This window comes from Dendrobates tinctorius, unplaced genomic scaffold (assembly GCF_039654945.1).
Source record: "Dendrobates tinctorius isolate UK_male_01 unplaced genomic scaffold, ASM3965494v1 ptg000237l, whole genome shotgun sequence".
Lineage (NCBI taxonomy): Eukaryota > Metazoa > Chordata > Amphibia > Anura > Dendrobatidae > Dendrobates > Dendrobates tinctorius.
Window position 1 is genome coordinate 2,719,249 of NW_027361904.1, and position 72,089 is coordinate 2,791,337.

Here is a 72,089-nt window from a genome sequence, read left to right on the forward strand (position 1 = left end):
CTCATCACCTCACTGTCCAATAACCCGAAACGTCTCTGACACTTTTCATTCCCTGCTCAACCCAAGAGTGCAGGCCCCAACCACGGAGCTTTGAGCTGACGATCTGACCAATTACTTCAAAGAAAAAATTGATCATATCCGACAGGAAATTATCTCCCAATCATCTCATACCATGCACTGTCCTCCCTCCCCCACTGCATCTAGCTCACTCTCTGATTTTGAACCAGTCACAGAAGTAAGCAGGCTCCTTGCATCTTCTTGCCCAACCACTTGCATCAGTGACCCATTTCCGTCACATCTGCTCCAGTCCCTTTCCCCTGCTATCACCCCTCACCTAACTAAAATATTTAACCTCACTCTCTCTTCTGGTATCTTTCCCTCCTCATTTAAGCATGCCATCATACATCCACTACTTAAGAAAACCATCCCTCGACCAAAACTGTGCCGCTAACTATAGACCTGTCTCTAATCTTCCCTTCATCTCTAAACTCCTGGAACGCCTAGTCCACTCCCGTCTGATCCGCTATCTCTCTGATAACTCTCTTCTCGACCTTCTCCAATCTGGTTTCCGCTCTCTACTGAAACTGCCCTCACTAAAGTCTCTAATGATCTACTAACAGCTAAATCTAACGGTCACTACGCCATGCTAATTCTCTTGGATCTCTCTGCAGCATTCGACACTGTGGATCATCAGCTCCTCCTCACTATGCTCCGTTCCATTGGCCTCAAGGACACCGTTCTCTCCTGGTTCTCCTCCTATCTCTCCGACCGCTTCTTCATTGTATCTTTTGCTGGCTCCTCCTCCTCTCATCTTCCCCTTACTGTTGGGGTTCCTCAAGGATCAGTCCTAGGCCCCCTCCTCTTCTCCTTGTACACTGCCCCTATTGGTCAAACAATCAGTAGATTTGGTTTCCAGTACCATCTCTATGCTGATGACACCCAATTATACGCTTCTTCTCCTGACATCACGCCAGCCTTTCTAGAAAACACCGGCGATTGTCTAAACGCTGTGTCTAACATCATGTCCTCACTATATCTGAAACTGAACCTGTCAAAGACTGAACTCCTTGTGTTTCCTCCCGCTACTAATGTACCTATACCCGACATTGCCATTTCTGTGTGTGGCTCCACTATTACTCCCCAGCAACATGCCCGCTGTCTTGGGGTCATACTTGACTCCGAGCTTTCATTCACCCCCCACATCCAATCACTGGCTCGCTCTTGTTATCTGCATCTCATAAACATTTCTAGAATTCGACCTTTTCTTACCTTTTGACTCTGCAAAAACTCTTACTGTTTCTCTTATTCATTCTCGTCTGGACTATTTTAAGTCTCTTCTAATCGGTCTCCCTCTTACCAAACTTTCCCCCCTCCAATCTGTCTTGAATGCTGCAGCCAGGATCATATTCCTCACCAATCGTTACACCGATGCCTCTACCTTGTGCCAGTCCTTACACTGGCTACCTATCCACTCCAGAATCCAGTACAAACCTATTACCCTCACCCACAAAGCCCTCCATGGCTCAGCACCACCCTACATCTCCTCCCTTGTTTCAGTATACCACCCTACCCGCGCCCTCCGTTTTGCTGATGACCTGAGGTTAGCATCCTCGATAATCAGAACCTCCCACTCCCGTCTCCAAGACTATACACGTGCTGCGCCTGTTCTTTGGAATGCACTTCCCAGGTCAATATGAGTAGTCCCCAATCCCTACAATTTTAAGCGTGCCCTGAAAACTCATGGCCTACAGCCTCAACACATTAACCTAACTATCCCTGTGTGGCACAGCCAAAAGTTTTACCATAACCAGGTTCCCCGCATCATGTTCCCTCATGCTTTATGCATCCATTAGCCCTCTGTGTCTGTACTGTTACACACTTAACATTACGGCTGGTCCATACAATCAGGGCAACTGTTACCACCCACCTTTCGTGTCTCCCCTTTTTTCCTCATAGACTGTAAGCTTGCGAGCAGGGCCCTCATTCCTCTTGGTACCTGTTATGTGATTATTGTTATGCTGTAATGTCTATTGTCTGTACAAATCCCCTCTGAAATGTAAAGTGCTGCGGAATATGTCGGCGCTATAGAAATAAAAAATTATTATTATCTATCAATATGGGAGCGTGATAAACAGTGGTGGCCATAAATATTGGGGCAGTTCATAGATAAGGAGTGTGAGATTTTAGGGTCTGTGCACACGCTGCAGATTTCCTGCGGATCCACAAGTGATTTACAGTACAATGTTATTCTATGGAGAAAAAAAAAAAAAAAAAAAAAACGCTGTGCACATGCTGTGGAAAAATCTGCGCGGAACCGCAGCGGGTTTTTTTCCGCAGCATGTCAATTCTTTGTGCGGATTCCGCAGCGTTTTTACATCCATTCCATTATAGGAATCCGCAAGTGAAAAAACGCAGGCCAAATCCACACTAAATCGGCATAAAAACGTGAGGATTTTGACCTGAGGATTCTGCCAAAAGATGCAGATTCCGCGCGGAAAATTCCGCCCAGCAATCCGCATCGTGTGCACATACCCTTATTGTCCTGTGATGTTAGGTCTGATCCAGGGCTGTGAAGTCTCCAGGAGGTCTGAGGAGCACATTCCTTCATTGATGTAGCAAGACATAAATCCATGCGACACATTCATTCCAGCTCTGTCACAGGTCGTCAGAATTTTGTAAACCATTAGTATCCAAAAAATAAAATGTGAATATTGCCTAACATGACAAAGATATTTTTCCTCTGGAAAATCTGCCATCGCCTGTCCCATCAGTGGTGACAGCAGCAGTCAGACCCTCAGCGAGAAGCAGCTTATGTATTTTTAAGATAAAACAATTATGGACTTAAAAAAAAAAAAAAACCACACAACATACAGCTGGTCCGGCTGTACGGGCTCCATGGAAGTGCGGGTCTGGTCTACTGGTGAGGACTGCCCTGCAGATAGTTCCCCCAATAAACCGCAATGTGTGGACACAGCCCGATACAGATCCAAATGCAGTTACCGTATTTTTCGGAGAAAAATAAGAAAAACATTTTTTAATAAAACGGTGGTGCTTTTTATAATCCATGCATCTTATTGCTTACCCGGGGGTCGTGGCTGAGGTGAAGCGGTGTCCCAGGGTCACTGCTGGAGGAGGCTAGAGTGGGTTGATTCTGCAGGTCGCAGGCAGGGATGAGGGGGTGCTCTGATGTGCAGCGCGCTGGTGTGGGGGTCTCTGGTGGTTGCTGGCCGCTGCTGCTGGTCTCTCCAGTGCCCAGCGGTGCTGCGTGGGTGTCCGGCACTGCCCGGGGCTCTGCCGACATTTTGCGACATGCCAAAGCCCCGATACTTCCACGTTTCCCTGTGCGTGTGCAGTGGACTACGATAATTTGTCCACCCACGCAGCACCGCTAGGCACTGGAGACACCCCCAGCAGCGGCCAGCAACCGCCGGGCACCCGGACACCCCCCCATCCCAGCATTCAGCCTAGACCCACAGTATCAGTAAGGCATGTACGCTTTATAAGACGCACCCGAATTTTCACAACTTTGGAGGAAAAAAGTGCGTCTTACAAAGCGAAAAATACGGAAATCCACTAATGTCACACTGAGCTTTATCATTCTAGAAACGAAAATTCAACTCATATCTGTCAAACTATTTTATTATAAGTCAAATAGAACTAAAATATATAAATATATGTATACATACAAATGAATGATAATGAGTTTTAGAAATCAAAACAATGAATTAAGGCACATTAAAGATTAATGAAAAAAAAAACCATTTTGTTCCAAAGTCCCCGGCGCTTCAGCTGCAAAAATAGGGATTTTTTTGTACTCACCGAAAAATCCTTTTCTCCGAGCCAATCATTGGGGGACACAGACAGTGGGTGTTATGCTGCTGGCCACTAGGAGGACACTAAGTAAACCAGAAAAAAAGTGAACTCCTCCCCTGCAGTATACACCCTCTCGCTGGATGAGATTTCTCCAGTTCAGTGAAAAAAGCAGTAGGAGCATAAACAGTGAACAATAACCATACAGTGGGGCAAAAAAGTATTTAGTCAGTCAGCAATAGTGCAAGTTCCACCACTTAAAAAGATGAGAGGCGTCTGTAATTTACATCATAGGTAGACCTCAACTATGGGAGACAAACTGAGAAAAAAAAAATCCAGAAAGTCACATTGTCTGTTTTTTTTTTTTTTCATTTTATTTGCATATTATGGTGGAAAATAAGTATTTGGTCAGAAACAAGCAAACAAGATTTCTGGCTCTCACAGACCTGTAACTTCTTCTTTAAGAGTCTCCTCTTTCCTCCACTCATTACCTGTAGTAATGGCACCTGTTTAAACTTGTTATCAGTATAAAAAGACACCTGTGCACACCCTCAAACAGTCTGACTCCAAACTCCACTATGGTGAAGACCAAAGAGCTGTCAAAGGACACCAGAAACAAAATTGTAGCCCTGCCCCAGGCTGGGAAGACTGAATCTGCAATAGCCAACCAGCTTGGAGTGAAGAAATCAACTGTGGGAGCAATAATTAGAAAATGGAAGACATACAAGACCACTGATAATCTCCCTCGATCTGGTGCTCCACGCAAAATCCCACCCCGTGGGGTCAGAATGATCACAAGAACGGTGAGCAAAAATCCCAGAACCACGCGGGGGGACCTAGTGAATGAACTGCAGAGAGCTGGGACCAATGTAACAAGGCCTACCATAAGTAACACACTACGCCACCATGGACTCAGATCCTGCAGTGCCAGACGTGTCCCACTGCTTAAGCCTGTACATGTCCGGGCCCGTCTGAAGTTTGCTAGAGAGCATTTGGATGATCCAGAGGAGTTTTGGGAGAATGTCCTATGGTCTGATGAAACCAAACTGGAACTGTTTGGTAGAAACACAACTTGTCGTGTTTGGAGGAAAAAGAATACTGAGCTGCATCCATCAAACACCATACCTACTGTAAAGCATGGTGGTGGAAACATCATGCTTTGGGGCTGTTTCTCTGCAAAGGGGCCAGGACGACTGATCCGGGTACATGAAAGAATGAATGGGGCCATGTATCGTGAGATTTTGAGTGCAAACGTCCTTCCATCAGCAAGGGCATTGAAGATGAAACGTGGCTGGGTCTTTCAACATGACAATGATCCAAAGCACACCGCCAGGGCAACGAAGGAGTGGCTTCGTAAGAAGCATTTCAAGGTCCTGGAGTGGCCTAGCCAGTCTCCAGATCTCAACCCTATAGAAAACCTTTGGAGGGAGTTGAAAGTCCGTGTTGCCAAGCGAAAAGCCAAAAACATCACTGCTCTAGAGGAGATCTGCATGGAGGAATGGGCCAACATACCAACAACAGTGTGTGGCAACCTTGTGAAGACTTACAGAAAACGTTTGACCTCTGTCATTGCCAACAAAGGATATATCACAAAGTATTGAGATGAAATTTTGTTTCTGACCAAATACTTATTTTCCACCATATTATGCAAATAAAATGAAAAAAAAACAGACAATGTGATTTTCTGGATTTTTTTTTCTCAGTTTGTCTCCCATAGTTGAGGTCTACCTATGATGTAAATTACAGACGCCTCTCATCTTTTTAAGTGGTGGAACTTGCACTATTGCTGACTGACGAAATACTTTTTTGCCCCACTGTAACTATGTCAAAACCAAAGAATGCTACAGTGAGCCAATAGGCTAAACAGGGTGGGTGCTGTGTCCCAAATGATTGGCTCAGAGAAATGGATTTTACGGTGAGTACACAAAAATCCCTATTTCTCCTACGCCTCATTGGGGACACAGACAGTGGGACGTCCTAAAGCAGTCCCTGGGCGGGGAGCATACATCTGCTAATACCCCATGTACCACTGAGTCAACACTGTGGTACTGCCGATTGCAGGATGCGTCTGCCGAGAGCTGCATCTGCAGAGGCCTGAGAATGAATTTGGTAATGTTTTGTAAAAGTATGCAGACTGGACCAAATCGCAGCCTTGCAGACCTGTTCTGCCGAGGCCTGGTGCCGAATGGCCCAAGACGTGCCCACTGAGCGGGTAGAGTGTACCTTAATCCCTGCTGGGACAGGCGCGTTCCTGACGGTAGGATTCCTGAATTGCCAAGCGAATCCACCTGGCTAGCATTGCTTTTGAAGCGGCTATACCCTTCCTATACCCCTCTGGAAGTATGAACAGGGCATCTGACTTGCGGAATGGAGCTGTCCGCGAGATGTACCGTCTCAGAGCCCTAACCACATCCAGGGTGTGGAGGGCCTTCTCAATGCGATGGACTGGTGCCGGACAAAAGGAAGGCAAAACAATTTCCTCATTGCGATGGAAAGAGGAGACGACTTTGGGCAGGAAGGACGGGGACGTCCTGAGAGCTGCCTTGTCCTGATGAAAATTCAGGAACGGAGGACGGCAGGACAGGGCCGTCAATGCCGAAACTCGTCTAATTGACGTAATTTTCACTAGAAAAACCACCTTCCAAGAGAGAATGGTAAGTGGCAGGTCCTGCAGCGGTTCGAAAGGAGCCTCCTGTAAGAATCAGGTTAAGGTCCCATGATTACAATGGCCATCTATAAGGAGGCCCCACATGGGAAACTCCCTGAATGAACGTCTTGACCTGAAGTTTGGTGGCAATTTTGCGTTGGAATAGCACCGACAAGGCCGAAATTTGGCCTTTGAGTGAGCTAAGCGCAAGGCCTGACTTTAATACGGATTGAAGGAATTCCAATATGGCCGGAATGGAAAACACCAGAGGAAAGAAGGTTTTCCAGGTGCAGTGATAGATGCGCATGGACACAGGCTTCCTAGCACTAATCATGGTGGAAATCACGTCATGAGAGAACCCAAAAGTTTCACCATAACCAGGTTCCCCGCATCATGTTCCCACATGCTTTATGCATCCATTAGTCCTCTGTGTCTGTACTGTTACACACTTAACATTATGGCTGGTCCATACAATCAGGGCAACTGTTACCACCCAACTTTCATGTCTACCTCTTTCCTCATAGACTGTAAGCTTGCGAGCAGGGCCCTCATTCCTCTTGGTATTTGTTATAATCTATGTGATTATTGTTATGCTGTAATGTCTATTGTCTGTACAAATCCCCTCTGAAATGTAAAGTGCTGCGGAATATGTCGGCGCTATAGAAATAAAATTTATTTTTATTATAACCCAGGATTAAACGGCCACGCCATCAAAGACAGGGCCCCGTAGTCCTGGTGGTAAATCGGGCCCTGTGAGAGTAGATCCATGCGATCTGGAAGTCGCCAGGGGATGTCGGCGACTAGTTGTATTAGTTCTGCGTACAATGCTCGGCGCGGCCAATCTGGCGCGACTAGGATCACTGGTACTCCCTCCATTCTGATCTTCTTGATGACCCTCGGAAGCAAGGGAAGAGGGGGAAAGATGAACGGGAATTGGTGCCACGGCAGAACTAGGGCATCCGCTCCGATGGCGCATGGATCGGGCAATGAATCGAGGAACCTTGTTGTTTAGTCTTGAGGCCATGAGATCCACATCCGGAGTCCCCCAACGATGACAAATCTGGTGAAAGGCTTCCGGATGAAGAGACCACTCTCCCGAGGCAAGGCCTTGGTGACTGAGAAAATCTGCCGCCCAATTCTTTATGCCCGGGATGTGGATTGCCGAGATGGGCGAATGGTTGATCTTGTCCCAATGGAGGATGTGACTCACTTCGTGCATGGCCATCCTGCTCAGAGTACCTCCCTGGCGGTTGATATACGCAACAGTCTTGGCGTTGTCGGATTGGATCCTGATGGCGTGACCTGCAAGGAGATGGTGGAAACTCCATAGAGCTAACCTGATCGCTCGTATCTCCAAAATGTTGATGGGGAGACGTGACTCTTGAGTTGACCAACGACCCTGTGCCATGTGGTGACTAAAGACCGCACCCCAGCCTAGAAGACTTACTACCAACCATCTTACTGGGAGAAAAGACCTCCCTTGATTCAGGGAGGACTTCAGTGTCCACCACTTGAGGGCTTATGTGACCCGCATGGACAGAAAGAAGGAACCGACGGTCCAGGGAGAACGGGTTCTTGTCCCAAGCTAACAGCAACGCATGTTGTAAGGGATGGAGCTGGAACTGTGCGAATGGGACTGCTTCAATTGCTGCCACCATCTTTCCGAGAACTCTCATGCTGAAACGAATGGTGTGAGAAGTCGGTCGGGAAAAAGTCCGCGCTGCCTGTTGTAAGGCTTGGGTCTTTTCTGGAGGGAGAATGACCAACCCGTGGGAAGTTTTCAAGATCATTCCTAAAAAGGAAATCTGTTGAGCCGGTTTTGGGAAAGACTTTAAGTTTATCTGCCATCCCAGGCGAGAAAGTATTTACTGTTATATCCACGGATTCCTTGCAGGCTGGAAGGGACGGACCCTTGATGAGCACGTCGTCCAGGTACGGTAACACCACCAATCCCAGAGTGTGGAGAATGGCCATGACAGCTGCCATGACCTTGGTAATGACCCTGGAGGTGGTGGCGAGTCCGAAGGGCAAGGCAACGAACTGGAAGTGTTCCTCGTGAATTGCAAAATGCAGGAAATGCTGGTCGGAAGGGCAGATCGGAATGTGAAGGTAAGCGTCCTTGATGTCGATGGATGCTAGGAACTCTCCTTTTTCCATGGAAGCGACAACTGATCGGAGAGATTCCATTCGGAATCTCCGTACCTTGACAAACTGACTTAACAGTTTGAGATCCAGAATGGGCCGCATCGTCCCGTCCTTCTTTGGAACCACAAAGGTTTGAATAAAAACCCCTGAACCTTTCGTGCTGAGGGACCGGAATGATGATTCCGTTCCTTTACAGAGCCTGAACAGCCCGAAGGGAATGCTCTTGTCTTTTTCTTGGGGGGGGGGGGAATGGGAAAAACCATGTTGGAGGAGGGAAGAAAATTCTATCTTGTATCCAGAGGCCACCAGCTCCCTAACCCACTTGTTGTTGACGACCGCGAGCCAGGTGTGACTGAAGGAAAGTAGACGACGGCCTACTTTGTCGGTGTCCGCCGGATACTGCAACAAGTCATTGCATAGGAGATCTACGAGATCTGGCTCCTCAAGATCCAGATGCCCTAGGCCTGGGCTTCCAAGAGCGGTTAGGTCTGGGATCCTCTGTCTCGTCGCGGGGACCAACCTGAACCGGAATAGACGGTAGAAGGGGACCAACTGGAGTTGTTGCGAAGAGATCGAAAACGCATCGGCTGTTGGTTCCGAAACGGCCGAACAGCCTTTTGTTGAGGAAGGAATTTACTTTTTCCCCCGGTAGTATCAGAAATAAGCTGGTCCAGTTTCTCTCCAAAAAGACGACCAGTTTGATAGGGCAGAGAAGTAAACGATCTTTTAGATGTGGCATCTGCCCGCCAGTCGCTGAGCCATAGGGCTCTTTTAATGGAGATCGCATTAGTGGCAGTTTGAGCAGCGCAATTGGCGGCATCTAAAGAAGCGTCCACTACAAAGTCCGCTGTGGGAATTATCTGCCTGGCGACACTGGTTGCCTCCGGAGGAAGATTGGTGCCCTGGAAGGCTGTAATTAAGACTTATGCCCAAGCGGCCATTGCCTTAGTGACCCAAGTCGCCGCGAAAGATGGACAAAGCGCCACTCCTGAAGGTTCAAAAACTGAGCGGGCAATGTAGTCAATTTGACGATCGGAGGGGTTTCTGACTGAGGAGCCCTCAGAAACGGATAGGAGCATTTTAGAAGCAAGACGCGATACAGGAGGGTCCACCAAAGGGGACTGTAACCAATCCTTCATTAGGTCTAGAACAAAAGGGTATTTTGCCTCAGTAGACTTTTGCCCTGTGAATTGCTTATGTGGCCGATCCCTATGTTTCTGGACAATGTCCTTAAACTCCGGATGGCTGGTAAATAACCTGCATACACGTTTGGTTCTCTTAAATGAGATAGCGTGTGCTGGAGCGGGAATATTTTTCTCATCCAACTCCAGAATCCTGATGACTGATTCTATAAGAGAATCAAGCGACTCTTGGTCATTTGGGGGATTCTGAGGAGCTGACGTGTCAGATTCGAATTCAGAGTCGTGCTCGCTGCGAACATTAGGAGAGGGAGAGCGAGAGACAGAACTCGCCGAAGCTGAAGCGTGAGCGTGACTAGGGGACGCGTCATGGGTCCGCTTTCTAGAGACCTGACCATCCCCTGAACGAGTACGGCCCCTGCTGGTGGACAGTTCCCGGCCGTCGCCAGAGCCCTCCTCGGGAGGTAAAGATGCTTTATGACTTAAAGAGGTCTCCCTGAGTGAGTCTATAGCCTGGGTCAGTGACTCCACCGACCGTGACAAGGACGCAGCCCACTCAGGGGGATTAAACGCAGGAAGTCCGTCAGCAGCGGCGAGGGACGTTTGAGCGCAAGCCGGGTCACAGCCCGTGCATAAGGGATTAGTCTGGGCACTGGGCAAGGCAGTCTTGCAAGTGGTACACAAGAAGCACACCGCGTTTTTTACCTTAGCAGCCCATTTAGCCTCCTTAGATTGAGACATAGCGCTCCTGAAAGGGTTAAAAGCAGAGTATGGTCTGCAGCTGCAGGGAATGTGTCGAGGAGGGGTTAAGCTTTGTTCTGAGGGCAGATGCAGCTTACTCCGGTCCTATGCTGTGTCCCCGGGAGGAATAGCGGTGGCCCTGTGGTGTCACCCGATATCCAGCAGATATCCGGCTCACAGTCCGAGTCCAGAGAAGGCTGAAGTAAATGACATGGCCCCCGAGACTAGGATTGCACGTCTCGTAAGGGACGAGAGGCGCCAAGGAGGGGGGACGGCGGCGCTAGCGTGGGCGGCGTTATTCAAATTGCGGTCTAGTAGGCCGGAAAAGCCGGGTACTACATTTTTGGCCTACCCGCGGTAAGCGCCGAGTTGGGGGGGCGCCTGTGCACCTCCGCTGAGACAAAGACACCACCTCTCCCAGGAAACAGGACCCGACCCCATACCTCAACTCCAGTGCTCAGGCCGGCCGCGCTGTCCGGGGCCATCCATGCAGGTCTTCTCATCCTCCTGGGCTGATGTAGCGGAGCTGGAGGCGTTCTTAAAGGGGTATGCTCAATCGATCCTCCCTATGGGCAGGGCGATGGAGAGCTATGGGGTTGATTCAAGGCATTCGGAAGCGCTGTTCCAGTCTTTTCCATTGCACTCCATGCTTCGTTTGTTGTGCTCCAGAGCCCTCCTCGTGCCCTCGTATCTGTGGATTACTGGGACCGTAAAGAAAGCATCGCCAGAGGAATCAGCCCCGTTTGTCGCAGGAAAGTGCTCGGGGAGGTATACTCCGCGTGCTTGCCTGTTGTTGGTTCGGGGGAGAGCGGGCCGCAGAAAGGAACAGTCACCCCCTTCACTCCGTTAATTAAAAAATAAAAAATTACAGAAAAATCAAAAAGGAAAATAAAAACGGTGGGGTCTGAAGCCAGATCCAAGTGCCTCGTACAGACACTAAGCAAGAACTGGAGAAATCTCATCCAGCGAGAGGGTGTATACTGCAGGAGTTAACTTTTTTTTCTGGTTTACTTAGTGTCTTCCTAGTGGCAAGCAGCATAACACCCACTGTCTGTGTCCCCCAATGAGGCGTAGGAGAAATTGTATTGCGTTAACACAAAATTCATTTCTCATTGAATACACTATAGGACACGAGCGTGGGTAAAGGGAAGGGGATCTAGGTGGGCCCTGTGCCATAGATAACACGTCCTAGGATGACCCAAAAAAAAAAACATAAAACAAAGCCCCAAAAAAAAGACATAGAGAAGCATCAAAGTACAGACAGTATGTAAGGCAAATATGGTAAAGGTGAGAACTAAATATTGGACAAAGGAAATCAAAAGGTGGTAGACCCCCACAGGACCAACCCTAGCAAGCCGTCGGAAGAGGGGAGGGTAATTTCAGAGATCTTAAACTCATCTATTTTACATCGGAGGGGCGCTGGGTCACACCTATTTTGGCAGAACATGGATGGTGGAGGCACCAGCACTCCACTTGGTGGAGAGATGACAAATGATGAATTGGCATCCAAAGAGGTCACTACTGTGGAGGGCACGGTGAAAGAAGATGGAGGAAACCCCCAACACCTAGAGGAAAACAAAGACATTTATGTAAGAAAAATCCTGACACGGCCGCCCCTCCCAATATTCACACCGTGATCTAATGCCCGTCAGCAACAATGTACAACCTGAACATGAGGTTATTACTTTACATTCTGATCAGACTGTATGAAGCCCACTACCACGTCACAGCGACCAAAACAGGGGGGCCTAGCCTTAAAGGTGCAGCGCCGGGGGAAAACCTTGGTTACAGCGGCAGCGCACTCAGCTGGGCGAGCGGCAGGGTACTTCCTTCCCTAGGAAGACCCCGAGCACGAAGTCCCATGCAACCTACACCCACTTCCCCAGGCAGACTCCCAGCCCCATGCAAGCAACATCACCCCCTTGTGCCCAGGCAGACCCCCCTCCAGCATGCACATGCAGCCCCATGCAATCAACATCACCCCCTTCTCCCCAGGCAAACCCCCCCTCCAGCATGCACACGCAGCCCCATGCAAGCAACATCACCCCCTTCTCCCCAGGCAGACGCCTCCAGCATGCAGCCCCATGCAAGCAACATCACCTGCTTCTCCCCAGGCAGACCCCCCTCCAGCATGCACATGCAGACCCATGCAAGAAACAAAAACCCCCTTCTCCCCAGGCAGACCACCCAGCATGCAGAACCATGCAAGCAACATCCCCCCTTCTGCCCAGGCAGACCCTTTCCAGCATGCACATGCAGCCCCATGCAAGCAACATCACCCCCTTCTCCCCAGGCAAACCCCCCCTCCAGCATGCACATGCAGCCCCATGCAAGCAACATCAACATCATCCCTTTCTCCCCAAGCAGACCCCCCCAGCATGCAGCCCCATGCAAGCAACATCACCCACTTGTGCCCAGGCAGACTCCCAGCTCTTGCATGAACATCCACCTACCTGATCTGTGACCCCAAAACACTCCAAATCACGCCATGACATCCGCAGCTTCCTCTGCTCCCTCTGCTCTATGGAGGAAGAGGCACCGCCCCTTCTGGTCACATGGGCATGACGTCAGCAGAGGTCCTTTAGCCGACTTGGATTTAGCCACTACCGTGTCTCAGTGTCTGCAGGACTCTGCTGTGCTGGATGATGTCTAGTATTAGCCTGAGTTCACACGTGGCGTTTTTTTCGCATTTCCGCTGCGGTTTTAACCGCGAAAAATAAGCATCCCATGCATTCCTATGGGATTCCGCAATGCTGTGCTAATGCTGCGGTTTTTACCGCGGCGGAATCGCTTCGCGGTAAAAACCGCAGCATGCTCATTAATTTCGCGGAATCGTGGCGATCCCGCACCCATAGGAATGCATTGTTCCGCTTACTTCCTGCATGTGGCTGTACACACCATGCGGAAAGTAAGCAGAACTTTTGCGGATGGTACCCACAGTCCGGAGGAGAGGAGACTGTCCTCCGGGCTTTGGGTACCATATCCCTGTAAAAAATAGAATTTAAAATAAAAAATATTGTTATTCTCACCTTCCGGCGTCTCGCGCAGCCTTCCCGCCTCTCCACGCTCTCGTTCCCAGTAATCCTTTGCGAAAATGCCTGCGATGGCGTCCGTTCTCGCGGGATCGCGAAGTCTCGCGGTCATTCGCGCGACGTCATCGTGAATTACCGCGAGACATCGCGATCCCGCGAGAACGGACGTCATCGCGGGCATTTTCGCAAAGGATTACTGGGAACGGATGCGCGGGACGTTGGAAGGTGAGAATAACACCATTTTTTATTTTTTTTTTACATTCTATCTTTTACTACTGATGCCGCATAGGCGGCCTCAGTAGTAAAAAGTTGGTCACACTCGTCAAACACTGTTTGACGAGTATGACCAACCTGTCAATCAGTTCTCCAAGCGATGCTACAGATCACTTGGAAGACGCTAGCATTTTGCAAGCTAATTACGCTTGCAAAATGCTAGTTTTTCCACGGGAAAATCGTGGGAATTTAAAATGCGATTTTCCCGCGGAATGGAATTCCGGAATTCTCGCGGTAATTTCCGTGAGAGTTCCGGTACGTGTGCACATAGCCTTATAGAGGAGGATGGAGCGGAGCGGCGTGTGTAATGTGTGCGGAGCGGAGCCGCGTGTGTAATGTGCGCGGAGCGGAGCCGCGTGTGTAATGTGCGCGGAGCGGAGCCGCGTGTGTAATGTGCGCGGAGCCGCTTGTGTAATGTGCGCGGAGCGGAGCCGTGTGTGTAATGTGTGCGGAGCGGAGCCGTGTGTGTAATGTGTGCGGAGCGGAGCCGCGTGTGTAATGTGCGCGGAGCGGAGCCGTGTGTGTAATGTGTGCAGAGCGGAGCCGCATGTGTAATGTGCGAGGAGCGGAGCCGTGTGTGTAATGTGTGCGGAGCGGAGCCGCGTGTGTAATGTGTGCGGAGCGGAGCCGCGTGTGTAATGTGCGGAGCGGAGCCGCGTGTGTAATGTGCGAGGAGCGGAGCCGCGGGTGTAATGTGCGGAGCGGAGCCGTGTGTGTAATGTGCGTGGAGCGGAGCCGCGTGTGTAATGTGCGTGGAGCGGAGCCGCGTGTGTAATGTGTGCGTGGAGCGGAGCCGTGTGTGTAATGTGTGCGGAGCGGAGCCGCGTGTGTAATGTGCGCGGAGCGGAGCCGTGTGTGTAATGTGTGCGGAGCGGAGCCGCGTGTGTAATGTGCGTGGAGCGGAGCTGCGTGTGTAATGTGTGCGGAGCGGAACCGCATGTGCGTGGAGCGGAGCCGCGTATGTAATGTGTGCCGGGCGGAGCCGCGTGTGCGGAGCGGAGCCGCATGTGTAGTGTGTGCAGAGCGGAGCCATGTGTGTAATATGCGCGGAGTGGTGTGTGTACTGTGCTCAAGGTGCCAAGCGTCTGCTGAGAAAATCACTATCAGCAGAAGATTTGATCCAATATTAGGGCAGTCTCACATATCCAGATAATTCCGGTAACGGAGTTATCCGTGTCCGTGTGGATACGTGGTACATCCGTGTGGCACACGTGTGCCGCATCAGGACGACACAGACGGCCGCCGGGGAAAACGCGCTACAGTAAGCGCTGTTCCCCGGCGGCTAGTGCTGAACGCGGCTGTCATTCTCCCCGTTCTGCCAACAACAGCGAGCAGGAGAGAATGAAGGAATGAAAACCCGACATGGGGTTCCCCCTCTGTGAACCAACCCGACAAAACTCACAGCTGGCGGCTGCAGCCCTCAGCTGTCAGCGTCAGCAAGGTTGGTTCTCAAGAACAGAGGGGTCCCCCCATTTTTAAACCTGACTAAAGCTGACAGCTGAGGGCTGATATTCTCAGGCTGGTAAGCGGCCATTGATCTTGGCCCCCCCAGCCTAAAAACAGCAGCCCGCAGGTGCCCTGAAAATGCGCATCTATTAGATGCGCCTATTCTGGAGCTTTGCCCGGTTCTTCCCACTGCCCTGTAGTGGTGGCAGGTGGGGTTAATAAGGGGTTAATGTCACCTTGCTATTGTAAGGTGACATTAAGTCCAGCTTAGTAATGAAGAGGTGTCAATAAGACACCTATCCATTACTAATCCTAGAGTTATTCAAGGGTTAAACACACACAATAAGAACAAAGTATTTTAATGAAAGAAAACAATACACAGTTTTTAAATCTTTATTATACTCCTAATCCCATATCGAAGCCATTGTTCTCCTGTAAAAAATAACAAACCAACAATATCCCATACCTGTCCCATGGCGTAATCCATCTCAGGGGATAATCAGTTTACAGCTTTAGCGCTGCTAATGTGACCGCTCCAACTGTAAACTACTGGGGAACGAATGGAACCAGAGCGCAGACACAGTGATGAGCGGTGTGACGAACAGCCCACCGCTGTTCGCCCAATACGGAGACTAACGGGGGTCCCGCTGCCACCAAAACACGACGGACAGCGGACCCTGTGTCACCACTATGTCACAATCCCACCACTGACACGGGTGTATCAGCGGACGGAGGGACGTGACACACTGCCGGCACACGGCTATCACAGGTGCAGTGGGGGCTTATCTTAGTTATCCCACCACTGGCACCATGTGACAAAAATATCCAGCAAGCTAATCTCGCTCTACAATTTGCTGTAGGGGGGTATTTTGGATGCCCCACCACTGCTATCCATCTTCTAAGAACTGCGGGGAGTTATGTACATCCCACTTTCTCAGTTCCACTTTGGAACTCGCAGCTCTCCGGCGCCCCCTTACCCTCAGGTCAGTCAGGGAACTGCACCTAGGAATGCCTTATAGACTCTGCTATGTGACATCACGGAGAGATGCATTCTGTGGTAGTCCCACCTCTCTCTTTCCAAGGTAGAAATCTTACCAAACTTTATAATCGTCATAACTTAGCGAGGGAAGCCCGCACAGACACATATATGGCATCATTGGTTGTAATTTGTCGATTACAATCATTCAAGCCCAAATATGCAGTATTTCTGATACACCGTTTAGCAGGAACCCATATCGCAGGTTCTGATGATCCGAGAGTTTTGCAACAGGCACCACAGCGAAGCTGGGTCCACTCAGATCAAAGAAATATGATCGTTGTTTCTCTGTCATGTATGGTTTGCGAGCCAGGCTTCTTTTTAATATCTCCTATATTGATCCCAGCACACTTTCAGAGAACAAAGGGATCTTTTCCCCCTAGCTAATTAACATTCCTGCTCTTCCAGAGGGAGTGGCAGGGTTGATAACACTTGGGGGGGAAGGGATTCCTACTACCTGCAGTTTACAGTGTCATAGAATGGAGGATCTCTAGCACATTCCAACAGAAAACATATTTTGCAGACATTGTATATCACACCTCCCCCCTTAAGAGGGCGCTAAGGAGGCATTACCTCTCGGTAATCGGCCATGCGCACCTCAGCGGGTTCGCCCCGGCGGGACAACCCATCGGCATTGCCGTTTTCCCTGCCCTTCCGATGTTTTACAGTAAAGTCGTACTGGCAAGGCTCCAGCGGAGCAACCTTCCATTTGTTCCGGACACTGTGTGCAACCAGCTCAGAGGGTTGTGGTCAGTTACCACCGTGAAGGCGCGCCCGTACAGGTAGGGCTGCAAACGTTGCAGTTCCCACACAATGGCAAGACACTCCTTCTCGATGGTCGAGTATGCCACTTCCCTCGGCAGAAGTTTCCGGCTCAGGTACAAAACGGGGTGCTCCTGGTCCCCTGAGTCGACCTGGCTGAGCACAGCACAGAGGCCAAACTCGCTGGCGTCGGTGTGTACCAGAAACGGGCGACTGCTGTCGACTGCTCTCAACACTGGAGAGCTGCACAGGGCTGCTTTCAAAGCTTGGAAAGCCGCCTCACAGTCATCTGTCCAGTTGACTGTTTGGGGTAGCCTCTGCTTGGTGAGGTCAGTCAAGGGTTTTGCAAGGGCGCTATAGTCCTGCACGAACCGCCTATAGTACCCTGCAGTGCCCAAGAAGGACTTCACCTGTTTCTTTGTCCTGGGGGTGGGCCAGGACACGATTGCGTCCACCTTTTCTGGCTCCGGACTCATGAAACCCCCGCCTACCCGGTGCCCCAGGTAGTGGACCTTGTGCATGCCTATTTGGCACTTTCCCGGCTTGATAGTCAGACCTGCCTGGTGAAGACGCTTGAGCACCTCCTGGAGGTGCTGAAGGTGTTCCTCCCAGGTGGAACTGAAGATGGCAATATCGTCTAAATACGCCACCGCGTACTCCTCCAGTCCCCGAAGCAGGTGGTTGACCATCCGCTGGAAAGTGGCAGGGGCATTTTTCATGCCGAAGGGCATGACTATGGACTCGTACAGTCCAAAGGGGGTGATAAAGGCGGATTTCTCCTGCGCCTCAGGGCTCAGGGGAATCTGCCAGTATCCCCGAATCAAATCCATGATGGATATGTACTCGGCTTTTGCCAACCGCTCAAGCAAATCCTCGATGCGCGGCATTGGGTGGGCATCAGAGGTTGTGATGGCGTTGAGCCCCCTGTAGTCCACTCAGAACCGGGTGGTTCGATCCTTTTTAGGCACGAGGACTACAGGTGAAGCCTGTATCTCTTGGCGCATGACTTGTTGCACCACCTCAGAGATCCGATAAGGTGTTTGCCGTAATGGGGCGTGATTCCCGGTGTCCACCTCATGAACCGCTAACTCCGTCCTCCCAGGTTGGTTGGTGAACACGGCCCGGAAGGGTTCCAGAATGGCCATCAACTGCAACCGCTGGGATGCGGTTAGCAAACCACTTACCTCCATGTCCTCCATGGACCCATCAGCCTTGGCTTGGGCCAGCATGTCCAGGAGGGGATCTTCCTCCCCATCCTCTGGCAGATTGCAGACCGGTAGGACGCAAGCTTCACGTTCGTAGTGCGCCTTCAGCATGTTGACGTGAAAGGCCTTGCGCCTACCCCTAGCATGGTCAAGCGTGACCACTTAGGTGACCGGGTTGAGCTATTGGTGGATGACGTATGGGCCTTCCCAGGCTGCCTGAAGCTTATCCGTTGGTACAGGGACCAGCACCCACACCTTTTGACCCACCTGGTAGGTCCGCTCCCGGGCGTTCTGGTCGTACCAGTGCTTCTGGTCAGCCTGAGCCTGCGTCATGTTGTCATGCACCAACTGCGTCAAGGTCTGCATCTTGTCACAGAATCACATGACGTAATCCACGATGGACACTTCTGTGGGGTTTGGCTCATCTTCCCAGGATTCTCTTATCAACCCAAGGGGTCCCCGGTTTCGCCTGCTATACAGGAGCTCGAAGGGGGAGAACCCGGTCGAGGCCTGCGGAACTTCTCTGTAAGCGAACAGCAGGTGTGGGAGGTACCGCTCCCAGTCGCGCCCTTGGGTCTCAACCAGTATGCGGAGCATCTGTTTGAGGGTACCGTTGAAGCGTTCACACAAACCATTAGTCTGTGGGTGATACGCACTCGATACCAGGTGCTTCACCTGCATTTTCTCACAGAGAGCCTCCATTAGGCGAGACATGAATTGGGTCCCTTGATCGGTAAGCATCTCCCTGGGAAATCCTACCCTTGAAAAGATGGTCACCAGTGCGTCAGCCACCTTATCTGCCCTGGTTGAAGACAGAGCTACTGCCTCTGGGTACCGGGTAGCGTAGTCTACCACGGTAAGAATGTATCGCTTTCCAGAGCTGCTGGGGACGGCCAGCGGGCCTACAATGTCCACCGCGATTCTCTGGAAAGGCTCCTCTATCACCGGCAAAGGAATAAGGGGAGCCTTAAGAGCAGGCCCCGCCTTACCCACTTTTTACAGGTGGCACAGGAGCAGCAGTAGTGTGTTACATCTGTCCCCATCTTGGGCCAATAGAAGTGTTGAGACAGCCGTGCCCTTGTTTTGGTGATCCCCAAGTGTCCAGCGAGTGGAATCTCATGGGCAATCCGCAACAACTCAGTTCTGAACTGTAGGGGAACGACTAGCTGTCTCTCCCTCAACCACTCCTTTTGGGGATCTCCGGGTACTGTCTCCCGGTACAATCGTTCCCAGAACACCCTCTCCTTATCAGTCTCGGAGGTGGGCGTCTTGACGAGACCTCTCAATTTCTCCAGACTCTCATCTGAGTGCAGAGCAGCCTGGAACTCCGTGCTGGAGGCTGCCAGAAGTGACGTCAGGGTACCTTCCTTACTGGGACCCTCTGGAACCGGGTCTGGGTTCACCTCTGGTTCAGTCTCTCCTGTAGCAGCAGAGGGTCCAGAAGACAGTGCGCTACCTGCGATCTGGGCACTCTGACTGCGTGTGACAGCTGCTATGTATGCTTCCTCCCTGGGGATTTCTACAGACCCACCAGTTGGTGCTGCCCTGGACTCTACCTCCCCATCCACCCCCAACACTTCAGGAGCAGTGCTACTTATGGGCCAGTTACCTTCCTCGGTGGCACTGGTCAGCTGCATGGCGTTACCTTCCTCATGGTCCCCATGCACCTCCCCTTTTCCTTGAGCACCGTTGCTTGCTCCTGCCAGGGGTTCCTCAGCCGTCTCACTCCGCAGAGTGACGGGGCTGAGCACTTCGGTACCTGTGGACACATCTACCGTTTCAAAGAAAGGGTTAACGGGTTCAGTCGGCACAGATACATCAACATCATTATCATTATCACCATTCCTAGGACAAAAATGGTTATCAGATTGCTTTGGTACATTCACATCACCATCAGCATCATACCTGGGGAAAGAATGGTGGTTAGTTGCATCATTACTCATCAAGGCATTAGCAGGTAACCAATTCAGTTTCCCATCATCATCATCAACATCAGGCTTAACGTCACCCTTATTATCAGATTGGGGAAGGGTGTCAGGGACATAGTATGCAACCATCCGCCCCAAGTCAGTCCCCAATAAAACATCAGTGGGCAGGTTTTCAGACACTCCCACCTCCCTCAACCCGCTCCCAGCACCCCAATCAAGAAAAACCCGGGCCATTGGCAAGGGACAACGGGTGCCTCCAATCCCGGTGACAGTCAGGGTTTTCCCCTCAACAAACTCTTCAGGGGCCGCCAGTCCAGGACAGATGAGGGTTCGTTCAGCCCCGGTGTCCTTGAGGCCTGTAGCAAGAAGGGCCCCCACCTGAACAGGTTGAACGTTGTCGTCAGCCCTCCCAACCACACCTCCCACCAAAAGAACAGAGGCGTTGGGCCCGGGGGGCCTTGGCTGGGGGATTCTTCGGCCTATTCGGGCAGGCGTAAAAGAAGTGACCAGGCCGCTGGCAGTGGTGACACAGGCGACTGTCAGTAGCCGGCCTGTTGTTGGCAACAGGGACAGGGCCTCCGGAGGGACAGCTAGCTGGGGCATTGGGGTTGGGTGCAGGCTTACCCCCTCTCCAGCTGGTGGTGACTGGCCTCCACGTATCTGGCTTCCTGTTGTCCTCATAGTTGTCGGCGATCTGCGCCGCTTTGTCCGCATTCGGTGGTTCGCGGTCCAGGATGAACTGTCGGACCTCAGCTGGGCAGAGATGCAGGAACTGGTCTTTGATCATCAGGTCCCATAGCTGCTCAAAGGATTCAACGGACAGTCCATGGATCCACTGGTCAAAGTGGGTCCTGAGTCCTTGCACCACATCACTGTAGCTATCGTGTGGGCCACGTTGGAGGTGCCGGAACTTCTTTTGGTATACCTCAGGTGTCAGTCGGTATTTGGCGATCAGCGCCTGCTTTATGGCGTCATAGTCATCATCATGCGCTTGCAGAAGAGAAGCAAACGCCTCCAGAGCTTTGCCTTTTAGCCCTGGGGTCAAGTATTGGGCTTCGGGCAGCCGGTACTGTCTGCAGGCTTTCTCAAAGGCTCGCAGAAACGTGTCCAAGTCCCCGTCCTTTTCCATCATGGGAAAATGCTCTGGCCGGGGTTTAGGAGTCTGGACGCTGCTGGGCTCACTGCTTCGGGCTGTGGGGGCATTCCACCCCCGCTGGAGCATCTCCAGCTCATGGGCTCTCTGAGCTTGGCGCTCGGCTTGGGCCTCCTGCCGGTATAGCTGGATCATCTGCAGACGTCCCACATGGTCTTCGGCAGGGAGTTGCTGCAGGGCCAATTGCAGATAAGCGTCCAGGACTTCCTGGCTTCCGGACTGCACCAGCTGGACCCCTGCGGCTGCACCATCGGCACTGGTGCTGCCTTCTGTGCCCTGGCTCTCTTCCCATTGCACTAGAGCCGTGACCAACTGGGCTTTGGTCTTGTCGGTGACATCAATCTGCCTTGACGTGCACAGGGACCTCAGGGTGTCCTTATTAAGCTGCTTATAATAAGATTCTCCCCGCGTAGCCATAGTTGCCAAATAAAAGATAGGAAAGAAAAACGAAGAAACGGGAGGGGATACTTGCACGTACACAAAAATGTCTCAGGACTAATAACCACTGAGTCTGTTCTCCAAAACCTATGATGCAGGATTCACGCAGGAACCGTGCAGGTTTTTAGTGAGAGGAATGATTGCTCAAACCAAATCACTAATGCTCTAGGATTATCCCACCGCTGCCACCAATATGTGACGAACAGCCCACCGCTGTTCGCCCAATACAGAGACTAACGGGGGTCCCGCTGCCACCAAAACGCGACGGACAGCGGACCCTGTGTCACCACTATGTCACAATCCCACCACTGACACGGGTGTATCAGCGGACAGAGGAACATGACACACTGCCGGCACACGGCTATCACAGGTGCAGTGGGGGCTTATTTTAGTTATCCCACCACTGGCACCATGTGACAAAAATATCCAGCAAGCTAATCTCGCTCTACAATTTGCTGCAGGGGGGTATTTTGAATGCCCCACCACTGCTATCAATCTTCTAAGTACTGCGGGGAGTTATGTACATCCCACTTTCTCAGTTCCACTTTGGAACTCGCAGCTCTCCGGCGCCCCCTTACCCTCAGGTCAGTCAGGGAACTGCACCTAGGATAATTAGTCGCCGGACGGGCTGCTTGTTGTGAACCAGCAATTAGGCTTCTGCAGTCAGGGAATTATCAATGCTGTGGCCGCAGCCCCTCACTCAGCAATATAAGACCCTTCTGGACCCTTCTGCCAGCAAGCCGCAATAACCATACACAACGCGCTGCGCTGCCACCAGCTCCTGGTTTCTCCGCCTAAGTTATAGACTCAAGGGAGGGGTTCGAAGCCAACCTGACAATTTAGTAGCGATTATCTAACAAAGGCGTATAGTTTGATTCTTAGAGCATGGAGACAGAACTAAATATTAAATCATTTATTCCCCGAAAGAGGGCAGTGATTATACAGATAAAAGTTGCTATAAAATTGAGACATTACATATGTACAGTTACAAATATAAAATAAAAGATGGATGAACATAGAAAGTAACACTCACGGTAGTTCATGACTCTTTAGGCAAAACCAAGTGGCTGAGTGGGGGAAGGAGAAGGCGGAGCCACACGTCTCCACTCATCTGGGTTCTGCTCAGCACGGACTCTGCAGCTGTTCTGAGCTGGTTTTGCCAAGGGAATGCCTTATAGACTCTGCTATGTGACATCACGGAGAGATGCATTCTGGGGTAGTCCCACCTCTCTTTCCAAGGTAGAAATCTTACCAAACTTTATAATCGTCATAACTTAGCGAGGGAAGCCCGCACAGACACATATATGGCATCATTGGTTGTAATTTGTCGATTACAATCATTCAAGCCCAAATATGCAGTATTTCTGATACACCGTTTAGCAGGAACCCATATCGCAGGTTCTGATGATCCGAGAGTTTTGCAACAGGCACCACAGCGAAGCTGGGTCCACTCAGATCAAAGAAATATGATCGTTGTTTCTCTGTCATGTATGGTTTGCGAGCCAGGCTTCTTTTTAATATCTCCTATATTGATCCCAGCACACTTTCAGAGAACAAAGGGATCTTTTCCCCCTAGCTAATTAACATTCCTGCTCTTCCAGAGGGAGTGGCAGGGTTGATAACACTTGGGGGGGGAAGGGATTCCTACTACCTGCAGTTTACAGTGTCATAGAATGGAGGATCTCTAGCACATTCCAACAGAAAACATATTTTGCAGACATTGTATATCACAAGCAGTGACGTCACAGAGTCTGCGCCGTCTGCTTCCATTCATTCCCCAGTAGTTTACAGTCGGATCGGTCGCATTAGCAGCGCTCCGGCTGTAAACTTATTATCCCCTGAGATTGATTTACGCCATGGGACTTCACTGAGCACAGGACAGGTATGGGATATTGTTGGTTCCTAATGAAGTTTTAATACGAAACGTGCGTTGGGGCAGTGGGGACCTGCCTCATCATTTTTATATATGTACTAGAGGTGTGCCCGATGCTATCTCATTGGGAGGGAAGTGTGCGTGTAAGTACATGTGTGTGTGTGAGTACATGTGTGTACGTACATGTGTGTGTGTGTTCCGCAGCTGCCTGCCCACCCACCTCCGAGCAGTCACAGCCGGCAGGAAAGAGGGTGGTTTGCGGCCTGTGCTGGAGATGTGAGTGTGTGTGTGTGTGAGTATGTGTGTACGTGTGTGTAACACCTGGTCCCTGTCCTGACGTGGCACCCAGGTCTGCCACTGTTTTACACCTGGTCCCCGTCCTGGCGCTGCGTCCAGGTAACATAGTAACATACAGTAGTTTTGAAGGCTGAAGGAAGACCTTATGTCCATCTAGTTCATCCCATTTTTAGTGCAGCTGTTCTGCATTGTTGATCCTGGGGAAGGCAAAAAACCCACAGAGTAGAAGCCAATTTTCTCCATAGGGAAAAAAATTCCTTCCCCTAAGCTGGGTCAACCATCTACCTATAATATTCTGTTATTTGTATCCTTCTATACTGTTACTCACAAGAAAAGCATCCATTCCTTTCTTAAATTCATTCAGTGAGTTGGCCATCACCACTTCCTCAGGAAGAGAATTCCAGAGCCTCACTGCTCTTACCGTGAAGAACCCTCTTCTATGCTGGTGCAGAAATTGTCTTTCCTCCAAACGAAGAGAATGCCCCCTTGCTCTTGTCACAGTCCTTGGTACAAACAGTTCATTGGAGAGATCTCTGTATTGCCCTCTGATATACTTGTACATATATATTAGGTCTCCCCTAAATCTTCTCTTTTCTAGAGTAAATAGACCTAATTTTGATAACCTTTCTGGGTATTGTAGTGAGCCAACTCCATTTATCATTTTAGTAGCCCGCCTTTGAACCCTTTCAAGTTCAGTAATGTCTTTCTTGAGCACCGGCGTCCAAAATTGCACACAATCCTCCAAGTGTGGTCTGACGAGTGATTTGTACAGAGGGAGAATTATGTTTTCATCTCGTGTCCCCAGACCTCTTCTAATGCATCCCGTGACCCTATTTGCTTTGGTGGCAGCTGCCTGACACTGGGCACTCCAATTTAGCTTCTTGTTGACTAAGATGCCGAAGTCTTTTTCCATGTCTGATTTCCCCAGTAGTTTCCCATTTAGTAAGTAATTGTAGCATCTGTTTCTCCTTCCCATGTGCATAACCTTACCTTATCTGTGTTAAACCTCATTTGCCATTTTTCAGCCCAATTCTCCAATTTACTCAAATCTGTCTGTAGTTGCAAACTGTCCTCCTTTGTGTTAACTACCTTACATAGTTTTGTATCATCTGCAAATACTGATATTTTACTGTGTAAGCCATCCACTAGATCATTAATAAATATATAAGCATATATAGAATGGGAGGAATAGGGCTAAGTGACAGCACATGTGAAAAAGACTTGGGTATACTAATAGATCACAGACTGAATATGAGTCAACAGTGTGATGCAGCAGCAAAAAAGGCAAATGCAGTTCTAGGATGTATTAACAGAAGCATACAGTCTAGATCACGTGAAGTCATTATTTCCCTCTACTCCTCTTTGGTCAGACCTCATCTGGAATATTGTGTCCAGTTTTGGGCACCACATTTTAAAAAAGACATCAACAAACTGGAGCAAGTTCAGAAAAGAGCGACCAGAATGGTGACCGGTCTGCAAACCCTGTCTTATGAGGAAAGGTTGCAGGATTTGGGAATGTTTAGTTTGCAAAAGAGAAGACTGAGAGGAGACTTAATTGCTGTCTACAAATATCTAAAGGGCTGTCACATTGTAGAAGGCTCAACTTTATTCTCATTTGCACAAGGAAAGACTAGAAGCAATGGGATGAAACTGAATGGGAGGAGACACAGATTAGATATTAGAAAAAATTTTTTGACAGTTAGAGTGATCAATGAGTGGAACAGGCTGCCTCGAGAAGTGGTGAGTTCTCCTTCAATGGAAGTCTTCAAACAGAGGCTGGACAGACATCTGACTGGGATGATTTAGCGAATCCTGCTTTGAGCAGGGGGTTGGACCAGATGGCCCAGGAGGTCCCTTCCAACTCTACGATTCTATGATTCTATATTAAATAGTAGAGGGCCCAATACAGAACCCTGTGGTCCCCCACTAGTAACCCTGGCCCAATCTGAGTATGCCCAATTAATAACCACTCTTTGTTTTCTATCACTAAGCCAGCTACCTACCCATCTACACACATTTTCCCCTAGCCCAAGCTTTCTCCTCTTACTTACCAATCTTTTATGTGGGACAGTGTCAAATGCGTTAGAGAAGTCGAGATAAATGACATCCAATGATTCTCCTTGGTCCATTTGAGAGCTTACATCCTCATAGAAGCTCTGCCACTGCCCCTCGCTCTGGGCACTCACCTCCTGCCTCGCACGCTGTCCTTAGGCAGCAGCCGGCCCCCTCTGGGTCTCATGCTGCTGTTCTACATTCAGGTCTCCCTCCTGCCTCCACCTCCTGGTGTTCTGTCGGCAGATCTGTAACTAAAGGGGGCTTTACACATAGCGATATCGCTAGCAATATCGCTAAAGCGTCACCGATTTTGTGACACAGCAGCGATATTGCTAGTGATATCGCTACATGTGATACCTCCGACCGGCTCCCCTGCTGGTTATCGCTGATCGCGCGAGATCGGCCTGGTCCATTTCTCTTCGTCGGCTTCCTGCTGGCGCCAATGAGCAAGCCATGGACGCAGGCGGAAGACGGACACCCTCGCCGCGTCTGAAAGGTAAGTGCGACCGCTGCTGCATCGGTAGTGAGATCTGCCTGTTTGGCAGCTCACTAGCGACCATTTAGCGATGCACCAGCGAACCTGACTGGGTCATATCGTGGTCGGGATCGCTGGTACATTGCTAAATGTAAAGGGGCCTTAAAGCTATTAGGGCACGCCCGCCCGCTCTCTTGCCTTCTTAAAGGGACAACGTGCATTGTTCAAAAAGTGCATTTAACCAATGGCAGAGCACTGGCTGCTATTTCTGGCCTCTCCTCCATAGGGAGAGCGCCACAGCAACGAGTATCAATCATTGCTACATCCGGTTCTCTTGCTAACCTGCCTGCGCTGCGTCTGCAGTCTCTGTGTATTCTCTAATGCTATCTGTCTCCACAGAGTATCAGTATCCTGGGCTCCCTGATCATATCAGCAACCATCTGGGCGAAAGCCATCCCGTTCCGCCAACAACCATCCGAGTCCGAGGACTGTGTGAAGGTGACTGGAACCAACTACCTACCAACTACCCAGATCCAGGACCCGTCTCATTACGGACTCTGCTGTAACCACTGTTATCCCTTTTGGTCCCGCTGGGACAGCTGCCGCGTGTCCGGGGTCTAACTGGAGGTAACACCTGTGTCCTCCGGGTATTCTATTCTGGCCATGTCTGAGGGGTTTTACGACGGGTACCCGGGGCTCACTAGTCACTCCCCCTTCGGAGCCCCCGTACCGTGGTCCCGAGGTTCCACTTTAAAAATAAAAAACGAATGTGATCTTCACCATCTCTGCCTCCGCTTCCATTCGTTACAGATTGCTCCGGCCATGGAATCCGCTGGACCCCAGAGGCCTCCGACTATGGAACTGTGCCAAGAGGTGACCCGCTTAAAAGATCAACAGGACAAGATCACGTCTTATCTACGTAACCTGTCCACCCGCATGGATTCTTTGTAGAACCCGGCTGCTACTGATTCATCAGCACCCAGGTAACTGCTGTCATGGCAAGCAAGGGTCCTCGCCTGGTGGCTCCTCCCCGCTTCCATGGTGATCCCACTCAGTGTCAGGGTTTTCTCAATTAGTGCACCCTACACTTCGAAATCTTGGGGCACATATTTGTTTCTGACCGTGCCAAAGTGGGCTTCATAATGTCACATCTAGCAGGAGAGGCTCTCGCCTGGCTAAACCCATTTTGGGAGAGAGGAGACCTGCTGGGTAATGATCTTCAATCTTTCCTAGAGACTTTTCGCAGGACCTTCGATGAACCTGGCTGGGCCACGTCGACCGCTTCTGCCCTGCTTCGTTTACGCCAAGGAACCCTCACGGTGGCTCAGTATGCTGTTCAGTTCCGCAACCTCTCGTCTGAGTTATCTTGGAACAATGAGGCCTTGCTGGCTACCTTCTGGGAGGGCCTATTTGGAAAAATTAAGGATGAGCTGGCGGGAAGGGACAGGCCTACCATCTTGGATGACCTGATTTCCTTGGCGACCCGGATTCACATGCGTTTTCAGGAGCGTTCCATGGAGATTAAGCGAGACAAGAGGTCCTACCACCTGGACTCTAGTTCTTCCAAAAAGGCTACCTCATCCTCTTCTCCCGAAGCTATGGAGGTAGATCAAGTAAGTCTGGCCAGCCGCCGCCAGGAGGCGCGTCGCAAAGATGGAAGATGTCTATATTGTGGTAGTTCCAAACACCTTATCCGCTCCTGTCCAAAGAAGTCGGGAAACTCTTGTGCCTAGGCTCGGTAGGAGAGGCCACCCTAGGTAGAGAACATTCCTCTCCTCCGTTGCAGATCTCGGTCTCCGTGACCTACGGAGCAATAAAATTTTCTGGACTCTGTTGGATTCCGGAGCCGCTGGGTGTTTTATCCAGCAGACGCTTGTGGATCGTTACCACTTACCAGTTCAGGCTCTTCCCAATCCATTGCGGGTGACCGCTGTCGATGGCCAGCCACTGACCGAATCTGTCCAGTTCCACACTGAGCTAGTTGAACTCTGGGTAGGTCTTATGCATTCTGAAAGAATCCGTTTTTATGTGTACCCTGGTTTGTCTCACCCCTTGCTTTTAGGTTTGCCTTGGTTTCAGAAACACAAACCAGTCCTTAATTGGAGAACAGGCGAAATTCTACGTTGGGGAGATTCCTGCATGGACCATTGCTTAACCCGGATAGAACCAGTTTCACCCTCGGTCCAACCTGCTACCCTGCCTGGATTACCATCCGCTTACTGGTCCTTCTCGGATGTCTTCGGGATAAAGGAGGCTGAAAAACTTCCTCCCCACAGGTCGTATGACTGTCCAATAGATCTTCTTCCTGGTACATCTCCCCATGGGAGAGTTTACCCTCTTTCCCAGGCAGAGACTCAGGCTATGTCGGACTACATCCAGGAAAATTTGGCTACAGGGTTTATCCAAAAATCATCATCTCCGGCAGGAGCAGGCTTCTTCTTCGTGAAGAAAAAGGATAGATCATTGCGGCCCTGTATCGACTACTGAGGACTGATCCAGATCACGGTAAAAAACAGGTACCCTTTGCCTCTAATTTCAGAACTGTTTGACCATCTCCCAGGGGCCAAGATCTTCACCAAACTGGATCTCAGAGGTGCCTACAACTTGATCCGAATCAGGGATGGCGACGAATGGAAAACAGCCTTCAACACCCGTGATGGTCACTACGAGTACCTGGTAATGCCGTTTGGTCAAAGCAATGCACCCGCTGTTTTCCAAGAGTTCGTCAATGATGTTTTCAGGGATCTGCTTTACACCTGTGTTGTCCGGAGACAAGTACGCCTAGTCTTACAGAGGCTCAGGGAGAACAGACTATGCCAAGTTTGAAAAGTGCCTATTTGAACAATCCTCTTTGCCTTTCCTCGGTTACATTGTTTCCTCCACAGGATTAAAAATGGATCCAGAGAAGTTATCGGCTGTACTCGAGTAGCCTTGTCCGTCTGGGCTGAAGGCCATACAGCGATTTCTGGGCTTCGCCAACTACTACAGACAATTCATTCCTAACTTCTCCACCCGAGTGGCGCCCATCTCTTCTCTGACCAGGAAAGGTACAAATCCCAAGGATTGGCCTCCTGATGCTGAGGAGGCTTTTGTTTCTCTCAAAAAGGCCTTTGCTGTCGCACCTGTTCTTCATGGTCCTAACTCCAATGAAAAATTTTTTCTTGAGGTCGATGCTTCCTCCGTAGGTCCTGGAGCCGTACTAACCCAGAAATCGTCCTCCGGGCGAATGCACTCCTGTGTTTTTTTTTCCAAGGTTTTTTCTCCCGCAGAGAGGAATTATTCTGTTGGAGATTTGGAATTGTTGGCTATCAAATTGGCTCTGCAGGAGTGGAGGCATCTTCTAGAAGGAGCTCTTCATCAGGTAGTCATACACACCGATCACAAAAACCTTGCTTTCCTCCAAACTGCACAAAGGCTGAATCCTCGTCAAGCCCACTGGGCTTTGTTTTTTGCTCGCTTTAATTTTGTTCTTCATTTTCGCCCAGCTGACAAAAATGTCAAAGCAGACGCACTTTTCAGAGCCTTTCTACCTCCTGATCAAGAAGAAGAACCGCGGCACATCATTGAACCCTCAAATTTAGTCGCTGTCGCTTCTGCTGATCTTGCCTGGCTTCCCCCTGGGAAAACTTTCGTGTGAGCTTCTGAACGTACTCCTGTCCTTCGTTGGGGTCACTCATCCAAGTTGGCTGGTCACGCCGGTCAGAGAAAGACTCTGCAACTCATCTCCTGGTACTACTGGTGGCCTGCTATGGCTAAGGACATTCAGGAGTATGTCTCAGCCTGTCCTTCCTGTGCCCGTAACAAGACGGCCAAGCACCTACCCACAGGTAGGCTTCAGCCTCATCCAATTCCGCCCGCTCCCTGGCAACACATCGCGATGGACTTCATCACAGATCTTCCGATCTCATCTGGCTGTTCTGTGGTGTGGGTAGTGGTGGACCGCTTCTTTAAAATGGCTCACTTAATTCCGCTACCCGGTCTTTCAACTGCTCCTGAGTTGGCGGTTCTGTTCATCCGGCACATCTTCCGTCTCCATGGTTTCCCTCTCCACATCGTGTCCGACAGAGGAGTCCAGTTCACCTTAAGATTCTGGAGAGCAGTTTGTAAACTGGTAAAAATTGAGCTGGATTTTTCCTCCGCATACCATCCCTAGTCCAATGGACAAGTGGAGAGGACAAATCAAATCCTGGCTGGATTCCTGCGTCACTTTGTCAACGCGCATCATGACCACTGGGTAGACTTACTGTCCTGGGCCGAATTTTCCTACAACAACCAAGTAAGTGAATCTTCTGGAAAGTCTCCCTTTCAGATTGTCTTCGGACTGCAACCCGGGATACCTCTTCCCATCTCCGGATCATCTGGCATTCCGGCTGCCGATACTTTCTCCGAAGATTTTTCTAAGGTCTGGAGGGACACCAAAACTGCTCTGGAGAAAGCCTCCCAGCGTATGAAAAGGCATGCGGACAAGAAACGTTTGGATGCACCTATCTTTCATCCCGGAGACAAGGTATGGCTCTCTTCAAAGTATATCCGTTTAAAGATGCCATCCTACAAATTGGGTCCCCAGGTCATCGGACCATTTAAGACAAATCAATCCAGTCTCTTACAAGCTGAAGTTGCCCACTTCCCTACGTGTGCCTAACTCCTTTCATGTTTCTCTCCTCAAGCCAGTAGTTTTGAGCCCCTTCTTTAAGGATCCGCGTACCACTCCTGACCCTGTCTCGGAGGATGATGTTTTTGAGGTAAAACATATCCTGGCCGTAAAAAAAGTAAGGGGTGAGACCTTCTACCTGGTGGACTGGAAGGGTTTTGGTCCTGAGGAGAGATCTTGGGAGCCTAGAGAGAACATCCAGGCTCCTCTTCTCCTTAAAGGGAATCTGTGACCCTTTTTTTGGCCTTGCAGCTGCTGGCATAGACATCGGGGGCTTATCTACAGCATTCTGTAATGCTGTGGATAAGCCCCCGATGTAACCTGAAAGAGAAGAAAAACACGTTATATTATACTCACCAAGGTGGGCGGTCCGGTCCGATGGGTGTCGCCATCCCGTCCGGTGCCTCCCTTCTTCATGCGATGACGTCCTCCTCTCCCGTCCTGTAATGGCTCTGGCGCAGGCGCATTGCTCTGCCCTGTTGAAGGCAGAGCAGAGTCCTGCAGTGCGCAGGCGTTGGGAGAGGTCTGGCGCCTGCGCACTGCAGAATTCTGCTCTGCCCTCAACAGGGCAGAGCAATGCGCCTGCACCAGAGCCATTACAGGACGGGAGAAGAGGACGTCATCGCATGAAGAAGGGAGGCGCCGGACGGGAAGGTGACACCCATTGGACTGGACCGCCCACCTCGGTGAGTATAATATAACGTGTTTTTCTTCTCTTTCAGGTTACATCGGGGGCTTATCTACAGCATTACAGAATGCTGTAGATAAGCCCCCAATGTCTATGCCGGCAGCTGCAAGGCCAAAAAAAGGGTGACCGATTCCCTTTAACCCCTTCATGACCCAGCCTATTTTGACCTTAATGACCTGGCCATTTTTGGCAATATTGACCAGTGTCCCTTTATGAGGTAATAACTCAGGAACGCTTCAACGGATCCTAGCGATTCTGAGATTGTTTTTTCGTGACATATTTGGCTTCATGTTAGTGGTAAACTTAGGTCAATAATGTTTGCATTTATTTGTGAAAAAAATGGAAATTTGGCAAAAAATTTGAAAATTTCGCAATTTTCACATTTTGAATTTTTATTCCGTTAAACCAGAGAGTTATGTAACACAATCTAGTTAATAAATAACATTTCCCACATGTCTACTTTACATCAGCACAATTTTGGAAACAAAATTTTTTTTTGTTGGGAAGTTATAAGGGTTAAAAGTTGACAAGCGATTTCTCATTTTTACAACAAAATTTACAAAACCATTTTTTTTAGGGACCACCTCACATTTGAAGTCACTTTGAGGGGTCTATATGGCAGAAAATACCAAAAAGTGACACCATTCTAAAAACTGCACCCCTCAAGCTACTCAAAACTACATTCAAGATGATTATTAACCCTTCAGGTGCTTCACAGCAACTAAAGCAATGTGGAAGGAAAAAATGAACATTTTAATTTTTCCAATAAAAATTTTCTTTTAGCATCAATTTTTTCATTTTCACATGGGCAACAGGATAAAATGTATCCTAAAATTTGTTGGGCAATTTCTCCTGAGTACACCGATACCTCATATGTGGTCATAAACCACTGTTTGGGCGCACGGCAGGGCCCGGAAGGGAAGGAGCGCCATTTGACTTTTTGAATGGAAAATATGCTGGAATATTTAGCTGTTGCCCTGTCGCGTTTGGAGAGTCCCTGTGCGCCTAAACATTGGCATTGGAGCTCCCCCACAAGTGACCCCATTTTGGAAACTAGACCCTCCAAGGAACTTATTTAGATGCATAGTGAGCACTTTGAACCGCCAAGTGCTTCACAAATTGATCCGTAAAAAAAAAAGGACTTTTTTTTTCACAAAAACTTTCTTTTAGCCTCAGTTTTTTCATTTTCACATGGGCAATGGGATAAAATGGATCCTAAAATTTGTTGGGCAATTTCTCCTGAGTGCACCAATACCTCATATGTGGTCATAAACCACTGTTTGGGCACACGGCAGGGTCCCGAAGGGAAGGAGCACCATTTGACTTTTTGAATGGAAAATTAGCTCCAATCGTTAGTGGACACCATGTCGTGTTTGGAGAGCCCCTGTGTGCCTAAACATTGGAGCTCCCCCACAAGTGACCCCATTTTGGAAACTAGACCACCCAAGGAACTTATCTAGGTGTGTTGAGGACTTTGAACCCCCAAGTGCTTCACAGAAGTTTATGATGCAGAGCAGTGAAAATAAAAAAAAAATTTTTTTTTCCTCAAAAATGATTTTTTGGCCCGCTATTTTTTATTTTCACAAGGCTAACACGAGAAATTGGACCACAAAAGTTGTTGTGTAATTTGTCCTGATTACACCGATACCCCATATGTCAGGGGAAACCACTGTTTGGGCGCATGGGAGAGCTCAGAAGGGAAGGAGCGCGATTTTGGAATGCAGACTGATGGGATGTTCTGCGGGCATCATGTTGCGTTTGCAGAGCCCCTGATGTGCCTAAACAGTAGAAACCCCCCACAAGTGACCCCATTTTGGAAACTAGACCCCCCAAGGAGCTTATCTAGATGTGTAGTGAGCACTTTGAACCCCCAAGTGCTTCACAGAAGTTTATAAACGCAGAGCCATGAAAATAAAAAATCATTTTTTTTCCTCAAAAATGATTTTTTAGCCCGCTATTTTTTATTTTCACAAGGGTAACAGGATAAATTGGACCCCTAAAGTTGCTGTTCAGTTTGTCCTGAGTACGCTGGCACCCCATATGTGGGGGGGAACCACTGTTTGGGCGCACGGCAGGGCTCAGAAGGGAAGGAGCGCCATTTGACTTTTTGAATGGAAAATTAGCTCCAATCGTTAGCGGACACCATGTCGTGTTTGGAGAGGCCCTGTCTGCCTACACTTTGGAGCTCCCCCACATATCACCCCATTTTGGAAACTAGACCCCCTAAGGAAGATATCTAGATGCATAGTGAGCACTTTGAACCCCCAGGTGCTTTACAGAAGTGTATAACGCAGAGCTGTGAAAATAAAAATATTTTTTTTCCTCAAAAATTGATTTTTTTAGCCCGCTATTTTTTATTTTCACAATAGTAACAGGAGAAATTGGACCCTAAAAGTTGTTGTCCAGTTTGCCTGAGTACGCTGGTACACAATATGTGGGGAGGGACCACTGTTTGGGCAAACGTCGGGGCTCGGAAGGGAAGTAGTGACGTTTTGAAATACCGACTTAATGGAATGGTCTTCGGGCGTCATGTTACGTTTGCAGAGCCTCTGATGTGCCTAAACAGTGGAAACCCCCCACAAGTGACCCCATTTTGGAAACTAAACCACCCAAGGAACTTATATAGATGTGTGGTGAGCACTTTGAACCCCCAAGTGCTTCACAGAAGTTTATAACGCAGAACCGTGAAAATAAAAAATCTATTTTTTTCCTCAAAAAATGATTTTTTAGCCCGCAATTTTTTATTTTCACAAGGTTAACAGGATAAATTCGACCCCAAAAGTTGTTGTCCAGTTTGTCCTGAGTACGCTGGTACCCCACATGTTGGGGGGGACCACTGTTTGGGCACACATCGAGGCTCGGAAGGGAAGTAGTGACGTTTTGAAATACCGACTTGATGGATTGGTCTGCGGGCGTCATGTTACGTTTGCAGAGCCCCTGATGTGCCTAAACAGTGGAAACCCCCCACAAATAACCCCATTTTGGAAACTAGACCACCCAAGGAACTTATCTAGATATGTGGTGAGCATTTTGAACACCCAAGTGCTTCACAGAAGTTTATAACGCAGAACCGTGAAAATAAAAAAATCTTTTTTTTCCTCAAAAAATGATTTTTTAGCCCGCAATTTTTTATTTTCACAAGGTTAACTGGATAAATTCGACCCCAAAAGTTGTTATCCAGTTTGTCCTGAGTACACTGGTACCCCATAGGTGGGGGGGGTACCACTGTTTGGGCACACATCGGGGCTCGGAAGGGAAGTAGTGACGTTTTGAAATACCGACTTGATGGAATGGTCTACGGGTGTCATGTTACGTTTGCAGAGCCCCTGATGTGGCTAAACAGTGGAAACCCCCCACAAGTGATCCCATTTTGGAAACTAGACCACCCAAGGAACTTATCTAGATATGTGGTGAGCACTTTGAACCCCCAAGTGCTTCACAGAAGTTTATAACGCAGAACCGTGAAAATAAAAAAATCTTTTTTTTCCTCAAAAAATGATTTTTTAGCCCGCAATTTTTTATTTTCACAAGGTTAACTGGATAAATTCGACCCCAAAAGTTGTTATCCAGTTTGTCCTGAGTACGCTGGTACCCCATAGGTGGGGGGGACCACTGTTTGGGCACACATCGGGGCTCGGAAGGGAAGTAGTGACGTTTTGAAATACCGACTTGATGGAATGGTCTGCGGGTGTCATGTTACGTTTGCAGAGCCCCTGATGTGCCTAAACAGTGGAAACCCCCCACAAGTGACCCCATTTTGGAAACTAGAACCCCCAAGGAACTTATCTAGATGTGTGATGAGCACTTTGAACCCCCAAGTGCTTCACCGAAGTTTATAACTCAGAGCCGTGAAAACAAAAAAAATCATTTTTTTTTCACAAAAATCATTTTTTTAGCCCCCAATGTTTTTTTTCCCAAGGGTAACAGGAGAAATTAGACTCCCAAAGTTGTTGTGCAATTTTTCCTGAGTACGCTGATACCCCATATGTGGGGGTAAACCACTGTTTGGGCACACGTCGGGGCTCGGAATGGAGAGAGTGCTGTTTGACATTTTGAACGCAAAATTGGCTGGAATAAATCGTGGCGCCATGTTGCGTTCGGAGACCTCGTGATGTGCCTAAACAGTGGAAACCCCTCAATTCTAACTCCAACTCTAACCCCAACACACCCCTAACCCTAACCCAACCCTAATAATAACCCTAACCACAACCCTAACGCCAACACACCCCTAACCCTAATCCCAACTCTAACCCTAACTACAAGCCTAACCCTAATTCCAGCCCTAACCCTAATTCCAGCCCTAACCCTAATTCCAGCCCTAACCCTAATTCCAGCCCTAACCCTAATTCCAGCCCTAACCCTAATTCCAGCCGTAACCCTAATTCTAGCCCTAACCCTAATTCCAACCCTAACCCTAATTTTAGCCCTAACCCTAACCCTAATTTTAACCCTAACCCTAATTCCAACCCTAACCCTAATTCTAGCCCTAACCCTATTTCTAACCCTAACCCTATCTGTAACCCTAATTCCAACCCTAACCCTAGTTCGAACCCTAAATGGAAAAAAAATATTTTTTTTATTTTATTATTTGCGCATGGCTATGGGGGTGATAAAAGGGGGGTGTATTTACTTTTTTTTTCATTTTGATCACTGTGAGAGTGTATCACAGTGATCAAAATGAAAAATGAACGGGCAACCGGCAAATTCATGGGCGCCCCCATCTTGGACAATGGCAGGCGCACTGCGCATGCGCCCGCCATTTTGCAAGATGGCGGCGCCCATGATCCGGACGCCGGGAGCCACGGCAGGACACCGGGAGCACGATCGGAGGTCCCGGGGGGATCGGAAGGTGGGAGGGAGCGATAGGAAGGGGAGGGGGAGCAGATGAGCAGTCGGTGTGTGGGGGGGTCGGGTGTCGGTGTCCAGCCATGTCCGATGCTATTGCAGCATCGGCCATGGCTGGATTGTAATATTTCACCAAATTTCATTGGTGAAATATTACAAATCGCTCTGATTGGCTGTTTCACTTTTAACAGCCAATCAGAGCGATCGTAGGCACGTGGGGGCTAAGCCACGCCCCCAGGGATTAACTGTAGAGTGTCCTCTGTGTGCGGGTCGGGTGACCTTTCAGTGACCCCGGTCACCCGACCCGCAGGGGGGCTATTTATAGCATGACGCCTACGGGGGCGTCATAGGTCATTTGGGCATGACTTTTCATGACGCCTACGTAGGCGTCATGGGTCGTGAAGGGGTTAAAAGGTTCTACGCAGGCTTGAAGAAGAGGGTGTGTATAAAGGGGGATACTGTAACACCCGGTCCCTGTCCTGGCACGGCGCCCAGGTCTGCCACTGTTACACCTGGTCCCTGTCCTGGCGCTGCGTCCAGGTCTGCCGCTGCCCCTTGCTCTGGGCACTAACCTCCAGCCTCGCACGCTGTCCTTTGGCAGCAGCCGGCCTCCTCTGGGTCTCATGCTGCTGCTCTACATTCAGGTCTCTCCCCTGCCTCCACCTTCTGGCGTCCTGTCGGCAGATCTGTAACTAAAGCTATTAGGGCACGCCCGCCCGCTCTCCTGCCTTCTTAAAGGGACAGCGTGCATTTTTCAAAAAGTGCAATTAACCAATGGAATCACACTGGCTGCTATTTCTGGCCTCTCCTCCATAGGGAGAGCGTCGGAGCAACGAGTAACAATTATTTCTACATCCGGTTCTCTTGCTAACCTGTTTGCGCTGCATCTGCAGTCTCTGTGTATTCTCTAATGCTCTCTGTCTCCACAGAGTATCAGTATCCTGTGCTCCCTGATCATATCAGCAACTCTCTGGGCGAAAGCCATCCCGTTCCGCCAACAGCCATCCGAGTCCGAGGACTGTGTGAAGGTCACTGGAACCAACTACCTACCAACTACCCAGATCCAGGACCCGTCTCATTACGGACTCTTCTGTAACTACTGTTATCCCTTTTGGTCCCGCTGGGACAGCTGCCACGTGTCCGGGCTCTAACTGGAGGTAACACCTGTGTTCTCCGGGTATTCCATTCTGGCCATGTCTGAGGGGCTTTACGACGGGTACCCGGGGCTCACTAGTCACGCCCCCTTCGGAGCCCCCGGACCGACGTCTCGAGGTTCCACTTTAAAAACAAAAAACATATGTGAACTTCACCATCTCTGCCTCCGCTTCCATTCGTTACAGTGTGTGTATGTGAGTACGTGTGTACGTGAGTGTGTGTGTATGTATGTGAGTTTGTGTGTGTGTGAGTACGTGTGTGTGTATGTGCGTACGTGTGTGTTTATGTACATGGTGGGCAGGCAGCAACGGGTTCGGCTGAGGGGGTCCGGCGACGTGGTCAGCAGTGGCGGGTTCAGCAGCGGGGGGATCCTGGCGGCGGCCAGCCGGCAGGAAAGACCGCGGCTTGCGACCTGTGCTGGAGATGGGGTGCGGCGCCACCAGAGGGCGCCCGCACCCCATCTCCAGCACAGGCCGCAAGCCGCGGTCTTTCCTGTCGGCTGTGACGGAAGTGGGTGGGCAGGCAGCAGCGGGTCCGGCGGCGGAGGGGTCCTGGTGGTGTCCCGCTTGTGGTACTGTTGAAGGGCCTGGTACCACCAGCAGGTGCCATATTGGAATACCCATCACTTGGGTATTCAAATATGGAGGTCGGCGTTGTCACGTCGCCATCAGACACAGGGACTGCTGTTCCTGCTTTGGCCACTGGGAGGCACCGGACTGTCACGTCGCCGTCAGACTCGAGGACTGCTGTTTCGGTCACGTCACCGTCAGACTCAGGGACGGCTGTTCCTGCCTCGGCCACTAGGAGGCGCCGTGGTTCGCCCGTGGGTGGTGGTGACAGAGAAGGGGCTTCTGCGCAGGCATTTGGTGGGCGCAGGCTCCGCTCCTCTGTTAGTCATGAAGGGGTTGGTGCATCGCCATCTGGCCTGGTCCTTGGGGCGGTCCAAATGACGTCAGACTGTGAGCCTGTGAGGGATAGCCTGATCCTTCAAATACCTTGGGGCCGGTCTTGCAGGCCGCCAGATATAGTCTTGGTTTCTCCAGTGTGCTAGTGAGTTATTTGCCATTGCTATCCCTGACCTTAGCCTGGATTTTGACTCTGCTACTGCCTGCCGATTTTGTACCTCTGCTGCCCTCCCGGTTAATGACTCTAACATTGGCCTGGATTCAGACTCTGCTTTAGCTTGCCGATTTTGTACCTCTGCTGCCCTCCCGGTTAATGACTCTAACATTGGCCTGGATTCAGACTCTGCTTTAGCTTGCCGATTTTGTACCTCTGCCGCCTGCCTGGTTTAGACTTGGACTCCTGACTACGCCTCCAGTCCCGTTAATTTATACCTTTCTGGCGACCGTCCTGCTCTGGTCCGCTGCTCTTATACAGACAGCCACCTCCTGGGCTCCGCTGTAATTCCAGATCCCTGTATAGGGGTAAAGGGTCTCGGGTTTGCTCGGGGTGCTCTCAATTGCAGTCCAAACTCGCACCAGACGGACGTCACATTATATCTGGCCCAAAAATCGTTTTTATGTATCCAGCATATATATAAAAGCATTCCCTACCTTTCCCTGAATTTTTTTTTTCTCTCCTGCCTCGCTGCCTGAGCTGATTCTGTGGCTAAAGGCACCTGTTACCTGCTTCATTGCTCAGCCTGGAGGAACACTCCCATTCCTACACAAGCATGCGGCACCAGCCACAGTCTGGAGACCTCAGGAAAAATACTGGACGTCAGAAGTCTTCACTCCTGGGACGTCAGCCCCTGGGCAGTTCTGGTCATGCCTGCCCGGGGGCCCAGGTACTGCCCGCAGATGCGGCTAAAGTTTTTTTACCCATCTCTCTGTCATACCTTATGAAATCTCTGTGTTTGGAGGCTTCTGTGGATAGTGGTTCTGAGGGAAACTTCATGGATTTCCTGGTAGCAAGGGATCTTGGTGTACCACTGCTAAGGCTTAATGCCCCTATTAAAACCACTGCAATTAATGGCACATCTATTGTCCAGGGTGGAGTAGAGTTTGTTACTGCAGAAATTGCAATGTCAATGGGGACATTACATACTGAACATGTGTTATTTTTTGTGATTGATAATCAGCTGCAGTTATTTTGGGTATGCCATGGTTGCGTACACATAATCCGGTCATAGACTGGCACCTTGGTGATTTTGTGCGCTGGAGCCCACAGTGTCAGGACAACTGCATATCGCTATCGGTGAACCAAGTTAAAATCAAACCTCCCTTTGTACCGTATGCATTATTATTATGAGGATGTTTTTTCCATAGTGGAATCAGAGAAATGACCCCCCTCACAGAGGGTACGATTGCCCCATAGACTTGATACCAGATTCTTGTCTCCCAAAGGGGAGAATATTTAATCTCTCTGGTCCAGAGCGTCAGGCCATGAAAGACTACATAGCAGACAGTTTACATAAGGGGTTGTGAGGTAGCGCTGTCATTCACATAGGGGATCAGTCGCTTGCAGCCACAAAAACCAGATTCATCACGGGTTTTCCATAAAACAATCATAGTCCCTTCGGTTTATTCAGCATCATAAACCATCAAAGCAACAGGAAACCGCATTGACGCCTGGAGAGGTCGATTACCCGTGACCTACCAACATCCCCCCTCCCCCCACTCCCCATAACAAACGACAGACCACATTTCTCTTGGATGTTAAAAGCCACAGCAGCAGCCAATTTATTAATATATTTTCACTCAAAGACACTTGGTGAGGTCCTCGAAATTCTAAGTTGTAAGGTCTGGTGATTTACTCCCCCCGGGCATTACCCCCTTCCCCCCCGCTTTACTCCTGGCCGTGTTTTCTTTTAGCTCAGGGGCACCGTGAGTCCAGGGGAAGAGGTTGCCTCCACCGCTAAGGTATAACCAAATCACAGCCATGTGACCCCGACATACCATCGCCGGGTGTCACCCATTTCCACGTTAATGTGACCCCGACCTCCCATCGCCGGGTGTCACCCACCTATCACCAGACCACCATCACATAACCGTCCAATGAAGGGGATTCGTGCCTTTTAATGGATCCCCACCCCCAAATTTTTACCAACTTCGAGGACCCACCAACGCCACACCGAGAGCACCCCCCCTCAGGTGCTCGAGACTCTCCCCAGTAGCGCTGCCGTGGCCCTACATATCCATTCCTGCAATCCCCTGATCCACAGAGCTGTTCCCAAGTCGTTCAAGTGTACGCCATCTGTCCTCCAAAATTCCTCCCCTTTCTCCTCCAGATTCCCATGTCGTATTGCCACTCCCCCCCCCCCTATTTTCCACAAACCGTGATATGGCCTTATTAACCTTCTTCCTGGCTTTATTAACCTTTTTCATTGACCTTTCCCCTCGCCAAACTTTTCTAGGTATGATGCTGGACCATACTATCTTCATTCTCGGAAAGGCTGCCCCCAGCTGCTTCAGGTCTTTCTTGCTGTCAATCAGTCCTTTGGCTGTGCGAGCCGCTAAGTCGTTACCTCCCACGTGCAGCACCAGAATGTCCGGTGCCCTATGAAGCCAAACTGCTCTGCCAACCTCGTCACGTACCCTTCTCCATATCAGGCCACTTAATCACTGCCACTCCCTTTGGGTAACCTAAAGGCCCTTTTACATTTAGCGATGCACCAGCGATCCGACCCGGTCAGGATCGCTGGTGCATCGCTAAATGATCGCTAGTGAGCTTTCATACAGAAAGATCTCACAGCGATGCAGCAGCGACGCAGCGCACGATACTTACCATTCACACACAGCGATCCTGACCTCCTCCCGCCCGCGTCCAGCGTCGCTTGTCGTCACAGCAGGAAGTCTCAGCAGGAAGCGCCCGACGAGAAATGGAGCCGGACATTCTCGCGCGATCAGCGATGGACAGCGGGGGAGCCGGTCGCTGGTAAGTATCACACATAGCGATATCGCTAGCAATATCGCTATAACGTCACAAAACCAGTGACGTTTTAGCGATATTGCTAGCGATATCGCTTAGTGTAAAACCCCCTTAACTGTCGGCCGTCAGCATGTCTGTCCGCTTGCCGTGCTCCCCAGTACACGTAGGAGTGGCCAAATATCCAGATTAACAGTGGGCCTTTTCCTGTAATAAAGCAAACATATGTGAGTGACTTGGTTAGATACAAACTATGCGCGCCAGCCTCGTAATGTTGGCTCCTTTCTCAAAGGACCCCTCCTCACTCCGAATGTTCTTACTTGCCTCCCGACTACTGCTATGTTGCCCCTGGCTTACTTAATGACCCGGAAGCCCCCCACACCACCTTCCAAAGTCCGGGAGGACATGGTATGCCCTCCTTGTCTGCTTCTGGAGCTAAGGCCCAGAATCTTGCCTATTGGAAGCGGGAGAGCACGTCAGCTATGGAGTTAAATTTCCCTGGTACATGTGACGCGGTGAAGTGTGCATTGATTGACAAGCATTCCAATACCAGTTGACGTAATACTCTAATTACTGGGGGAGAAGAAGCCGTTATGTTATTTATAGCCATTACCACTCCCATGTTATCGCATTTGAAGCGGATTTTCCTGTTCGCGAGCTGATCTTTCCACAATGTCACCGCTACTAAAATACGGAAAATCTCCAGTAATGCAATGTTCTTAACCAGGACCGCTCCGACCCATTCTTTCGGCCATTTTGCTGCACACCACTGACCCTGAAAATAAGCCCCAAAACCGTAGCTCCCGGCTGCATCTGTGAATAAATCCATATCTGAGTTGCAGCAGGCTTCCTCCATCATTAAAGATCGCCCGTTGTAATTCTCCAAGAATTTGCTCCCAACAGCCAGGTCTGCTTTGCTCTCCCCTGATAATCTAACATAATGATGGGGCGATTTTACTCCCGCCGTTGCTCCCGCCAACCTTCTGGAAAAAATCCTACCCATAGGCATCACACGACAAGCGAAGTTCAAACTGCCTAGTAACGACTGCACCTCCCGAAGTCTCAATTTTTTGCGTTTCAGAGCCTGGTGTATCTCATTTCTCATAGCCACCACCTTATCCCCCGGAAGCCGACATTCCCACCGAACTGTATCGATAACTATGCCCAGGAAGGAAATACATGACGTTGGCCGTACCGTCTCCTCAGGGGCCAAAGGGACCCCGAACTCCTTTGCCACCCACTCTAGACACCTCAAAATTACCTCACATACATCTGATTTTGCAGGGCCTACACACCAAAAATCATCCAAATAGTGGATCAACGAGCTCAAACCAGAAATGTCTTTCACCACCCACTCTAAAAAACTGCTAAAGGCCTCGAGCAACGAACAGGATAGAGAACAGCCCATCGGTAGGCATTTATCAACAAAATATTCCCCTTCCCAATAGCAACCAAGCAAATGCTGACTAACCGGATGCACTGGCAACTAACGAAATGCGGATTCGATGTCCATCTTAGCCATCAGCGCGCCTTTCCCGCACTTCCTCACCCACTGCACCGCCTCATCAAATGATGTATAAATAACCGAACATAGTTCAGGGTCAATGCCGTCGTTAACTGACTTGCCATGTGGGTACGATACGTGGTGAATCATACGGAACTTGTTTGGTTCCTTCTTCGGCACAATGCCCAAAGGAGAAACCACCAAGTTCGGCATGGGAGGGAGCTTAAACGGTCCTGCCATTCGGCCTAGCCGCACCTCCTTCTCTAATTTTTCTTTCACTACATCGGAGTACTGATAAGCCGAATTCAGATTTTTTAATTTTCTTAACACTGGGAAGGCTGGGCCGGGAATTACAAAACCGTATCTGAAGCCACTGGTTAGTAGGTCTGCTTTGGGCTTATCAGGATACCTATTTAAATAGGGGAGCATCGCGTGCAACTTGATTGGGGTCTGGCCCTTGACCATGGCTGGTTCCACCCGCATTGGAGCTGTTTTTTCGGACACATCTTCTAGCCCCGTGTGAAGACCCATTGCACCAAGAGCATTGATGTCTGAACTTGCAACTGGCCCCGAATTTACATTGTCCCTCGTTAAACTGCCAACATATTCCTTGCTTTTGGCTGCCGCTCCGGCCCTGTGTGTTCCCTGCCATCTCACCCCCTGCTCCATAACCCCCTGGCCGGTCCTGTTGGCCCCTCCCTGAAAGGGACCTCCATATCTGTTGCCAGGGGCAATAACTTTAAACCAAAGTCCGATGTCTTTTTGATCCCATCTCATGGAAGGATGAATAGCCTTCCGCTGACGAAACTGGTCGTCGTACCGTAGCCACGCTATCCCTCCATATGCCTTGTACGCCTCCCCTATGGAGTCCATGTAACAAAATAACTGTGAGCAATTTTCTGGCGCGTTCTCCCCTATAATGCTGGCTAGGATCGCAAATGCCTGCCACCAATTTGAAAATGTTTGGGGAACCGACTGACTACGGCGCCTCTCTTCATCATCCTTTTTACCCCTTTCTTTTCCTAGCCTCTCCGACCCCAGCCTATCCATCGGTAACAACAAAAATATGTCTATGTATTCCCCCCTCCAGATTTTCTTCTTTACCTCCCTTTTGAGGTGGGCACCTAAGGGGCCGGAAAAACAAAACTACACTTGTCCCCGTGCCCTATCCTCCAAATCACTATTGCCTCCCTCACCTGCTGACGAATCGTCTGACTCTGAAGCGTAAGTCTCTCCCCGGCTCGACCACCTTTGTGGGGCGTATGGACTTGTCCATGCTGCTAAGTGTGCTGGGCCTGGGTCTTCCAAACGCTCCAGCCTCTTTTCTAGCCTGGCTATTGCGGCATTTAAGTCACTGCTAATTAGCCGGGGGGCGGGCTCACTAACTTTAGCATAGCTTCCCTGGGTCCCTTGTCCGCCCCTGCCCTTTCGACTACCCTTTTCCTTTCTACCCGTGCTGGCACTGGGAGACAGACATGACATGGAATTATAATTACCGGGCCACCGAGGCCTCGTTGTCCCTTCAGTCCCAGATACTCCATCATCTTCCGAGTCACTCTCCTCCTCCGAGTGGTTCTGGGTCGTGTCCAGGAGTGGGCGTCCCGACAATCTAAGGCTGGTTTCACATTTGCGTTAAAACAACGCTGCGCCCTGCGTCGTTAAGCCCCGCCCCGAGCCGGCTCCCTGCCCGCCCCATCCGGGATCACCGCCTACTTTCGCATTTGCACGCATGCGATCGGCGCACCCTATCTTTAGCATAGGGTGCGCAGATCATGCGCTGCCAGTGTGAAAGTAGCGTGCTGCGCACTTTTGACGGTGCGCCGTGCGCGCCGAAATGCAACATGCTGCATTTCGGCGCGCACGGCGCACCGTCAAAAGTGCGCAGCACGCTACTTTCACACTGGCAGCGCATGATCTGCGCACCCTATGCTAAAGATAGGGTGCGCCGATCGCATGCGTGCAAATGCGAAAGTAGGCGGTGATCCCGGATGGGGCGGGCAGGGAGCCGGCTCGGGGCGGGGCTTAACGACGCAGGGCGCAGCGTTGTTTTAACGCAAATGTGAAACCAGCCTAACTTCCCCAGCTGGCGTGGTTCCAGGCTCCGCACCTTCCTCGTGCTCATTGTGGCAGTCCTCCCGGCGCGACAGGGACCCCCCCGTGCTGGCAGGATCCCCCTCTGGATTGGACCCTCCCCCTCCCCTTTAAATGCCGACCCGTTACCTCCCTAGAGGGGCTCCTAGTCCGCCGCTGCGCCCGCATTGGCATTTCCAAGGCCAGCCTTTCCGGGGGCCTAGTCCTGCGTAATGTCTTTCTGGGCCCTGTGTTATCAGCCTGGTGCCCAGAATTAAGTGTTTCCGCCTGTGCTGCATTTGTGTCAGGCAGTGGCTTGGCCTGCCCCCCTGAGTTGGATATTTTTGCAGGCTCATTGGTGGCCAGCTCGACTTCCTGGGTCCTTAACAATAGACCTTGGAAGCAAGATGGCGGCGCCCTTAGCACACGGCCCGGGTGCTTTGTTTGGCAGCGCTGCGGCTGCCTGCCTTTTTCCCCGGTGTTCTGCGGCCCCCCCGCAAGCTGTGCCATGGGGCGGTCCCGGCATCGTGTCCTGCCTGTCCACCTGCTTGTGCGTGCGAGCACATCTATATGTAGGTTGGCGGTGGGGCTGCAGCGCTCTCCCCTCACCGTGGACCTGTGCTTCCTCTTACCGGCCTGCCTACCGGCGCCCCTGGCAACCGAGACGCTGCCTCCTCCCCGCCTACTTTCCTGACTGCCATGTGTCGGGGCCCTCTGTCACTATCAAGGGCTCATCGTCGGAGGAAGCGCTGGCCTCCCCCATGCTTACCCGCCCGCCTGCCTCCCCTGTGTCCTCCTGATTCCCTGCGTGGGGGGGTGCCTGACTTGTTCCCCCTGGCTGCCATCTGAGCCCACCCGCTGCCGGACGTTAACCCCTGCATGTCCCTGCTCCCTTTGTGCACCCACCCTGTGTCCAAAGATCCCGCTAATCGCAGCCTCTAACCACCCCGGGGGTCGTGTCCTGGCCTCCGCCTGCAGTGTCCCAAAGAGATCCTCCATACCAGGTGAATGGGGGGGTCCTTGTCTTGTTCCCTGCGTGTCTATGGAGAAAGAGAAACCCCCAGCCTTGTCCCTTCCTTTTTAACCCCTTCCTACAATGCCCGCTCCCCTTTTCCTGTGTCATTTCCTCCTTGTCTATCATCCAATCCCTTTTTTCCTATCTCCCTCTGCACCCCACCCCCCTTCCTTTCCCCTGGTCACTTACTCCCTTCCAGCGTCATGCCCGTGTCTCCCCCTATACTGACGTTGTGTCCGCCGGGTACTATAGTCAGCATAGCGTCCATTACAGAGTTCAGCTCTGTTATCCTGTAGTCATACAAGTTATGCACTGTTCAATGCGCAGGATTTCTAGCCACAAAGTTATCTCACCCTGTCAGGGTTTCCTCATGCTTCTTCACCATGCTGCACACGTTCATTCCCTCCAGGGAACTAACAGGCACACGTCGCCATTACTCACAGCCACTTCACAGGCTGTTAGCCAGGAAGCCCCATCTCAGCGGGACCTTCCACACTGGACCAACCGGGTCCCAGCATTTACCACATGTGACCTACCCTGGCCACCTTATACCAGGGGTCCCCAACCACCAGTCTGCGGCCCAGGACTGGGCCGTTGCAGTGCTCTTGCCGGTCCACGGACACAAGGGCAAGAGCTGTTGTGAGTTCACTACTGAGGGCCGGTGAACTCCCTCTTCTGGTGAAGAAAGGTAGTGAGCCTGATTATCAAACATCTGAGACTAATGATGATGACTGGCTGAGTGGAGTGGCTAACTGGATATAAGGCCGCCCACGCCCTTTTTGCCCTGCGGGTGATTTCTCTGTGGGATCCTTGGAGACCAGCCTGAATTCCTGCTCATCTAAAGCTAAGTTTTCTGCTCTGCCTGTTGCATTTTTGCTTTGCCTTTGTTTTGCTCTGTTTTTCTGGATTTCTGCCATTCCCTGCTGGGGTGAGCTGAATTCCTTTAGCTCTCTCTTCAGAAAGTACCTGAATGCTGATATAGCTTTTGAAGCGTAGCTGCTTCAGGGTCTTTTTTCCATATCAGCTTGTTGGCTCATTTTGTTGAGAGGGTTTTTGCAGATTGCAGACAGCAACCGTTCTTTCCTTTCCTATTTAGTTAGTTTTGGGCCCCATGGTTTGCTCAGCCTATCTTTCTGCCTGTGTATTGTTTTTTCATCTTGCTTCACTGTCATTATATGTTGGGGGCTGCCTTTTGCTTTGGGGTCTGCTCTGGGGCAGTTTAGATTTCCTTTTCTGTCTTTAGGCTATACAGTTCTCCGGCTGTGATCGAGGGGTCTAGGGCACCGTAGGAACCCCCCACGGCTACTGCTAGTTGTGTTGATAGGTTCAGGGGTCTGCAATCTGATAGTTGCCAACTTCTCTGGTTTTCTGGACGTAGCTTCTATTTTTGTGTCTGCCTCCTACGGTGACTCAATCAGAACAGAATCACCCCCCCATACCGCAGATCCTAGGGTACTCAATAGCAGGAAAGAATTGTTAAAAAAAAAAAAAAAAAAGTGTATATTTTTTCCTCTATATCTCTGAGGCCGTAGGGGGAATTTTTTTTTTCTCTCAATGGAGATAAAGCAATTGTCTGTTCGTGAGGAGCAGCTCGCTGCGGATGTGCGGGGAATTTCCGCCTACCTTGCTCATTCACATGCTGCTGAACCAAAGATTCCTACACCTGATGTATTTTTTGGGGATCGGTCTAAATTTTTGAATTTCAAAAATAATTGTAAATTATTTTTTGCCTTGAAGCCTAACTCGTCAGGGAGCTCCGCGCAGCAGGTTAAAATTGTCATCTCCTTGCTGCGTGGCAATCCCCAGGATTGGGCGTTTTCTTTGAAAGCAGATGATCCTATTCTGACTAATGTGAATGCATTTTTTCAAGCCTTAGGGTTAGTTTATGACGAACCTAATGCCATTGATCAGGCTGAAAAGACCCTGCTGGCATTGAACCAGGGTCAAGATGCTGCAGAATTGTACTGTCAAAAATTCCGAAAGTGGGCGGTCCTTACTACCTGGAATGATAGTGCCTTGGCTGCTCTCTTTCGGAAGGGTTTGTCAGAAGCCGTAAAAGATACTATGGTGGGATTTCCTGTTCCCTCTGGTCTTGACGATTCTATGTCATTAGCCATTCAGGTTGATCGGCGTTTGCGCGAACGCAGGACTGCACGAGAGGTGTTGCCACCTGTTGAACAGGTGTCTGAACCTATGCAGTGTGATAGAGTTTTTTCAAAAGAGCAGCGTCAGGAGTTCAGAAGGCGTAATAAGTTGTGTTTTTTCTGTGGAGATGCCTCTCATATTATTTCTGCCTGTCCTAAACGAGAGAAACGCTTTGCACACACGTTTTCTGTTGGTGGTGTTCAACCTAAGTTTCTTCTGGCTATTACTCTGATCTGCTCCCTGTCCACATTTTCCACCAAGGCTTTTGTGGATTCGGGAGCAGCTCTAAACCTAATGGACTTGGATTTTGCTAAACGTTGTGGATTTCCGATGACACCTCTGCAGACGCCTATCCCTTTGAGAGGGATTGATGCTACTCCTTTGGCAAAAAATAAACCTCAGTTCAGGACCCAGGTGGTAATGCGGGTAGCCCCAGACCATCAAGAAAATTGCAGATTTTTGGTGTTACATAATCTGCATGATACCATTGTTCTGGGGTTTCCCTGGTTACAAATTCATAATCCAGTTTTGGATTGGAAATCTGTGTCTGTGGTGAGTTGGGGTTGTCAGTGTGCCTTTAGTGAGGCTCCGGTGTTTTCCACCTCTCCTCAGTCGCATGATGTTCCTGATTATTTGGCGGACTTTTATGATGTATTTAGTGAGAGTGAGTCTGCGTCTCTGCCTCCTCATAGGAGTTATGACTGTGCAATTGAACTGAGCCCGGGGTGTAAATTTCCAAAGGGTCGGCTCTTCAATTTGTCTGTACCCGAGCACGAGGCTATGTGATCCTATATTAAGGAGGCGTTGGAGAAGGGTCACATTAGACCATCCTCGTCACCCTTAGGTGCCTTTTTTTTTTGTAGCCAAAAAGGATGGATCATTAAGACCTTGTATTGATTATCGTGCCCTCAACAAAATTACTGTTAAATATCAGTATCCGTTACCCCTGATTTCGGATCTATTTTCTAGAGTTAAAAGTGCTTGCTGGTTTACCAAGCTTGACCTCAGGGGGGCGTATAATCTTATTCGCATTAAGCATGGGGATGAATGGAAGACGGTGTTTAATACTCCGGAGGGACATTTTGAGTACCTGGTGATGCCTTTTGGGCTCACTAATGCCCCTTCTGTCTTCCAGTGCTTCATGAACGATATTTTCCGAGATTTTGTCGATAAATTTTTGATTATCTATCTGGATGATATTTTGATCTTCTCCAAGGATTGGGATTCTCATGTGGAACATGTTCGGACTGTGTTCTGGATCTTGAGGGAGAATTCCCTGTATGTCAAAGGATCTAAATGTCTTTTTGGAGTACAGAGGATTTCATTTTTGGGATTTATTTTGTCTCCGTCAACTATTGAAATGGACCCGGCCAAGGTATAGGCCATTTATGATTGGGTTCAGCTGTTTTGTCCCAAAAGGATCCTGTAACATCTAAGATGAATCCTTGTGCCTTCTTTTCCCGAAAGTTCTCTCCATCTGAACGTAACTATGATGTGGGGAATCGTGAACTGTTGGCCATGAAATGGGCATTTGAGGAGTGGAGACATTGGTTGGAGGGAGCTAAACATCAAGTCGTGGTCCTCACTGATCACAAGAATCTGATTTACCTAGAGTCGGCTAAGCGCTTGAACCCTAGACAGGCTAGGTGGGCCTTGTTTTTTACACGTTTTGATTTTGTGGTTTCCTTTCTTCCTGGAACTAAGAATGTCAAGGCAGACGCCCTCTCTAGGAGCTTCTTTGCTGATTCTCCTGTGGTGACCAAGCCTGCTACCATCTTAGGCGAAGGGGTAGTTCTGTCTGCCATCTCGCCTGATTTGAGACGTGCTCTGGAGGAGTTCCAGGAGGACAAACCTGAACGTTGTCCCAGTGGAAAGTTGTATGTTCCTGACCAGTGGAAAAAGAGAGTGATGTCTGAAGTTCATTGCTCTGCTTTGGCTGGTCATCCAGGTATTTTTGGTACTAAAGATCTGGTGAGTCGGTCTTTTTGGTGGCCCTCCTTGTCTCGTGATGTCAGGAATTTTGTGCAGTCCTGTGGGACTTGCTCCCGATATAAATCGTGTTCTCGCTCTAGTGGGTTGTTGATGCCTTTGCCGGTCCCCAAGAGGCCATGGACCCATGTTTCGATGGATTTCATCTCTGATATGCCTGTCTCTCAGAGGATGACTGCTATTTGGATGATTTGTGATAGGTTCTCTAAGATGGTTCATCTTGTACCACTCCCTAAGTTGCCATCTTCCTCTGAGTTGGTGCCCCTGTTTTTGCAACATGTGGTTCGCTTGCACGGGATTCCTGAGAACATTGTATCTGACAGAGGAGTTCAGTTTGTATCTAGATTTTGGAGAACTTTCTGTTCCAAGCTGGGAATTCAGTTGTCCTTCTCCTCTGCTTTTCACCCTCAGACCAATGGGCAGACAGAGAGAACAAACCAGACCTTGGAGTCATATTTGAGATGTTTTATTTCCGCTGATCAGGATGATTGGGTTTCATTTTTGCCCTTGGCCGAATTTGCTTTAAATAATAGAGCTAGTTCTGCCACTTTGATGTCACCTTTTTTTTTGTAACTTTGGGTTTCATCCTCGATTTTCTTCAGGGCAGGTGGAGCCTTCTGCCTGCCCAGGTGTTGACACTGTGGTGGAGAGAATGCACCAAATCTAGGACCAAGTGGTGGATAAGTTATCTCTCTCCCAGGAAAAGGCCCAGCAGAGCAATGCCTAGTAAAAAGACTATGAAGAGGAGGATAAGGGATGGGGGCAGTGCTCTAGAATCACTGCGTTGAGAAACACGTGATGGTGTCTCCGCAGTGTCGGATGTTGATCTCCATGAGTTCATTCATCCTCCTCTTCATAGTCTTTTTACTAGGCATTGCTCCTACCAGCCAGTTTCCTACTCCACACTGATGAGGGGCAATACCCCGAAACAGCTGTATGTGGATGGATACCATGTTTTGGCATAGGTGGTTTCCTTCATTGGAGACTGCCCTTCCCGTGGTTGTTCCTTCCCGGGCAAAGACCTGGCTGGTCATTGCTTGCGTTGAGAAACACGTGATGGTGTCTCCGCGGCTTCTGTTTTGCATGTTTTACATATTTCCCATAAGGGATGGGGGCAGTGCTCTAGAATCACTGCATTGAGAAACACGTGATGGTGTCTCCGCAGTGTCGGATGTTGATCTCCATGAGTTCATTCATCCTCCTCTTCATAGTCTTTTTACTAGGCATTGCTCCTACCAGCCAGTTTCCTACTCCACACTGATGAGGGGCAATACCCCGAAACAGCTGTATGTGGATGGATACCATGTTTTGGCATAGGTGGTTTCCTTCATTGGAGACTGCCCTTCCCGTGGTTGTTCCTTCCCGGGCAAAGACCTGGCTGGTCATTGCTTGCGTTGAGAAACACGTGATGGTGTCTCCGCGGCTTCTGTTTTGCATGTTTTACATATTTCCCATAAGGGATGGGGGCAGTGCTCTAGAATCACTGCATTGAGAAACACGTGATGGTGTCTCCGCAGTGTCGGATGTTGATCTCCATGAGTTCATTCATCCTCCTCTTCATAGTCTTTTTACTAGGCATTGCTCCTACCAGCCAGTTTCCTACTCCACACTGATGAGGGGCAATACCCCGAAACAGCTGTATGTGGATGGATACCATGTTTTGCCATAGGTGGTTTCCTTCATTGGAGACTGCCCTTCCCGTGGTTGTTCCTTCCCGGGCAAAGACCTGGCTGGTCATTGCTTGTGTTGAGAAACACGTGATGGTGTCTCCGCGGCTTCTGTTTTGCATGTAGTTGTAAACTGTCCTCCTTTGTGTTAACTACCTTACATAGTTTTGTGTCATCTGCAAATACTGATATTTTACTGTGTAAGCCATCCCCTAGATCATTAATAAATATATTAAATAGTAGGGGGCCCAATACAGACCCCTGTGGTACCCCACTAGTAACCCTGGCCCAATCTGAGGATGCCCCATTAATAACCACTCTTTGTTTTCTATCACTAAGCCAGCTACCTACCCATCTACACACATTTTCCCCTAGCCCAAGCTTTCTCATCTTACTTACCAATGTTTTATGTGGGACAGTGTCAAATGCTTTAGAGAAGTCGAGATAAATGACATCCAATGATTCTCCTTGCTCCATTTGAGAGCTTACATCCTCATAGAAGCTGATCAGGTTAGTCTGACAGGAGCGATCCTTCATAAATCCATGTTGATATGGAGTTAAACATTTATTAACATTGAGATATTCCATAATGTATCCCTTTGAAACCCTTCAAAAATTTTACCCACAACAGATGTTAAGCTTACCGGCCTATAGTTTCCAGGTTCCCTTTTACACCCCTTTTTGAATATTGGTACCACATTTGCTTGACGCCAATCAAAAGGAACAGACCCTGTTTCTATAGAGTCTTTAAATATAAGGAATAGAGGCCTGTCTATCACATTACTTAACTCCCTTAATACCCGAGGGTGAATACCATCAGGGCCTGGTGATTTGCCAATTTTAATCTTACTAAGGCGGCTCTGCACTTCTTCCTGGGTTAGGCAGGTAATACTTAATGGGGAGTTTACATTATCACTCTGCATTTCCCCTGGCAAATCCTTTTCCTGTGTGAACACTGTTGAGAAAAAAGTATTTAAAACATTTGCTTTTCCCACATCGCTCTCTATGATTTCACCCTCATTGTTCTTTAAAGGGCCGACACCATCAATTTTAATCTTTTTACTGTTTATATAATTAAAGAATAGTTTGGGGTTTGTTTTACTTTCCTTAGCACCATGATTAAAAAAATAATCAGCATGTACAGTACTCCAGTACAATTTTTTCTAAGTGCTCAATGCTCCATTTGCTTGTAGGTTCCAATCATCATTAGCAGTGACGGTCATCAGTAGCAGTAGCCATCTTTCAGCGTTAGGGGCCCACTACGCCTCCGCCTCCAACTCTTGTAAAATGAGTAAAAAACAAACATTGCTAGAGAGCTTCTTTAAAAAGGGAGAAAGACCTAATGATGAGACAGATGAAGACTCCATGACTGCTAAAAGAAAGAAAGAAAGATGCATTTAAAAGAAAATACAATGAGTCTTACTTAAATTATGGGTTCATCGCAACATGCGATTCAAACGCCCCAAGCCCACTCTGTGTGATATATGGCGACCGGCTATCCAATGAGGCCATGAAGCCTTCAAAACTGGTTCGCCACTTACAGACCAAGCACCCTGCATTAAAAGACAAGCCTTTGGAGTTTTGTGAAAGAAAAAAGCGTGAACATGAAGGACAGAAGAAATTATTGGAGGCCATCACATCAACAAATGTGTCTGCACTAAGAGCATCATTTTTGGTGGCTAACTGCATTGCTAAGGCTAAGAAGCCCTTCACTATTGGTGAAGAGTTGATCCTGCCTGCTGCTAAGGACATTAGCCATGAACTTTTTGGAGAGGCTAAAAAATGTGGCACAGGTTCCTCTTTCAGCGACCACTGTCACTCGACGAATTAATGAAATAGCAGAAGACGTCGAGGGACAGTTGTTAGAGAGGATTAATACGTCACCATGGTATAAAATCCAGGTTGATGAGTCTACTGATGTTGACAACAAAGCAATGATGCTTGTTTATGTGCGATATATTTTCCAGGAGGATGTGCATGAGGATATGTTATGTGCATTATTGTTGGCAGCCAACACCACAGGTGCAGAACTATTCAAGGCTTTGGATGATTTCATATCAGGAAAATTAAACTGGTCATTTTGTGTAGGTATATGCACGGACAGAGCAGCTGCCATGACTTGACGGTTTTCTGGTTTAACTACTCGGGTCAAACAGGTTGCATCTGAATGCGAGTCTACGCACTGTCATCCATAGAGAAATGCTGGCAAGCCGAAAAATTTCACCTGAACTTAACAGCGTTTTGCAAGATGTGGTTAAAGTTATTAATCACATCAAAGCATACGCCCTTAACTCACGTCTGAGCAGCTCTGTGAGGAGATTGATGCGGAGCACAAGCATCTTCTCTTACACACTGAAGTCAGATGGCTTTCTAAAGGTAGAGCACTGGCCAGAGTTTTTGAATTACGAGAACTGCTTCCATTTCCAACATCCTATCTGTGTGAAACTGGATTTTCTGCAATGACAGCAGCAAAAACGAGATTCCAGAGTAGACTGGACATAAGGAACACAATTCAGGTGTCGCTGTCTCCCATCACTCCTAGATGGGACCGTCTTGTTGGAGGAAAACAAGCCCAGTGCTCCCACTGATGCCTGGAAACAAGCCCGGTGCTCCCACTCATTCAAAACCTATAGTGAGTTGTCACATTCACATTATAAATGTTATATTAAATGATAAGTATGCACTGACTACTAAACTTCAACCCTGTATATAGCCCCGCCCCCTTATGACCAAAGCCCCGCCCCTGACACACCTCCATCCCCGCCCTGCCGGGCCATGGATGAATGGTCTTGCTTGAAGCCGGTCCCTGGTGCAAAAAAGGTTGGGGACCCCTGCCTTATACGGTCTGTAGCCATGCCCACCGGGTCACATGGCTATGACCTCATCACAGGTCCTTGAACCATTCACACACTTTATCACAACGTTCTCAAACACACCCCCTGGGTGGGTTTGTAGGAAACTGGGCCGCCCGTCTCCCCAGCTACCTGGAGACTACTCCCTGACACATTGACACAACACGTCCACAGTATCACTGCTGATCAACACACACATCAGTCTCCATCTCAAAGCCACCCACCTTGAGATACATAATGGTCCTTCAGGATTCTGCCACTCATCCTCTCTCTTGGGATATCCACGCAGCGCCCCCTAGCGGACACAGTGGTCATTACACCACAGGGTTTATTAGACCATCCACCTCACCTGTTGGAGCTGGGTTCTTTTTTGTGGAAAAGAAAGATGGTGGTCTCAGACGTTGCATTGATTACTGTGAGTTAAACGCAATCACTTTGAAAAACCAGTATCCGCTTCCACTCATCCCTGATCTTTTTAATCAGCTGTTGGGAGCCCGTTGGTTTACTAAGCTTGACCTCTGAGGAGCATATAATCTTGTCCATATAAGAAAGGTAGATGAGTGGAAGACCGCGTTTAACACACCCCTTGGCCACTTTGAGTACCTCGTAATGCCGTTCAAGCTCAGTAACGCACCTGCCGTGTTTCAGAATTTTGTGAACGATATCTTCAGAGACATCTGTGGAGTATATGTAGTCGTTTATTTGGATGACATCCTGATCTACTCTGCTGACCTTATGACGCATGTCCAACATGTCTGTTCTGTTCTCCAGAGACTTAGAGAACATTCTCTATTCGCCAAACTAAAGAAATGCTTTTTTATGGCTGAGGAGGTACATTTTTCGGGGGTACATTGTCTCAGCTAAAGGGTTTCACATGGATCCTGCCAAGATCCAACCCATTAAGGAATGGGTACAACCTAAGTCTCTTAAAGCGCTGCAGTGATTTTTAGGGTTCGCTAACTATTATCGCAAATTTATTAAAGGTTTTTCGGAGATCGCCAAACCACTCACAGATTTGACCTGGAAAGGGGCGGATATGGTTAATTGGAAGCCTGAGGCACTTTAGGCATTTTCTGTTTTAAAAGAATGTTTTGCGTCTAACCCTGATTCAGCCTGATCTAGACCGCCCCTTTGTTGTAGAGGTTGATGCCTCTGAGGTTGGAGTAGATGCAGTGCTATCGCAAAGGCACGGCATCCCTCACTCAACTTCGTCCATGTGCCTTTTCCCGAAAGTTCTTTTCCACTGAGAGGAATTATGATATCGGGAATTGTTTGCAATAAAATGGGCCTTCGAGGAATGGTGCCACTTCCTCGAAGGTGCCAAAAATAAGATCACCGTGATTACTGATCACAAGAGCTTGACCTACTTGGAGTCAGCAAAAAGATTGAATCCGAGACAGGCAAGGTGGGCCTTGTTCTTCTCGAGATTTGATTTTGTGATCACTTTTCGACCAGGTACTAAAAATGTAAGGGCTGATGCCCTCCCTCGAAGTTTTTGCCCCTCACGGGCCGAGGACTCTGAACCAGCTCCAATATTGGCCAACAGGATTGTTGTTTCGGCTGTGTCTTTGGATCTTCTGGAGGAGATCCATAGATCCCCAAAACAAGCCCCTGACACTACGCCTCCCCAAAAATTGTTTGTTCAGGCCACATTCTGCCTGCAAGTTCTGAAGGAGTCGCATGATTCTGTCCTTGCAGGGCATCCAGGTATCAATAATACCATCAGACTGGTGACCAGGAATTTTTGGTGGCCAGCTGTAGTAAAGGATTGTAAGGACTATGTACTGGCTTATGAAATCTGTGCTCACCTTAAGTCTCCCCATAATCGCCCTGCCGGCTGGCTCCAGTCCTTGCCTACCCCAGAGGGACCATGGACCCACATCTCCATGGACTTTATTACTGACCTACCGCCCTCAGAAGGGAAGATGTGTATCTGGGTGGTGGTGGATAGGTTCAGTAAGCAGTGTCATTTTGTTCCTCTGTCTGGACTACCTAATTCCGAAACCCTAAGCAAACTGTTCATTATTCATGTTGTACGACTGCATGGCGCTCCTGTGAATATTGTGTCCGACAGGGGTACCCAGTTCATTTTGAAATTTTGGAGGGCGTTCTGTAAACGCATTGGCATTGAATTGTCCTTCTCCTCTGCCTATCACCCTAAAACCAATGGTCAAACCGTGCGCACCAACCAAGATCTGGAACAATATCTCCGTTGTTATGTGTCTGAGCATCAGTCCGATTGGGTGGAACATCTGCCGTTAGCAGAGTTCGCCCTGAATAATCAGTATCAGTAGTCCATCAAGACTACCCTTTTTTCTGTAATCTTGGGCTGCACCCACACTTTGGTTCATTCTCTGCTAAGATGTCAGAGCTCCCTGGGGTAGAAAGATCTATACATCAGTTAAAGACGATTTGGTCAGAAGTGAACACAAAATTGAAAGGGGCTCAGGTTAGACAAGCTTCGGCTGCTAACAGACGGCGATCCAAGGATCCGCACCTGGGAGTTGGAGACAAAGTCTGTCTTTCTACCAGGAATATTAGGCTTAAAGTGCCGTCTGCCAAACTGGGTCCCAGGTTCATTGGTTCGTACGAAATTATTGAGGTGATTAACCCAGTAGCTTTTCGTCTGAAACTCCCTCAGTCATTCAAACTTCCAAATGTTTTCCACAATTCTCTCCTCAAATTGTACTGCTCTCCAATTCATCCTGTCCAGTCCCCTCCTCCAGTTTTGGTCGGGGTGCCTTGGTATATGAAGTCCAGGGTATCCTTGACAATTTTAGGCAATTATATAAATAGAGGTGTTGCCGTCCTGCTTGTTTTTACTATTTATGCCTATTATATGTGGAAAATTTAGATTTTTATGACATGTAGTTGTTGGCTATAACTTGCTAGATTAGGCTTAAAAACACTACTGAGCACTATGTATGATGCTGGTCCCCTCACTTTGTATAATGCCCAGTAGTATTGATGCACTGTAAAAAATTATTTTAAATATTTAAATTATAATACAATATTTTATGGGTTATACTTTTTAGTGGTTATTGTATTTATAAGCAATCGTTTTCCAAGTTCTTTTGAGTTAATACCCATTTTTTTTTTTTTTGGGGGGGGCTATTGTTTGTTTAATACCCTCTCCACATAGCCACGCCCACTCCACAACCACGCCCACTCCATAGCGACAGGGAAGTTATTGAAAGATGGAGAAATATGAGAAGAAAAATGTGATGGCGCTTTTCGACAGCAAATGTTCTTAGTTATAATGGTGACATTTATACATTCATGATGCATGAAATCTGTCTACCATGATCGATATAATCTGAGGAGAATGGCTCCTTAGCTACTGCGGAACTACAAGCCCCAGCAGTCACTCCACCCTCCTCTCAAGTAAGAGAGCTCTCCTCATCAACCACCTCTATTTCACGCCTAGAATTGATAACGCAATGATTTCTGGGATTCGTAGTTTAACTGTCCCCGTCTAGCGTTTGTTACTGCATTCTCTGGACAACAGTTCCCAGAAACCATTGCCGGCGCATGGATTTCTAGGAACTGTAGTTCACGTCTGCTGTTATCTAATGCGCAGAAGTGATTATTAAACTACGACTCCCAGCAATCATTGCAAAAACTGCCGGCTTTCCTCAGATTCTATATTATTTCTAGGCGGGAAACACTCCTGAGGGTGAATGATGACGACACAGGTGGTTCTCCCCTTGTGGTGAATGGTGCTGATAGTAATGGTTTCTGAGGTAAATGTCACCTTTATTGGTCTTTAGTCGTGTAATCTGCCTTGAAATCTGAAAACACAACTGATATCATATGTGCTGTGAAGTAAGTGTCTGTTTCCCTTTCTGATGGGTGGCTGAGTGTCATCTTGTGTTAAAAGTCCCCCATAAATGCATCCCACAGCCCCAAATGCTGGAGCACCCCCATTAACCCCTTCCCAATGCAGCCATATTTAATTTTTGTTCATTTTACCATAAAATCTGAAAAAAAAAAAAATGGAAAAATAATTCCCAGTGCAGTGTTTTTTTTTCCTATTTAAGACGTTCGTTCTGTGGTAAAAATAACCTGGTGACAAGATTCTCTGGGTCGGTACAATTACGGAAATAACAAGTTTTATTTTTTTGTGGCTAAAAAAAAAAAAAGTCCCCATTTTCTGACACCTGAAACATTTTATACATATATACACTGTGTTCCGAATTATTATGCAAATGATATTTTTCTATGATCTTCCTAAATAGTCGGTACAAATGACAGTCAGTCTAATAAAAGTCATCACCCGTGAGAGTATACATCGAATATTATTGAAGAAACCTCCCAATGATAACAGTATAATCTCCAAAATGAATAAAAACTCAAATTGCACTGTTCCAAATTATTAGGCACAGTAGAATTTCTAAACATTTGATCTGTTTTAAAGAACTGAAAATGCTCGTTTGTGGAATTTGCAGCATTAGGAGGTCACATTCACTGAACAAAAAAGCTATTTAACTCCAAAACATCCTAACAGGCCAAGTTACATGCTATCATAGGAACCCTTCTGTGATATCACCTTCACAATTCTTGCATCCATTGAACTTGGGAGTTTTTGGAGAGTTTCTGCTTGGATTTCTTTGCATGAAGTCAGAATAGCCTCCCAGAGCTGCTGTCTTGATGTGAGCTGCCTCCCACCCTCCTAGATCTTTTGCTTCATGATACTCCAAAGGTTCTCTACAGGGTTGAGGTCAGGGGAAGATGGTGGCCACACCATGAGTTTACCTCCTTTTATGCCCATAGCAGTCAATGACTCCGAGGTATTCTTTGCAGCATGAGATGGTGCATTGTCATGCATGAAGAGGATTTTGCTCCTGAAGGCACATTTCTGTTTTTTATACCATGGAAGACAGCCGTCAGTCAGAAACTCTATATACTTTGCAGAGGACATTTTCACACCTTCAGGAACCTTAAAGAGCCCTACCAGCTGTTTCCCCATGATTCCGGCCCAAAACATGACTCCTCCTCCTCCTTGCTGAAGTCGCAGCCTTGTTGGGACATAGTGGCCATCCACCAACCATCCATCTGGACCATCCAGGGTTGCTCGACACTCATCAGTAAACAAGACTGTATGAAAAATAGTCTTCATGTATGTCTGGACCCACTGCTACAATTTCTGCTTGTGAACACTGTTTAGGGGTGGCCGAATAGTAGGTTTATGCACCACAGCAAGCCTTTGAAGGATCCTACACCATGAGGTTCGAGGGACTCCAGAGGCACCAGCAGCTTTAAATATCTGTTTGCTGGTTTGTAATGGCTTTTTAGCAGCTGCTCTCTTAATCCGATGAACTTGCCTGGCAGAAACCTTCCTCATTCTCCCTTTATCAGCACAAACATGTCTGTGCTCAGAATCAGCCACAAATCTCTTAACAGTACGATGATCACGTTTAAGTTTTTGGGAAATATCTAATGTTTTCATCTCTTGACCAAGGCATTGCACTATTTCATGCTTTTCAGCAGCAGAGAGATCCTTTTTCTTTCCTAAATTCCTTGAAACCTGTGCCCTGCTTAATAATGTGGAACATCATTCTTAAGTAGTTTTCCTTTAATTGGGCTCACCTGGTAAACTAATTATCACAGGAATTTGAGATTGATTTCAGTGATCCAAAGAGCCCTGATACACAATACCATCTATGAGTTCATTTGAAAAACAAAAAATTACATCTTTATAACACTTAAATCCAATTTACATAATAATTTGGAACGCAGTGTATATACAGTATATCTATATATCTTATATCTATATATATAAAGTTGAGTGTAACCTAGTAACATAGTTAGTAAGGCCGAAAAAAAGCCATGTGTCCATCCAGTGCAGCCTATATTCTGTCAGAATAAATCCCCAGATCTACGTCCTTCTAAAGAACCTAATAACTGTAAGATACAATATTGTTCCGCTCCAGGAAGACTTCCAGGCCTCTCTTGAACCCCACAGCCCCAAACAGAAAGTTCTTTGAATTGTTATTGTGTTCTGTCAGGAAATGTTTAGAAATATTGGAAGGGTTAATGTCCTCAGGGTTTGTGGAGTCTCGTAAGCGCTCGCTCGCTCTAGGAGTCCCTTTTATTTTCCGTGTGGTGCAGTGACATATTGGACGTTACCTTCCAAACACTGAATACAGTTTACTACAAAGTTACTATTTCAATTAATGAATTGTTTTATGAAATGTTTTTATTTCATGTGATTACGCTTCTATCTTTCATTTATCACATTTTGGGCTCATATTCCCAAGCGAGAAACCCAGACGAGTTTCATACGTAAATACCCGGCACTGGGATCGGAGTGTTCAGCTGCATAGAAGTATTGATGTGCAAGACTTGTCTGAGTTTCTCGCATGCGAGTATGAGCCCTTACAAGGCGTCCATTTATCATTGCCGCAATTGTGGAAAATCATAGGTTCCTTGCTTAGGCGTTCCTCTTGTGAATAAACTAGGACACGAGTTGTGAGAGGGTCGGGGATTTTTTTTAGCTGGGAACGAACAGCCCTCTGGCAGAATTTTATTTACTATATCACATGGGAAGGTAATTATTGATAATTCCCTTAATTTGACTATATTCTTTGCTGTAGGTTTTTACAACTACAGGTTTATCCAATGTTTCATCTCACCTAAGGGAACACCTAATTTAGTGTGTCTGGGGTGACAGGAATCTGCTCTTAAGGTGCTGTCACACTTAGCGATGTACCAGCGATCCCGACCAGCGATATGACGCGGTCAGGATCGCTGGTGCATCGCTAAGTGGTCGCCAGCGACATAGCAGCGGTCGGCGGTCGCTACTTACCTGTCAGACAAGGCGATCCTGACCTCCTCCCACCTGGGAAGGAGTCTGGTTTTTCTCAGGAAATTCCTGCATACCTGTGCACATAGCCTTGGCTTTTCCCTCCTCCAACCAGGGAGGTATGACACAAAACTGTATGGGATTATACAAACCAGACAGACAGGGGATAAAAAAAAGAACTACAATCATACAAATACACTCACAAAACAACCAAGCAGGAAACAAGGAAGGAATAGGTGGGAAAAAATGATAAGAGGATTAGGAGAATAAACACAAACCAAATCAAAGCATAAATCTCCTGAATATGACTCCAATCACCTGCTACAATCTCAGAACACTCCAATAACTCCAAACCAGGAAGTTGTAAAACTATCACTGACAAGGTCACAAACAAGGAGGGTTCTTATTCCTGTGGGAGCAAACTCAGAACAGCAGATATCACCCAAGACAGAGAACTCCATGAGTCCAACTGAGCAGTTCAACCCTTGCAGCACCAGAGCAAAGAAAGCCAGAACTGCTAATAGGATGGTGAATCCGTTGTAACTACCACAGGTGTAGGTATCCCTGTGACAGATATTTCCTCTTTATCCCAGGAAAAAGTAAAAAATAAATTACAATGATTGTGATTAAAATGATTGACAAGGTGTGATACGGCAGACACACCAGACATAATTAGAAGGGATCCTGTGGAATAAGAGTCAGCGCTATACATAACAAGAGAAGACCCTATATACTAAAGGACAGAGCTGTACATAATAAGAGGGGATCCTGTGGAATAAGAGTCAGCACTATACATTACAAGAGAAGATCCTATTTACTAAAGGACAACACGATGCATAATAAGAGGGGATCCTGTGGAATAAGAGACAGTGCTATTCTGAACAAGAGAAGACCCTATATACTAAAGGACAGAGCTATACATAATAGGGGATCCTGTGGAATATGAAACAGTGCTACACATAACAAGAGAAAACCCTATGTACTAAGAGACAACACTATACATAATGAGAGGGGATCCTGTGGACTAAGCGTCATCGCTATACATAACAATAGAAGATCCTATATACTAAAGGACAGAGCTGTACATAATAGGGGATCCTATGGAATAAGAGACAGATCTATACATAACAAAAGAAGATCCTAAACACTAAAAGACAGAGCTATACATAAGAGGGGATCCTGTGGAATATGAGAGCGCTATTCTGAACAAGAGAAGACTCTATTGTCATGATCCAGGACGGGGTTCGCTTTGGCCCGTCCTGGTCTGATTGGGGGTTAATTGTTCCGCCTCTCCCTGGCAGAGGGGGGCTATTTATGCTCACTGGACCTAGGTCCGGTGTCAATTATACTCCTGCCCTCGGCTGAGTTAGTTGACCTTGTGTGTACGTGTGCCTTGTGCCTGATATCTTGCTTGCTTGTTTGGTTTTGATTCGGCTCTGTCCCTGTTACGAGTTCTGCCTGTCCCTCTTGTACTGCGCTACCTCTCGTGTATGACTCTCTGCTTGTGACCCGACTTCTCTCTGCTCGTCCCCTTGGTACCGCGTCGCCCTCTTGTGTATGACCTTTGGCTTTGTCTGACCTCCCGTCTGTTTACCCCTTCTGTACGTCGCTGTCCGTACTGTGACCGACCTCCATTTTGCCTGACTCTGAGTTTGCTGTCTTCTGTGAAAGCAGGACGCTAAGCCCCGCCCCCTTGCAGTCACATGACCATAGGTCCCGTGCCAGCTTGCTAAACTTCATCCCTAAGGTCCTGTGCACCTCTACTTTCTGGCTATTCTGGTCCCCAGGGGTCCCTACAGTGCGGGTGAGTCCCTGCTCAGCGGAGGCTGTACGCCGGCGCTGTCAGGATCCTGATACCTATATACTAAAGGACAGAGCTATATATAATAGATGATCCTGTGGAATATGAAACAATGCTATACATAACAAGAGAAAACCCTATATACTAAAGAACAACACTATACATAATGAGAGGGGATCCTGTGGATGAAGCGTCATCGCTATACATAACATTAGAAGATCCTACATACTAAAGGACAGAGCTGTGCATAATGATAGGGGATCCTGTGGAATAAGAGACAGCGCTATACATAACAAGAGAAGATCCTATTTACAAAAGTACAATGCAATACATAATAAGAGGGGTTCCTGTGGCATAAGATACGACCCTATAATAATAGGGGATCTTGTGGAATATGAAACAGCGCTATACATAACAAGAGAAAACCTAATATAAAAAAGGACAACGCTATACATTATGAGGGCATCCTGTGGAATATGAAACAGCGTTATACTGTACATAACAAGAGAAGAACCTATAGTACCTTGAGACAGTCGCCTCAATAATGTTGCGGAAAACTTCCATCTCCACAAGCCTAAAAGGCAACATTTAGAGAGTAAACAGTCGGGAAATGTGGGAATTTAGTAGTGTGGCCTGTGGGGCATTGGCTGCCTATTTTCGCTTGCATTCCAAGGACTGGGGTAGGGACAAGTTAACGTTGCGCCGGGACAAGGACATGGAAGTGCTTGTTGATGGTGCTAGTTGAGTGTGTGCAACGACAGATGCAGGGCAGGAGGCATCTTTGCATGCACCATGGACAGGGGATTGGCTTGCACACACAACAGTGGAAGAAGCAGTGGTATCACCTGCAGACACTGTTCCTGGACCCTGGGGTTCGGCCAAAAAAGTCGGGTGCTTTACTGCTATGTGCCTGATCATGCTGGTGGTGGTCAGGCTGGTATTTTTGCTAGCCCTGCTGATGCTGGCATGGCAGGTGGTGCAAATGGACTGTTTGGGTTTATCAGCAGAGTCTTTAAAAAACAACCAGACTCGGGAACACCTAACAGTTGTACTGCCAACTTCTGTTGTGTTGGTGTTACAGGGACATTCAGTGTCTCCCTCTCCCACACCACCTCCTCACCTCGCCCCCTGTCTGTCGGTGTTCCCCAAGACTCAGATCTAGGACCGCTAGTCTCTCCATCTACACCTTCGGCCTGGGACAGCTCATAGAATCCCACGGTTTGCAATATCAGCTCTACGCCGATGACACGCAGATCTACCTATCTGGACCTGACATCACCTCCTTCCTGAACAAAATGCCACAATGTCTGTCCGCTATTTTATCCTTCTTTTCTGCTCGCTTTCTAGAAGTGAACATGGACAAAACAGAATTAATCATTTTTCACCCATCTCACTCTACCCCTTCACCAGACCTATCCATCAATGTCAATGACTGCTCACTTTCACCAGTCCCACAAGCTCGGTGCCTCGGGGTGATCCTCGACTCTGCCCTCTCTTTCAAGCCACATATCCAAGCCCTTGCCTCTTCCTGCCAACTACAACTCAAAAACATTTCACGGATCCGTACATTCCTTGACCAAGAAACTGCAAAAACGCTTGTGCACACCCTAATCATCTCCCACCTCGACTATTGCAACCTTCTACTCTCTGGCCTCCTCTCTAGCACTTTTGCACCACTCCAATCTATCCCTAAACTCTGCTGCCCGACTAATCCATCTGTCTCACCGTTATTCCCCAGCCTCTCCTCTCTAAACCCTAAAACTATGACATACAAAGCCATCCACAACCTGTCTCCTCCATACATTTGTGATATGGTCTCCCGGTACTTACCTACACGCAACTTTCGATCCTCTAAACATCTTCTCTACTCCCATCTTATCTCTTCTTTCCACAACCGCATACAAGACTTCTCCCGTGCTTCACCCATACTCTGTAACTCTCTACCCCAACACATCAGACTTTCGCCTACCAGGGAAACATTCAAAACAAACTTGTAGAACCACCTCTTCCGACAAGCCTTGTTCTGTCTCCAACATAAGAAATGACTCTTAATCATCTGTTCTGATAACATATAACCATATTGCTGTATGTACAGGATATTCAGTTTTTCCTTAGATAATGTTTCTTGTTTCCTTAGTTCCATCTAGTGGCCAAAAGATATTACTGCATAATGTTATGTATTGTACTTCCTGTATTATTTCCCTCCAATACCTAATGTATTCTGGGTAACTTTGCAAGGGATCATGGTCTATCCCGTCCCCCTTCTTTCCTTCAGTCGGCCATTTCTTTCAAGCCTGCAGATTGGAAGCACCTCACCGCTTTCTTTTCCCCTGCATTAGCATCGGTGGTATGTAATTATTCTTACTGTATATTCTGTCTTATACTAGCTAGCTAAGGCTAGTTTCACATTTGCGTTTAAGGTCGCAGCGACGGCCTGCGCACGGCTGCTGCTATGCCCCGCCCCCTGCCGTGCCTCCTCTGGTAGCTCCGCCTACGGACGTATAACGCTGCATGTGTCCTGTGTCCCCTATCTTTAGCACTGGGGACGCAAGCCGAGTGCAGGTATGCGTTTGGCGGCGCATGCGTCCTTTTGACGGTGCGCCGACCAGCGCCAAACGCAACCTGTAGCAATTTGGTGCGCTCGGCGCACCGTCAAAAGGACGCATGCGCCGCCAAATGCATACCTGCGCTCGGCCTGCGTCCCCAGTGCTAAAGATAGGGGACGCAGGATGCATGCAGCGTCATGCTCCAGTAGGCGGAGCTACTGGTGGAGGCGTGGCAGAGGGCGGGGCTTAGCGGCGGCCGTGTGCAGGCGGAAGCTGCGGCCCTAAACGCAAATGTGAAACTAGCCTTAGTTACAACCCCTGCTCATCTAGTAGCTCAGATTGTATGCTATGTATAATGTATATTTCCATGAATCCTATACTGATTCTATGTATCTGTTTCTATTTGTAGTTTTACCATACACATCTATATCTACGTTCAATAAATCACAGATTCAACTACAGTCTTCCTTATTTGACCCCGGTATAGCGGTTTAGCTGCTTGTTAAGCTATATCAATCCCGTTCATTTAGTGAGGACATGACAAGCCTACAACCTGCAGTAATCCTCAATCTACTGAACCGCCGCATGACCAGCTCTCCCCTCTACTAGTCTATCCTCACCCATCCCCGGTAGACTGTGAGCCCTCGCAGGAAGGGTCCTCTCTCCTTCTGTACTTGTGTGTGCCTTGTATTGCTCATGTTTATTGTACTTATCTATGTATGCCCCTTTTTCACATGTAAGGCTGGTTTCACACTTGCGTTTTTTGCGCTGCATTTTTGCGCTGCATTTTTGCTCATAAATGCGCACTCGGTTTTTTCCTATACTTAACATGGGTGCGCATAGTCATGCGTTTGTACGCGTTTGTATGCGCATGCGTTTTTTGTAGTGTGCACCCGGGCGCACAAAATGCAACCTGTTGCATTTTTTGTGCGCCCGACCTGTCTCAAAAAAACGCATGCGCACGCAATGCGCACGAAATTCACCCAAAAACACATTATAGTCTATGGGTGTGTTGACGTGCGCATGTCAGCGCAAAAAAGCATGCGTTTTTTGTAAAAAGCATGCGCAAAAACCAAGACAACGCATAAAATACGCATGATGCGTTTTTTATGCGCGTTTGCGCAAAAAAACGCAAGTGTGAAAGTAGCCTAAAGCTCCAATAAATGGCGCTATAAAAATGACTTATAATAATAATGTACTAAAGGACAGAGCTATACATACCAAGGGAGTTTCATTTGCCAACAAGAGTATTACTCCCATCATCTCTCTGCAAGTAAAGCTGCATTTACACTGAAAGATAATCATAGAACAAGTGTTCTTAAGATATAATCTTTCAGTGTAAACAAGCTGCCAATGGCTGGATGGATGAGTGAGCTAAACAAAGCACAAAAGATCAACATTCTCTGCTGTGCATTGTGCTGTGCAAACAAGACTCGCACTGCTGAGAACAATGGCAGCCTCTGTGCACGGGACAATCTATTACAGATGGCTCAGTGCACATGGTTTCTGCCGTCTACCTGTGTAAACTGGCTACTAAACGACCGCTGATCACTAGTGGCTTACCGATCACTGGTCATCTGTGTAAACGGACCCTTGTACGGTGCAGATACAGAATTAATATTTGCATCTCGTAACTTACCTCTGATGTCTCATTTGATTACAGCCATTTTCATTGTTTCTTGTGTAAGACCTCCTTGTTGATGTCCTAAAGCGGTGATGTGGTCATTGCAGAGTCTGCCGCACTGATCACTGCATCCCTGAAAGTAAAGTCAGATATACTGTATATATAAATATTCTATGTATATATTGTGGTATATCGTCTCACTCGACTGCTCACAGAGGTAGACACAGAAACGCTTTCCATTTAAGTCTTCCACTGGTTTATTAAAAACCGTTGTTGCATGAACCATTTCAAAATTAACTAAACATACACGGCCCTTCTGGTATAGCAGGAAAAGCTCCATGTCATCCCCTGAGGAAGAAGTATTAGAAACTTCGAAACGCGTTGGGATTAAATTGTTAATACCCTTTATGTTGTACGACTGAACTATGTCAAGCAGCGCACAGTGAGTCCGAAAAAATATTTCATCCATGAGGATTTACATTGGCGGTCACAGAGTGGACCTTCGGGCGTGCAGCAGCTGACAGTCGCTTATGTGCCTTTATTTCCCTTGGAAAAGGTGAGTGAATTTCTTATCATCTATTCCCAATACTACCCGGATAAGACCCTATTGCGCTTTCTTTTTCCTTTAGCCTCTTTTATAAGGAAAAGCAAAATAGCATACAGTACAGTCTGTGTGGCTGTAGGGTTTGCCCACTCAGGGAAATAAACACAAGGTTCAGCTCTCTTTTACATGAGCACAGCTCTGGAGGTCTCATCTCCAGAGACATCGGACACTGAATGAGTCCAAAGGCTCCACATTTAGCTTCTGGACCACACTCTGGAGTGGAAATACCGTGAACAGCCTCCCACCAACTCTTCAGATGTTCATAAAAACCCAACCCTTAACATGGCAGATTAACCCCTCTCAGCACTTAGTATTTTGGAACATTTTTCCAGGTTCATATAATTGAGGCTAACATACTCAGTGACACATATCTCCCCTCCAATATTTTACCAGTGACCTTCTCACATGTCACCCACTGCCCAAAGTCAGAGGTTTTGGCACTTTCAGTCACTAAACAGGTAAGTCTAGACAGGGCATCTGCATTACCGTGTAGTTTCCTGGGCCTATGCTCCACATGGAAGTACTGGAGCGCTAGAAACATAGTCACCAGGGCATTCTTCGCCTTCCTTTTTTTCATCCATCTCAGGGATGCATGGTCTGACACTAGCTTGAACTTTTGGCCTAGCAGGTAGTACCTGTAACGAATGGAAGCGGAGGCACAGGTGATGAAGTTCACATTCGTTTATTTTTTGAGTGGAACCTCGGTCCGGGGGGGCTCCGAAGGGGACGTAACTTGTGAGCCCCAGGTATCCGTAATAAGAAACCTCGAACAGAACCAGAGTGGAATACCTGGGGGACAAAGGTGCTACCTCCAGTTAGACGCCGGACACGTGGCAGCTGTCCCAGAGGGACAAACGAGTAAACAGATATTCCAGATATAGTGGAGCTGACCGGCGGACACCGGGTATGAGAGATGAAGCTGGCTCTGGCAAGGGTAGTCAGATTCCAGGTAGATGGGAGGAAGCTGGCTCCAGCAACTTTAGGGTCATTCAGAGGTTCGGATAGCGAGTGGCGGAACGGGATGGCACTTGAGTATATAGGTACAGGTGTCGTCTTAGCATAACCGAACAACTGGTCACTGGTTGTTAGGGCTGGCGGAACGCACCAAATAATAAAATAATAGTAAGGTACGTTCGCAGCCCGGGGTCCACCGTACAGAGGTGGTAAACTGCTGCTTAGTAATGGCGGATGTATATAGCGGTATACAAAAGGTCACACGTGGGTTAACGTCACCCGGTGTGAACAGGAGCGGACTCTGTTACATCACAGAGCCGCAATACCGCGGAACATAAATGCCGGAGCCTGTTAGAACACACAGCACTCGGCAAGAGAGCGCTCAGTAAATGGTCACAGAATTCAGCCCCAAGGACACGAGGTCTGAGTCCCTCTAGACCTACTGAGCGTGCAGCGTCGCACCTGCGGACGCCTCTAATGAACGCTGACCACGGAGGAGTGCAGACTATGTGTACCGTGGCGTACAGACAAAGCCACCGGTGAATGCTGATGGCAATCTCTGACTCTGCCTCTACATGGACCTCAGCCTGGGTGCTAGCAGGCTAGGCTACACGACACATGCGTACCAAGGGTAGGGGTTTCATATTGAGTCATTCACCAGAGACATTCATACATGCATACAACACTCACTCCACACTCACTCCACATGGTCTAATCTTTTTCTATATTAGCGCACGGCCGTGCAATCCTTTTATAGACGCAGCCTTCCAGGACCCTCCTGATGGCCCAATCCGAGCTGCAATAGGACCTGAGCATATGACCTCCGACCTCCAATGAGAGGTCATCCCACGGGCATGCTCAGTAGGAGAAAAGCAGGACTTAGTCCCAGGAGCATCTGCTTGCCGCTGACTCATGCATGGTACAATAGCTGAGCCTGGAGTAGCAACTAGATGCCTAACATTAGTCTGGGCAAGATGCTGGGACCGACGTCTCCGCTGAGCAGGAACCTCTGCGGCTGTAGAGGACATGGCTCGAGACTCCCCCTGTGCAGTGGGAAAAACTCAACGCCTAACATTACCCCCCCACCATGCAGATGGTACCCGAGGGAGAGGTTCTAGGTGCACCATTTTGGAGAAATGATAGGTGACTACCCAGATGACGGTGCAGCCGCGAGACTTGGGTAAGCCCACCACGATGTCCATTCCGACCATTTCCCAGGGCCTGTCTGCCACCAGCAGAGGGTAAAGTACCCCAGCAGGCCGTTGCCGAGGAGACCTATTTCTGGCACAGGAGACACACGCCCGAATATAGTCTCCGACGTCATGGGCCTTATGCGGCCACCAGTTCGTCCTCGCCAGGAGCTCAGATGTCCTCTTGGTCCCAAAATGTCCACCCACCCTGGACGAATGAGCCCAAGAGAGAACCTCCGGTCACAAATTAGATGGAACAAAAGTCTTGCCCGGGGGCACAGACTCTAGCGAAACCGGGGCCACAGTCCTCAGGCTCTCTGGAGGGACAATTAACTGAGGCTCCTCCTCCACTGATGACACTACGGAGCGGGAGAGCGCGTTGGCCCGAATGTTCCTCTCCCCAGAGAGAAAATGGGGGTGAAATGGAACCGGGAGAAGATCAGGGACCATCTAACCTTGCGAGAATTTAGCCGCTGGGCAGTTTGTAAATAAACTAAATTTTTGTGGTCAGTGTAAACTTGGAAGGGATAGCGAGCCCCCTCCAGGAGGTGTCTCCATTCAGAAAAGGCCAACTTCATGGCTAGCAACTCCCTGTCCGCAATGGAATAGTTCCTCTCCGCCGGTGAGAAGGTCTTGGCAAAGAAGAAGCAAGGATGCTTCCAACCTTGAGCATCCTTTTGGAACAGGACTGCTCCAGCACCGACGGACGAGGTATCCACCTTTAAAATAAATGGCTTATCCACATTAGGGCGATGTAAAATGGGAGCGCTAGCGAAGTGAGACTCGATGGAGAGGAAAGCCTTGGAGACCTCCTCTGACCACAATTTAGGATTCGCTCCCTTCTTGGTGAGCGCAACCAAGGGAGCTACCAAAGTTGAGAAGTACGGGATGAATTGGCGGTAGTAGTTAATAAAACCCATAAAGCGCTGCACCGCTTTGAGGGAGTGAGGCTCCTGCCAATACATCACCGCCTGTAGTTTGGCAGGGTCCATGGCCAACCCCTGGGCCAAGATGATATAGCCCAGGAAAGGCAAGGACTCCTGCTCAAACACACACTTCTCCAACTTAGCATAGAGGGAGTTTGCCCGTAGGAGATCAAAGACTTTGCAAACATCCTTTCGGTGGGAGTCTATATCTGGAGAGTAGGTGAGGATATCATCCAGATAGACTACAACCGAGGTGGTGAGCATATCCTGGAAGATGTCGTTCACAAAGTCTTGGAAGACGGCTAGAGCATTACAGAGCCCGAAGGGCATCACTAGGTATTCATAATTCCTGTCCCTGGTGTTAAAGGCTGTCTTCCATTCGTCTCCCTCACGGATGCGAATCAGGTTGTAAGCACCCCGCAGATCCAGGTTAGTGAAGACCCTAGCTCCCCGCAACCTATCAAAAAGCTCCGATATCAGGGGCAGAGGTTATTTGTTCTTAACGGTGATGGCGTTAAGACCCCTGTAGCAAATGCATGGCCGTAATTCTCCGTTCTTCTGCACGAAGAAAAACCCTGCCCCTGCAGGTGACACTGACTTCCTAATAAAGCCCCTTGCCAGATTCTCCCAGATGTACTGAGACATAGCCTCCATCTCCGGGAGAGAGAGAGGATAAACTCAACCCCGGGGAGGCTCAGCACCAGGCAAGAGGTCAATAGGGCAGTCATAGGCA

General features: G+C 48.6%; 1 protein-coding gene across 1 annotated transcript; it reads right to left on the minus strand.

The window, feature by feature from the left end:
• Window positions 1–5,410: 5,410 nt before the first annotated feature.
• LOC141060488 (uncharacterized) lies at window positions 5,411–13,001 on the minus strand. The gene is made up of 2 exons (XM_073556750.1): window positions 12,936–13,001; window positions 5,411–12,047 (listed from the first exon to the last, which is right to left on the minus strand). The coding sequence occupies exon 2, from the start codon at window positions 10,480–10,482 to the stop codon at window positions 9,526–9,528; it is 957 nt and encodes a 318-aa protein (XP_073412851.1). The 5' UTR covers window positions 10,483–12,047; window positions 12,936–13,001; the 3' UTR covers window positions 5,411–9,525.
• Between the last annotated feature and the right edge of the window lie 59,088 nt (window positions 13,002–72,089).

What these genes read in the sequence shown, in the direction of transcription:
- LOC141060488 (XM_073556750.1), bottom strand. Translation starts at nt 10,482, where the DNA reads ATGTCTCAATCTAAGGAGGCTAAATGGGCTGCTAAGGTAAAAAACGCG.